Source organism: Phoxinus phoxinus (genome assembly GCF_949152265.1).
Source record: "Phoxinus phoxinus genome assembly, chromosome: 9".
NCBI classification, from domain to species: Eukaryota; Metazoa; Chordata; class Actinopteri; order Cypriniformes; family Leuciscidae; genus Phoxinus; species Phoxinus phoxinus.
The window spans coordinates 34029797-34101885 of NC_136884.1; the positions used below are offsets into that span (position 1 = coordinate 34029797).

Below are 72089 nucleotides of genomic sequence, written 5' to 3' on the forward strand. Positions count from 1 at the left end.
AATGGGTCCATTATGAGTGCTTTTTTTTATTCTAATCCAAATTAACTATTTAATTATTTCTTAAATTAATTTTATATTTGTAATAAGTCTAAATTTCAAGCACTCAGGTATACATCTTTAAATCAAAGGGTCAGATTATTAGAAACATGCAGTGTACCAGAACTTTTGGCTGGAACTGTATAAGAGAATCAAATATAACATTTATTTTATTTAGAGATCTTAGCGTGCTCCCTCGTGTGGTCAAGTAGTGTAACTGGATGCGAAAGCCAAGGAGTAGTCTTCTGCCAAGGGCGTAATGGGAGCTTAAATAGCAACATTCTCAATCCAAATGTCAGGAGGTTGTGTGTCTCATTGAAAACATTACTACAGTGAATTGTAATACTTTAAATCCTATAATAATAATATAACCCCCCACCCCATCCCCCCACCACTCTCTCCTTGGTTCCCAGCTGCACGTCATTTCAAATCACACACATCTGCACGTCATCATCGTTACCCTCATCACTGCCACTACAAATCTACACTCCTCACCACAGATCATTGTCCAACCTCGTTGTAGTTTGTGGACTATCTCCAACGGCTTCCTTCCTTTTGTGTCTCCAGCAAGATCACCCTTTGGACTCCACTACCCTGCTCACCTCATCCCTGCACCTTTGTATTTCAATAAATCACAGTTCACTATCAATTCTTCCTCTCCTGTGACTCCATACCGTAACTATGTGTCCACCAAAGAGTAAAAAAATAAAATAAATTGTTTTTAATGGGAGCGCCCATTAAAAAATAAATATATTATATCATAAGGTAACCCTCCTCTAAAGGCCAGTGGATTCTAATATGATAAATGGCACAATTGCAAGTTATTGGTAAACACACAAATACTATTTCACATGAACTGTAATTAAATGTAACCAGATATTTCACTTCAACAGAATTGTTACAGCAAGAACATAGTGTGGTGCACAATTAGTCTATCAAATCAAACAAAAGTAATTGAAATAGCTTAACACAACAAATGTTACAAAGTGGTTTCCCCAAATTCATCTGAAAATGTACATTTTAATGACTTATGCGGTCTCAAAATTATTCAACCCCTTCATGACAAGCATCTTTAGTACTTAGTAGAACACCCTTTTGCTTTTATTACCTGCTGCAAACACGATGTATAACCAGGCATCAGCTTCTGGCAGCGTTTCTGAGCCCATTCCTTATGAGCAATAGCCTCCAGTTCAGTAATATTCTTGGGTTTGCATGCTGCAAATGCCTTCTTCAAATCCCACCAGAGATATTCTATGGGGTTCAAGTCAGGTGACTGATGGCCACTGTATAATCTTCCAGGACCACCTATGCAACGAAATATCCTTCCTATGATGTCTCTAGAAACATTTAGCGCCTTTTATATCTTTTTGTATCCTGTTCCTTGTTTGTGAAGGTCAGTTATATCTTGTCTTTAACTTTTTGGACCATTCTTTTGACTTAGCCATAGTTCTAACATGCAGTCAAATATGACACTCAATAAACATAGCCAGTTCAGATATTTCATGTGTTCTAGCTCAAGCAAACCTTGTGCAACTAATGAAGCCCTGTTTTGCAGATTTGTGCTGTTGTGAGGGATTCTAAAAACACGCTTTTAGCGGCACTCACTGGACATTTTACTTTGAAACTGTCACGAAACGTGGATGATGCAACGTATTTTGCAAAAATGTTGGCACAAGTATGTTTTTCTAATGAGCCTGGGTTGGAAGTAAAATTATTAATTTTCTTTAGATATACATGTTTTCAATAACATCTCCTAGGTTACCATGGGGTCTTCATTTACCAGCCCTATACTTGATGTCAAATGTGAAAGTAGAGAGAGCAGCAGCAAACGGTTGCTTGCTACATCCAGCTTGGCAGTCGTGAGCCGGTAAGTTAATGGATTATTATCAGTTATCTACCATATAGATAATCATGGAATTCCCTGACGATGGCCCATTTAAGAGCCAGAAATTCAAGCTTGTGGGCAGGTTATTTAATTACCTTTGAGTCAGCCCTCGGCTCGCATAAGAAATGACCAGAGGTTGCCTGTTCTGTTCTCGTTACAGGGCTGTGCCCAACCATGTCGTGCTTGCATCTGTATGTAATATATATGACAGCTTAGGACCAGCGAAGCCAAGAACAGGAGCAGACACTAACTTGTTGAGGATCTCTTTGAATGCTGTCTGACACACATGGCTCCTGCGTCCTGCAAAAGGCTCTTTAGTGTTTAAATACTTGTTGTCTTTAGCTGTTACCATTCCACCTTTTTGCTGAGGAGGATATTCAGCTATGAGGTTAGTCAGGGGCTTGACGACTTTTGAGTAATATTTTTTGAAGCGTCTAAGTTCCTTTAAATTCTGGGGTCTCGGCCAGGTTGTAAATGCTAAAATTTTCTCAAGATCTGTCCTTACGCCTTCTCTAGAGACAGGTAGCGGACAGATGTCTGAAAAAAAATTTGCTTGTTGGGAATAAACGTGTAAACTAACTGTTACGACGCACAAACAGGTAGGGATGGTTGACGCGAAACAGTCGTTTCCGAAGCTTTGCGAGATCCCGAAGCGCAGATGTTTCGAAACACTGATCCGAAGCGTGATTCAAAACACCCATGTCACATGACTATGGCCAAACGAAGCCTCGAAGTGTTTCACTAAGTGTTTCATCAGGTATGATCCGCTGAATCAGCGTTTGATTGACACGGTCGGAAACACCACACAATCGCACATCTGTATAAAAGTGAAATCAACGCATATTGACCTCGTTTTTGTGAGAGGAGGTTTTGAGATAGCGGATTTTTGGTGATATAGTGACAGTGCGATTTGATTAGTATAGGCTATTTAGGCTTACATTTAAATTTACACAACACATTGACTGATAGGCTAGAGAAACAGAGTATACATATAGTGACATTAATAGATACATAGATATAAATATATATAGACAGCTAAATTAATAAATAGATACATACATATATAGATAGATTAAAGATAGGCTACATATATAAATATATACATAGATAGATTATATGTAGATACAGATCTAGATGCATAGATAGATTATAGAAACATAGATTATAGATACATATCTAAATACATAGATAATAGATACTTATTATATATATATATATATATATCTAAATACATAGATAGATTATAGATACATATTATATATACATATCTAATTACATAGATAGATTATAGATACATATCTATGTAGCGGGGCGGTACAAGAGCAAAGGGGGTCGTAAGGGTGTTTTACCACACTCTTAACACAAAAATGACAATGTATGATCGACTACGCCACCCCAGACCACTGGGGAAATAATAGCCCTAAGGGCACACAGGTTTGTCTTGAATGAGTGGGTGAGGAGACATGAGTCATATAAAAAATAGAAAAGTTTATTATGTTTGTCAATATTGACCAATAAATAGCTAAAAACTTAAAAGTGAAAAACTCTACATTGGCCATATAATAATAGAAAAAAAACACCATCAATCTGCATCTACTCACACACACTATAAATCAATTCCAATTAAAGAAAACCAAATGACCAACAGGAGCTAGGTATCTGGAGGTCCGGGCCAGCTGCCAAATTGTAGAACGAACCCCCCCACGATTGTCCACTACAAATACCCTAATGCACACGTGAAAGTTAGATGGCAGAAGGCGCACAGCACTAAAATGTGAACACACCACACAAATGACGGCCTCGCCTTCACCCTCCAGAAACCCCCAGCTCCTGTAACAGAAAAAAAGAAGAACACAAACAGGTAACTACAATCCAACAGAAACTCAAAAAATTTATAAAACAAAAATTACAAACGTTTAGAAGGTACAATACCCCCAAATAAGTAAAAAATTTCACAAGATAAATCAAATAATTCAAGAAATTAAACCACTTAGCACAAACGTAATAGCACAATGTAACAAAAACAGGTTAACAGTTTGAAATAAACCAAGTTCACTCGGGTTAACGGTGCTCAGAGATGAGGCACGGAATGAACGTAAACCAAAGAAAACCAAATAATCAAACATACAACCGCACGGTAGACACATGAGATGCTGATTCCAAGTTAGACCAATGGAGTTCAATATGCGGCGGCCCGAGGAGACGTTCAGCCTGCCCGCGAAACCATGCACTACGCTCCGATAGCAACGTGAATCAAAACAACAATAGCTTGTTGAGTTGCTATCGTGATAAAGGTCGAGGCAAAACAGCGACGCAGTCGCGATCACGGTTCAGTGTTGATGCTCACTTCCCACTAATAGCCCCAAAAAGACTCAGTTACGCAGGAGAGCCCTGCAGAGCATAAAGAAACTACATTAAAACAGGAAAAGAAAACATTACTAATACACAAACTATAATCCTACATACCACGGGATGATCCTGCACGCAAACCACTTCGTAGTCGCACCCCATATTCAATATAGCGGCTCAGTCAGACCATTTGAGTGACGTGCTATCAATGCCACCGAGGACAAAACAAATCATAAATAGCCGAGTCGGAGTCAATTACTTGTTATAAACAAAACAAGGCTATACATACCTCTGAGGAGTGGGCAGCCAGCACACAGCAGGCGGGGGGGAAAAGAGCAGCTTACAATCTAAGCCTGACAACGAGAAGAATTCACATCAACCACCTGCACAGTACGAGAAACACGAGTTCACCCCAAACAACTCACATACCTGTGGCGACCACGGATGACGTCACAAGGGAAATACAAGGACGCATGCCAAGTGGCCACAACACATGCTTTATATATCCCAAACCGAATAAGGAGGAGGGGTTAATAAACGAAGCACAGGTGGATGACATTCCCTTCAGTGGATTCAACCACCCTGTTACATCTAGATACATATAGAAAGATTTGGATAGATAGATAAAATGGAGGCTCCCCAGAAAAGATGCCGTACATCTGTGGTGTGGGAGCATTTCCATTTAGAAACCCCAAATAAAGTGAGATGTGTGTATTGTGATCGGCAGCTCGCCTACTCCAACAATACATCATCCATGATGCGCCATTTGAGGAGCACTCATCCTGCCATTTTGCAGGGTGCAGAGGATGGCATTCCCCCTGTACCTAAGCCTGCTACTGACACTGCTAGGCTATCTAAGCAAGGTATGCATTGTTTGATATATAATTATTATTGAAATATAATTACAAACTTTTGGGACCAATCACAACTGCCAATCATGTTAAAAGTAGCTTCAATGTGAATATAGTATAATATAATATTGTGTGAATATACATTTTATAGATCTACATATGAGTACCCAATATACTGCCAGTGACGACATCATTTTGGTTTTCCTAATTGTTGTAGTTCTACATTCCATTACATTTTTCTCTGCACACTGAGCATAAACGTTCATAACCTAAATTTGTTTAGAAAGGTTTCCAAATAATGAACCAGTAGGCTACTTTTAATAGCTGTGCACTATTTGAAGCTGTATTTTGTCAATGTATTTGTCTGAAAGTATGTTTTATCTTCTCTTTTCAAAGACAGACAGAGGGAATTGGATGAGGCTCTTCTAAACATGGTGGTGAAGGATCTGCAGCCCTTCACCATCGTGGAGGATGAGGGATTCAGGGCCTTTGTGAACAAGCTTGATCCAAGCTATGTCCTCCCATCCCGGAAGGTGCTTAACCCTCTGGGGACCAAGGTGTTTTTGGGGCCCTTGGGATGTTTTGAAATGCCCTGACATTTGTGCTTTTTTCAGTTATTTATAAACATTTTAATGGCAAAGGTGTAAATTCACTCTATATAGCACAAACGGGGCTACCATAATATGTGAGCAACATGTATGTACATGTTTGTATTTTTAAGAGAATAATGTTTATGCGTGGTTATTGAAAAAAATAAAAATTTAAGTTGCTGAAATAGACCACAAAACGCATACTAAATATGTGTTCCGAAGACTTTTGACTAATGGATGTCGCTTCGAGTTCTGGCTTCAAAATGATGTGAAAAACATCCTGCCTAATTGTTCACATAAAACAATACATTGATTTAAAGTTTGTAAGACCGTTTTTTGGTCAGAAGAGGTTATGCATGAAGTGGTAATGGCCCATCAATATTAATGAGATTCAGACCCAGGGTGTGACATACACTCCCCCAATGGCCCATCATGAGGCAAGCCTAAACAAAGAGATTCAAAGGTTTTGTGTTTCAATCTGTTTTATTGTAATTCCTCTATGTGGAGGAACTAAATGCTCAACTGAAGACACAAGTGAACATTACATGCCTGGCATTTCCAAGGTGTGGTCCTGCCTTTTACCAAGCGGTCCTTTGCAAAGCACACAGATCTTGCAACCAACTGCGCAAAAAGGAATATTTCGCAAAACTGCAATGCAAATTGTTTTTGCGCATTTAGTCACCTGACTTAGAAGACGCGGTGTGTTTGGGGTCCGTGTACGCAAATAATAATAATAATTATCATCATTATTAAAACATTTATTAGGCTACATATTTAGAGACGCTTTTATCCAAAAATGGAACAAAGCAATTCGTAAAATGTCATTCATAATACGGGTTAGACAATAATAATACAGGGCTAAGATTATCACAAATAAACACAAGATTTTGACGCATATCCAAGGGTTTGTTTGGAGTGTGAAGTGCGCACTGCATGGCACGGAGCCGCGGACGCGAACACTTGCATTTTCCTATCAACAGTGGAAACAACTTAAAATAGCCTACTCTTATCATTTCTGGTCATACAGAAAATAATCATACATTATTCGCAACTACTTTTATTTGTGTAAACTCACAATAAAAAGAAAGCGTTGTGCTTTTGTAAAATAAAATAAAACAATCAGGCACGCTTTCATGATCTCCGTGAACTGAAGCGCGAGAACTGAAACAAAATATAGCCTATGTAGGCTAAAGCTTGAAATGTCCACTTTAAAACGAACAAATTAAAATCGAAAGCTAATACATTCTGATTATGTAATGCGTATGAAAGGACCATTTCTCTCTAAAAGCGCATCTGCTTAACAGCGGAGATGGAGATGTTTTTAGCCGACTTAGAAAACAATAGTTTATTAATAATATTAATGGCTCTTCTCATTCAGCACTGCGGGAAAAATATCAATTCCAGCTTCTAATTTGGCCATAGATAACCAGTAAAATCGACATGTTTTCCATATTAAATTGTGAAAATATCTGTAAAATATCTGTAATAATAGTGGGTAAATATACGTGTAGCCTACTTACTCTTTCTGATTTCTGAATGTGTTGCTAAGCGCACTCCGAGTTGCAGGCACAGGTAGTGATGAAGCTCCATTCCTTTAAAAAAAGTGGAAGAATATTATTGTATCGTGCCATCTTCCCAACGCGCAGGTGACTGAATGATGAAACTTAAAGAATTTGCTTGGGGGCGTTTACCTGTTTTGCATAGATGGCTTAACACATTATCTTGTGAATAGCGAGCTCCGTCAGTAGGCGTGAACGAATTAAAGTCAATGAGCTCGACTGGAATCGCTCTCTTTTCATACAGATTACAGAAGCTGAAGGTATTTGTTTTTTATATAAATTACTTCATTTGAAAGATGCGATCTCAAGCTTTATGCCCGTGGGTATGTTTGCCTGTTTGACTGAATTTTCGCGGAGTTACATATCATTTTGGAACGCGTTTCAAATTGGAGTTTATTGACAGAGAGAGTGCAGAACTCGCATCATGTTAATTTTTCTTTATTTGGCAAAAAGCAAAACACTTTATTTTTATTGTGAGTTTACAGAAAAAAAATAGAAACTGAACAGGATCGATTGATGTATAACACGAAAATGAAAGATCAAAATTAACAGAGCATTTTGAGTTTATTTTGCATTGCTAAAAAAAACACGAGCAAAACGCGCCGGCGCGTTTTTGGTTCCCAGAGGGTTAAAGCAATGGTCAGCGAAAGGTACGACAAAGCCAAGGAGAAGACAATGGAGGACCTACAAAAGGCCGAATTTGTTAGCCTTACGGCTGACATGTGGTCCTCAGTCATTGTGGACATCATACATGATGAGGATGGGTTCGTTACTGGTGCACGCTGTAATACAATTTTCAGAGGTGTGAGGGTAGTTAACCAATTTCTTTTGCTTGATTCATTAGTCACTGCATGAGGGCATTTTACATTTACAGTCTGACCTAACATCATTACTGATGAAGCCTGTGCTGTATCATAACATTTTAGGCTGTGAGTTTACTTAACCCTCTGGGGACCAAAAACGCGCCGGCGCGTTTTGCTCGTGTTTTTTTTTAGCAATGCAAAATAAACTCAAAATGCTCTGTTAATTTTGATCTTTCATTTTCGTGTTATACATCAATCGATCCTGTTCAGTTTCTATTTTTTTTCTGTATACTCACAACAAAAATAAAGTGTTTTGCTTTTTGCCAAATAAAGAAGAATTAACATGATGCGAGTTCTGCACTCTCTCTGTCAATGAACTCCAATTTGAAACGCGTTCGAAAATGATCTGTAACTCCGCGAAAATTCAGGCAAACAGGCAAACATACCCACGGGCATAAAGCTTGAGATCGCATCTTTCAAATGAAGTAATTTATATAAAAAACAAATATTCCCAGCTTCTGTAATCTATGTAAAGTATGAAAAGAGAGCGATTCCAGTCGAGCTCATTACGAGCTCATTGACTTTAATTCGTTCACGCCTACTGACGGAGCTCGCTATTCACAAGATAATGTGTTAAGCCATCTATGCAAAACAGGTAAACGCCCCCAAGCAAATGCTTTAAGTTTCATCATTCAGTCACCTGCGCGTTGGGAAGATGGCACGATACAATAATATTCTTCAACCTTTTTAAAAGGAATGGAGCTTCATCACTACCTACGCCTGCAACTCGGAGTGCACTTAGCAACACATTCAGAAATCAGAAAGAGTAAGTAGGCTACATATTTGCCCACTATTATTACAGATATTTTACAGATATTTTCACAAATTAATATGGAAAAAAATGTCGATTTTACTGGTTATCTAAGGCCAAATTATTGATGTTTTTCCTGCAGTGCTGAATGAGAAGAGCCATTAATATTATTAATAACTATTGTTTTCTAAGTCGGCTAAAAACATCTCCATCTCCGCTGTTAAGCAGATGCGCTTTTAGAGAGAAATGGTCCTTTCATACGCATTACATAATCAGAATGTATTAGCTTTCGATTTTAATTTGTTCGTTTTAAAGTGGACATTTCAAGCTTTAGCTACATAGGCTATATTTTGTTTCAGTTCTCCCGCTCCAGTTCACGGAGATCATGAAAGCGCGCCTGATTGTTTTATTTTATTTTACAAAAGCACAACGCTTTCTTGTTATTGTGAGTTTACACAAATAAAAGTAGTTGCGAATAATGTATTATTATTTTCTGTATGACCAGAAATGATAAGAGTAGGCTATTTTAAGTTGTTTCCACTGTTGATAGGAAAATGCAAGTATCGCGTCCGTGGCTCCGTGCCATGTAGTGCGCGCTCCACACAAACCCTTGGATATGCGTCAAAATCTTGTGTTTATTTGTGATAATCTTAGCCCTGTATTATTATTGTCTAACCCGTATTATGAATGACATTTGACGAATTGCTTTGTTCCTTTTTTGGATAAAAGCATCTCTAAATATGTAGCCTAATAAATGTTTTAATAATGATGATAATTAGGGGCCAAGCACTGAAGGTGCGGGCACCTATTGTATCTGTTCCGGTTCTTATTCTTCTTTAGGGGCCAAGCACTGAAGGTGCGGGCACCTATTGTATCTGTTCCCGTTCTTATTAGGGGCCAAGCACTGAAAGTGCGTAGGCACCTATTGTTTCTGTTCCCGTTCCTACTATTATTATTATTCTTCATTGTTCCGACTGGGAGTCTATGGCAGCCTATAGAACCGCTTGCGGGAAAGTTATGAAATTTGGCACACATATAGAGGACAGTCTGAACTATCACCATAGCAAATTTGGAGTCTCCAAATCAATACCTCTAGCGCCACCAACTGTCCAAAGTTGCACTCATGTTTATGCTAATAACTTTTGAACCATAAGGGCTAGAAACAAAATTCTTTTCCCCTCTGATTCCTGAGCTCATGACGATTCGACTGCACCATATGACGTCATTTTCCGTCATAATAGTTTTCCCGCCATTTTGAAATATCCGAAAAACCTACTTTTTCGAACTCCTCCTAGGTCGTTGTTCCGAATTTCACGAAAATTGAACCAGATCATCTCGAGACTATGCCGACAAAAAGTTATGGAAATCAAGTTGATTCGAATTACCGTTCTCGAATACCGCGCAAATTTTTTTTACGTAGCACTTACGAAAACAGGCTCAATGCTGTATCTCCACAACGCTTTATCAGATTCAGACCAAATTTGGTACATGTCATCACAAGCATAACCTGAGGCTACATGCTGCGTTTCGGCGCAGCGCCACCTACTGGTCCGGAGATATGAAGAATTTATGTTTTTGCTTATAACTTCTGAACGGTTTGTCCAAAAATCACAAAAGTGGTCTCGTTAGATTCAGGGCGTCATGCTGAGTCGACTGATATCCAATTTTCCCATATCGGCCATTTTGTTTCATCACTACCTGTTGGCTGTCGGAATTATGTGCTAAAATGCTGTATTTTATGAACGCATGAACGTATCATTACCAAACTCAGTATGGGTCATCAGTACAAGGCCCTAAAGGTACTCAAAAGATTATGAGATAGCGCCACCTTTTGGTCAAAAGTTGTAACAAAATTTCCCAAAATGCTAATAACTTTTGCATACATTTGCCTATAGTAATGACACTGGTCTTAATAGATTCCTTGGGTTATGCTGAAAACATAGATACCAATTTCTTCATAGTCAGCCAAACTTCCTGTCCGCCATCTTTATTTCCTTTTAAAATGTACTTTTTCGAACTCCTCCTAGACCGACTGTCCGATTTTCACCAAAATCGGATCTTGTCATCTCCAGACCGTGCCAAGTAAAAGTTATGGATTTCGTGTCGATAGACAAAACTATGGTCGTATACCGCAGATGCAAAGTTGAGGCATGATGCCAAAATGACTATTCAGGCTTTATATCTGCAATGCCTTGACATATTGACACCAAACTTTGTAAGTGTCATTGTTACTTCACTCTGACCACATCACATCAGTTTCGTAATTGCGCCACCTATTGGTCGAAAGTGATAATCATATTTTTAGTTATTGTATGTGATTTTCAACCATTTTGCCAAAATTCATCTTCAAATGTCTTTAATACACTTTCAGCCATGTAGGCATATCTCGTCGTCTGCTTTTGCGCTTGGCCCCGTAATGGCTGCTTGTTAGGGCCCAAGCACTGAAGGTGCGGGCACCTATTGTATCTGTTCTGGTTCTTATTCTGCTTCTTTTTCTTTTTCTTTCGACTGGGCGTCTATGGCAGCCTATAGAACCGTTTGCGGGAAACTTATACAAATTGGCACAGTGATAGAGGACAGCCTGAACTATCACCATAGCAAATTTGGAGTCTCCATCTCATTCCCTCTAGCGCCACCAACTGTCCAAAGTTTCACTCATGTTTATGCTAATAACTTTTGAACCACAAGGGCTAGAAACAAAATTCTTTTTTCCTCTGATTCCTGAGCTCACGACGATTCGACTGCATAATATGACGTCATTTTCCGTCATAATAGTTTTCCCGCCATTTTGAATTTTCCGAAAAACCTACTTTTTCGAACTCCTCCTAGGCCGTTGCTCCGAATTTCACGAAAATTGAACCAGATCATCTCCAGACCATGACGACAAAAAGTTAAGGAATTCAAGTTGATTTGTCAAACCGTTCACGAATACCGCGCAATTTAGCTTTACGTTGAACTTGCAAAAACAGACGTAAGGCTGTATCTCCACAACGTTTTATCGGATTCAGACCAAATTTGGTACATGTCATTACAAGCATGACTTGAGGCTACATGCTGCGTTTCGGCGCAGCGCCACCTATTGGTCCGGAGATATGAAGAATTTATGTTTTTGCTTATAACTTCTGAACGGTTTGTCCAAAAATCACAAAAGTGGTCTCATTAGATTCAGGGCGTCATGCTGAGTTGACTGATATCCAATTTTCCCATATCGGCCATTTTGGCTGTCGGCCATTTTGAATTATGTGCTAAAATAATGTATTTTATGAACGCATGAACAAATCGTTACGAAACTCAGTATGGGTCATCAGTACAACGCCCTAAAGGTACTCAAAAGATTATGAGACAGCGCCACCTTTTGGTCAAAAGTTATAATGAAATTTCCGAAAATGCTAATAACTTTTGAATAAATTTGCCTATAGTAATGACACTGATCTCAATAGATTCCTTGGGTTATGCTGAAAACATAGATACCAATTTCGCCATAGTCAGTCAAACTTCCTGTCCGCCATCTTTATTTTGTTTTAAAACCTACTTTTTCGAACTCCTCCTAGACCGAACGTCCGATTTTCACCAAAATCGGATCGTGTCATCTCCAGACCGTGCCGAGTAAAAGTTATGGATTTCGTGTCGATAGACGAAACCGTTTTCGTATACCGCAGTGGCAAAGTTGAGGCATGATGCCAAAATGACTATTCAGGCTTTATATCTGCAATGCCTTGACATATTGACACCAAACTTTGTATGTGTCGTCGTCACTTCACTCTGACCACATCACATCAGTTTCGTAACTGCGCCACCTATTGGTCGAAAGTGATAATCATATTTTTAGTTATTGTATGTGATTTTTCAACCATTTTGCCAAAATTCATCTTCAAATGTCTTTAATTGCTCCTTGCTGCAGTTTGTCTCACACTTTCAGCCATGTAGGCATATCTCGTCGTCTGCTTTTGCGCTTGGCCCCGTAATGGCTGCTTGCAGCTATATTTAGGGGCCAAGCACTGAAGGTGCGGGCACCTATTGTATCTGTTCTGGTTCTTATTAGGGGCCAAGCACTGAAGGTGCGGGCACCTATTGTATCTGTTCCGGTTCTTATTCTTCTTTTTCTTCCGACTGGGCGTCTATGGCAGCCTATAGAACCGTTTGCGGGAAACTTATGAAAATTGGCACGGTGATAGAGGACAGCCTGAACTATCACCATAGCGAATTTGGAGTCTCCAACTCATTCCCTCTAGCGCCACCAGCTGTCCAAAGTTTCACTCATGTTTATGCTAATAACTTTTGAACCACAAGGGCTAGAAACAAAATTATTTTTTCCTCTGATTCCTGAGCTCACGACGATTCGACTGCACAATATGACGTCATTTTCCGTCATAATAGTTTTCCCGCCATTTTGAATTTTCCGAAAAACCTACTTTTTCAAACTCCTCTTAGGCCGTTGCTCCGAATTTCACGAAAAATGAGAACCAGATCATCTCCAGACCTTGACGACCAAAAGTTATGGAATTCAAGTTGATTCGAATTACCGTTCTCGAATACCGCACAAATAAATTTTACGTAGCGCTTGCGAAAACAGACGTAAGGCTGTATCTCCACAACGCTTTATCGGATTCAGACCAATCTTGGTACATGTCATCACAAGCATGACCTGAGGCTACATGCTGCGTTTCGGCGCAGCGCCACCTACTGGTCCGGAGATATGAAGAATTTATGTTTTTGCTTATAACTTCTGAACGGTTTGTCCAAAAATCACAAAAGTGGTCTCGTTAGATTCAGGGCGTCGTGCTGAGTTGACTGATATCCAATTTTCCCATATCGGCCATTTTGGCTGTCGGCCATTTTGAATTATGTGCTAAAATGCTGTATTTTATGAACGCATGAACGTATCGTTACGAAACTCAGTATGGGTCATCAGTACAACGCCCTAAAGGTACTCAAAAATTTATGAGACAGCGCCACCTTTTGGTCAAAAGTTATAATGAAATTTCCAAAAATGCTAATAACTTTTGAATACATTTGCCTATAGTAATGACACTGATCTCAATAGATTCCTTGGGTTATGCTGAAAACATAGATACCAATTTTGCCATAGTCAGCCAAATTTCCTGTCCGCCATCTTTATTTTCTTTTAAAACCTACTTTTTCGAACTCCTCCTAGACCGAACGTCCGATTTTCACCAAGATCGGATCGTGTCATCTCCAGACCGTGCCGAGTAAAAGTTATGGATTTCGTGTCGATAGACAAAACCGTTTTCGTATACCGCAGTGGCAAAGTTGAGGCATGATGCCAAAATGACTATTCAGGCTTTATATCTGCAATGCCTTGACATATTGACACCAAACTTTGTAAGTGTCATTGTCACTTCACTCTGACCACATCACATCAGTTTCGTAATTGCGCCACCTATTGGTCGAAAGTGATAATCATATTTTTAGTTATTGTATGTGATTTTCAACCATTTTGCCAAAATTCATCTTCAAATGTCTTTAATTGCTCCTTGCTGCAGTTTGTCTCACACTTTCAGCCATGTAGGCATATCTCGTCGTCTGCTTTTGCGCTTGGCCCCGTAATGGCTGCTTGCAGCTATATTTATTATTATTATTTGCGTACACGGACCCCAAACACACCGCGTCCTCTAAGTCAGGTGACTGTAAATGTGCAAAAACTGTTTCCATTACAGTTTTGCGCAATATTCCTTTTTGCACAGTTGGTCGCAAGATCTGTGTGCTTTGCAAAGGACAGCTTGGTAAAAGGCAGGACACACCTTGGAAATGCCAGGCATGTAATGTTCACTTGTGTCTTCAGTTGAACATTTTGTTCCTCCACATAGAGGAATTACAATAAAACAGATTGAAAAACAAAACCTTTGAATCTCTTTGTGTAGGCTTGATGGGCCATTGGGGGAGTGTCTGTCACACCCTGGGTCTGAATCTCATTAATATTGATGGGCCATTACCACTCCCACGCATAAACCTCTTCTGACAAAAAAAACTGTCTTTTAAAGTTTAAATAAATGTTTTGTCTTATGTGAAAGATTAGGCAGGATGTTTTTCACATCATTTTGAAGCCAGAACTCGTGGCGACAACATCCATTAGTCAAAAGTCTTGGGAACACATATTTAGTACGCGTTTTGTGGTCTATTTCAGCAACTTTCATTTTTATTTTTTTCAATAACCACGCATAAACATTATTCTCTTAAAAATACAAACATGTACATACATGTTGCTCACATATTATGGTAGCCCCGTTTGTGCTATATAGAGTGAATTTACACATTTTCCATTAACATGTTTATAAATAATTGAAAAAAGCACAAATGTCAGGGCATTTCAAAACATCCCAAGGGCCCCAAAAACACCTTGGTCCCCAGAGGGTTAATCAGTGTCCCCCAAAGGAAAACTGAGACAGTCACTTTCCTTTTGTGCTATTAAACAAAAACAAGTCTTTCAACTTTGTTGTAAGTTACTGGGGAAATTAAGCACTCACAGCCCAAATGGCTAACACCTCAACAAGTTTCCCCACGAGTTTAATGATGAGGGGACGGGCTGCTTCAGAGTAGCAAGCAGACTGAGTAAAAGCGGAGTAATATTGTTAACGTCTCTAAAATTCTTTTAGTTTTTTTTACTAGTCTCTTCTCCAATGTCCGTGCTTACCACAGCAATAACAACTGCCCTCTCTCTTAGGACATTTGCGTTTCTGTTGATTCTCTGAGTTGACCTTAAAAGATGCTGCTGCAACTTGTACTCTTGCCTGGACATCAGAATCTCGTTCCCACGTGACTAAACTGTCCAAGTTGTCTTCCAGGGTTCTCGTACACTTTACTTTACTTTACTTACTTTACTTTATTGGTTTATAGTAATGTGGACAACCTCTTTTAATGAAAAGAGCAGCTTTAGCCTCTACAGCTAATTTCCAGCTGTAGTCCCCAGCCAGTTGTTAATTGGCATACATCAATAAATACATTACAATTAAAACAAGGCTTAAGCAAGAGCTTAGACAAACAGACAAGGTGGTACAAAATTGAGACAGACAAGCAAGCACAAATTACAGAGACATAAAAGCAGGTCAAGCAATAAAAGAGAAAATTGACACAAAAGATAATCATGCAAAGGCCACATGAAACACATATAGGACATAGCATTGAAACAGTCAGCAAAGATCAAGTGGCAGAAGCATGATCATGTCACATCTAGTGCGCACATCACATCTAGCATATTAATGTGTGCAGGTGTAATTGTCGATTAGCCAATTTTTAAGGTGTACAGTAAAAGTCGAATACATATGTATGTTTTTAATTGTAATGGGCAATGAGTTCCAGCTATGTATTGCAGTAAATGAAAATGATAATTGACCAAATGTACTTTTTCTGAGTGGGATTACTAGATCGCCACGTGTGGTGCTTCTGGTATTATGACTGCTGTTATTGCGTTGGATTATAAATGAATTGAAAGGAGGCGGAGCGGTATTATGTAAAATTTTGTAAACCAGACAAATATTTTTGAATTTAATTACATTTTCCCAGCTAAGCAGTTTATATTTTTTTAAGATTATACAATGGTGTAAACTGTTGAGCTTCTGGTCCAAAATTTTAAGAGTTTTTTTTATAAATAGTTGCTAGTGGCTTAAGTGCTGAACTGTTAGTTTGTCCCCAGCTTGTCAGACAATATGTTAGATGTGACATAATCATTGCATCCATAAATAATTTAGCAGCATTAAAAGTAAGGGCACTTCTAATATATCTAAAATTAGCTAAACTAAACTTGACTCCATTGCAGACTTTCTTAATATGTGTTTTAAAAGAGAGATTAGAATCAATAATAACGCCCAGATATTTAAATTGTGGCACAATAGTAATGTTTTGACCCGAAATTGATATGTTTGACACACTATTACATTGTCTTTTTGTAAAAAACATTCCCACAGTTTTATCTACGTTTAATTGAAGACATGAACGATTTAGCCAATTGGTGATCTGGTCCATGGCTTTAGTCAATTTTGTGGCAGCCAGATTTTTTGTCTTGGCATGCACATAAATTACAGTATCGTCCGCATACATTATTGTATTGGTGTCAGGGCAGACTGATGGCAGATCATTAATATACAGACTAAACAAAAGCGGGCCAAGTATTGATCCTTGTGGCACCCCTGTGCATAAATTAAGAGCTAGTGAATGATGGGTGTTCACAGAAACAAATTGAGTTCTACCAGTTAAATATGACTCAAACCATTTAATTGCAGAGGGGGAAAAATTAAAAGTAGAGAGTTTAGCAATAAGGACCTGATGGTTGACTGTGTCAAATGCTTTACGGAGGTCTAAAAACACAGCGCCAACAACACCTCCCTTGTCCACCATTGCTCTAACAAGTCTCTAAAAAGTAACAGTTAGCCGTTTCTGCGGAGTGATGGGCCCGGAAACCAAACTGCATCGGATGAAGTGTGAAGGGACTATTATTAAGAAAAGAGACAAGCTGCTCTGACACACATTTTTCAGCAACCTTAGAGACTACTGGAAGAATACTAATTGGGCGGTAGTTAGATATGTTCCGTGGGTCATTTGACTTAAATATGGGAATTACAATTGCAGTTTTCCAGGTGGTCGGAAATATCCCCTCTAATACTGACTGATTAAAAATTTGTGTGATAGGGTAAGATAGATGTTCTTTCAGGCATTTAAGCATTTTCGAGTCCATTCCATAAATATCTTTTGTTGATGATATTTTAAGAGAATTAATAATTGCCTGAGTTTTTACTTCACAGAGAGGTTGAATGCTAAAAGAAGGCATGCTTTCATCTATTGTGACAACATTTCCAGTTATTAGGGAAAAATTCTGTGCGATTTCATTCACAGAGTTAATAAAATATTCATTAAAAGCTACAGCTATTTGAGCTGGGTCTTGAATTAGTTTACCATTCAGGTTCAATTCTAACTGGTTTCTAATCTTATGGCTAATTCCCATCACATTCTTAATCTGTTCCCAGATCAGTTTTGTGTTACCTTTTCCCTCATTAATAATTGTCATAAAAAAATTGGCTTTAGCCTTTCTTGTCATTTTAATCACTTGATTACGTAATGAAGTGAACCTATGCCTATCACTATTTAATTTTGTTTTTAATGATTTTTTTAAAGCGGAGTCTCTTTCTTTCATCAAATTAAATATTTCAGTATTGAGCCAGGGGAGTGCATTTGCTTTTTTCTTTCCTTTTACCTTTCTAGTAAACTCCTTAACTAGGTTTTGTAGCTTGGTAGAAAACATTTTGCTAACTTCTATGTTAATCCCAGTAAATATATCTATCCAATTAGTCTGCTGTACTGCCTTTTGAAAATTATACACCATGTGATGTTTAAGTAAGACAACGCCTTTCTGTGTTCTGGCAAAAGACAATGAAACCATGTGTGAACCAAAGGGCCATTATCACCTTACACCTTCTCTGACGTGTCTGCAATTCCATTGTACACTGCAGCAGACTGACAGAATCGTTCTGTGTACTCACAAACAGATTTACCCTTCTTCTGTACACAATTAGTAATTTTCGACCAATCCACTCTCGGTCCAACAATGTCCGTTAACACTCTCAGAACTTCCTCTCTCAATTCATCTTTACTGGCACGTTGCAGTTCAGAATTGTTTACAGCACTTTCAAAATCATTGAATTTTGACTCAGTCAAGATCTGTGATATTAGCTGGGTGACTTCAGCTAGAGTCATATCATAGAGCCGCATCTTTTTGGACAACTCTCTCCTAAACTCAGAAAAATTTCTTTGCACTGATGGCAAACTTTCAGCAATTCTCTCAATATCTTTAGGACCTAAAGATGTTTTGACTGCTTGTGGCTGCAATATGGGGGTTGCAAATGAAACTGTATCAACACCTTTTCCCTGAGGCTTTTGTCTAGCTACGCACACTTCAACTGCATTTACATCTGCATTGACATTGTCCTCTATTCTATCAAAAGACTGTAAATCAGGATAGCTTTCATCTGACTGTTGGTCTTCTGAGTCACATTTGGTTGAGGCCTTGTTATGGCCCACCTTTTTCGTGAAACAGGACACTTGAGTATGCAATTGTTTGTTCTGTTCTTTTAACTTATCAATACAACAAGCTTTTTCTTGTACAATGGATAAGCTAAACTCTCTGTGACAAGATAATACCTTTCACATTTTTCTTCCTGATACATGCACCCAACACTTTCTTGCAATCTTCAACTGACCATACTTTGTCTGCATCAATGCCAAATTTCTTTGTTAAATTCAATCTGACTGGCTCAGTCACGATGGAGTCCATGTGCTCTGATAACAAAGACTTGAATTCACTATCTGTCCATAAAGGGGTAGCTAGTCAACCTTTCTCAGTTGTGGAAACCAGCTTAGCATTTTTTCCAAACATTTTAAGAGTTTCTTTGTTACCACACAAACAAATACTAAAACTTATCTGATCAACAGACACCGCTTAGCTATTGTTAACCTTCCAAATTACCAACACTTCACACTTAACTTCTCAGTCTAACAAGAAAACAGAGGATAAACTAAAATATTAGCACAGGATCCTAACCTTCCCTGCCTGAAACAGAGGGTTAAACTTCTATGACTACACATAGGATATATAAACTTCTCTGGTAAAGCAAAGAATAAACATTCCCTAACTTTAAAGAGGATGAATCGTCTCTAGCAAACGTAGAACAAAATATTAGCACGTAATGATAACCTTCTCTGTGAAACAAAGGATAAACAAAATAACTAGCACGTAATGGTAATCCTTCTCTGTGAACAGAGAATAAACCAAAATAACTAGCACGTAATGCTAATCTTCCCTGCCTGAAACAGAGGATACCAAAATATTACCATAATGCTAAACTTCCCTGCCTAAAAACAGAGGATAACTTTCATCTCTAAAAGAAAAACTTTAGAGGATAACTTAGTTAACAAAACTTGCAGCTGTTTGTTAACGCTTCTCTGACGGCGCAGAGGATCACACTTTTGTACTGGTCTGCAAAGGTTCTTTTGTATAGAGCAGCACTCACCACAACCCTTAGTTGAGAGGTTTCAAGATTCAGTCTGGAACTCAGTCAGTTGAGATCTTTGTTGAGATTCAGTCTGGAAAAGTTCATTCTTTGTTGCTTGAAGTTTTCAATCTGGATTCAGGTGAGGAAGCTGGAACTATATCCGGGTCACGGCACCATCTGTTGTAAAGTTTCCTTTCATCGAAGAAGGGACCAGGGCCCGGTTTTTCAAAAGTAATCCATTAGGATTTTGGATAACGGATTGGATCAAATCTTGAAAATGTTTTTTTCAAAAGAAAAAACGGATTACATAATCGGATTAGATCACGTAATCCAATCTTGGTTTTGATCCGGATCAAACCTTTAGTTTGGGTTTTTCAGAACTTTTTTGTAGGATTTGGATCACTTTGATCCAAAAAATCTGGATTAAACTGATCCCATCAGAAGGGTGGATTCAGCGTGGATTTCATGCCCAAAATGTAATGAAAACTTAAAAAATGTATCAAATAATACTATATTTGGATCATGCAGTATCTTAGATATCCTATTTATTCATAAGGTTTTAATTTTATTTGTTCATCCGTCAGGCTACAGTGATTAGGTAGGCTTTAACGTATTCAGCCTTTCAGTATAGGCCTACAGCAAAGTAGAAAGAGTTTGGCCTCATAAAATAATCCCCCAAACAGCTGTAAAAATTGACCAAAAACAAAAAAAAATATTCTGTCACTAATTTATATATTCATCACAATCGAAAATATTTTTGTTTTTAGAATATTTATTAGTGATGCATGCAATGATTGCTGAATAACCAAAAAAATGCAAAGAATGGCAATCACTGATTTTTTAAATCCAAAACAAATTCAAATCAGAAATAGTGTCTAACTATTGCGTCCCTTGTTGCACGTCCTGTTTGCTTGTTCTGGCAGAATGCAGGAGGTTGGTCTCCAATGGGCTCAGGTGCATCATTGTCAGCACAGAGAGGGACATTGCGCTTAGTAGCGATGTTGTGCAGGACAATACAGGCAAGGATTATGTTGCATGCTTTCTGTGGTTCCGCTCTCAGGTAGTTAAGGCATGCAAAGCGCCTGTTAAGAACTCCATTTAAACGCTCAATTGCACATCTTGCTCTGCAATGAGCAGTGTTGAAGCGTGCCTGCGCCGGTGTATTTGCTGTTAGAAAAGGAGTCATCAGCCATGGTAGGAGTGGGTAGGCACTGTCTCCTAATATTATGCCATCCGGTCGGTTGGTTTGGAGGTCTCTATATAGAGCGCTCTCCCTCAGGATGCGTGCATCATGGACAGACCCAGGCCACTTGACAACGCAGTTGGTGATGATGAGGTCAGCATCACACACAAGTTGGACATTGATGCTGTGCCTCCCCTTTCTGTTTATAAACTCCCATTCATTCTCACAAGGTGCTTGTATATGCACATGTGTGCAGTCGATTGCTCCAATAGTATTGGGCATATTCCCCAAAAGAAAAAAGCTGCGCTTGGCCTGGGCAATCTGGTTGTCCTTTGGAAAATAAACAAATTCATTGACCAGGCTGGCCAGTGCGATTGACACATCTCTCACCACATCACACACAGCTGATTTCACCACTCCCATATAGTCACCAACAACTTGATAGAAAGTCCCACATGCATAAAATCGGAGAGCAATGAGGATCTGGTCTTCCACAGACAGACCGTGACTCCTTTGGGTTCTGTGTTGAAGTTTTGGCCTGAGAAGGTTCACAAGGTACTCTATATCAGCCTTCCCAAAGCGAAACCGGACATACAGCTCCTCAGTGGTGTATTGCTCCAGTGGCTTGGTACGTTCAACATACACCCTTTGACAGTATCCTCTCCTGGCAAAGTGGTGGTGGCGGTGGACAACACCTGCCATTTCACTGTCTCTCTGTGAATCCTCTGAGAAAGGATGATTTATATGTCTGTGTAGTTGGTCTTTTCAAACACACCTATTACAACTGATTAGTTTTGGCTTGTGTTCAATTGAGGCAATTGGACCCAAGGCCTATAATTGATGAACAATGTTCACTATAGTAAAGCAACGGAACCATGGACTCAAGAAGCTGTAACTTCACTGCTGCTGAAACCAATGCACTACTAGAGGGTGTTCGGTGCCATTATGTAACAATAGTGGGAAGTTTTAATTCTGCTAAGGCTACCAACAAAAAGAAAAATGATGTTTGGATTTTAATCACAGAAAATGTGAATGCCATAGGGTCTGGCCAGAGGAGGACCACAGACCAAATGCAATTGCGGTGGAAGAATCATAAGGCCAGGGCAACAAAGGACCATGCTGAAGCCAAAAACCCACAAACAGGCAACAAGCCATTTAAGAGGGGAGATTACACAGATGTGGTCCTCGACATCATTGGAGGTGAGAAGTCGCAAGCTCTCCATGGTATTCAAGGTGTTGTAGGGGATGGCGAGCCTTGGATTGAGGAGGAGGAGGAGGAGGAGGAGAATCTGCCAGTTCCTCCTGAGGCTGATCCAGAGAGCGTCTTTATATTAAATCTCAGCTCTGTTCCTGAGGAAGAAGCTGGATCCTCATTGGCTGAGCCAGTGGTAGTTGCCACAGGATCTCAGAGGAAAGGCTTGAAGCACCCTTCATCAAACAAAGATGATGATTACAAGGCACTTCTGCAAAAAGAGACTGAAAGGGCAGAAGCACAGCTTCGTCTGGCAGAGGAACAACTTGACTCTGACCAAACTGCAGCAAACCAAGGCCAGACTTGAGATCCGCCTCCTAAAGGCTATGCTCAGACAAGCTGGTCTCTCCACATCAGATGAGGAAGTCTGAAATTATTGTGGAGTATTTGACATTAAGTCTTTTTTTTTTTATTCAATACATCTATATTTGAAACTTGTTATAAATATCCTCAATGTACAGTGTTTGTGTTGTAGGTCTCAGATGAGCGGACTGGTGGAAGAGGATGGGGTGTTTTTTTTTTTTTTTTTTAAATGTGTGTGTTTTCATTTCAAATAAAAATAAACTTATATTGACCCCACACTGGCTATTCTACTTTTTGCTCTTTACATATTGTTGTAAAGTTTTCTTTCATCGAAGCAGAGACCAGTGAGACAGTTGGGATCGCGTTCAGAAGTTCTCCTTTATTGAGCGCGGCTGCAAGTTCGTCCAAAATCAGTCTGACTTAACTGTCTTCCAAAAAGTCTAACTCAAACAGTTTACATTGGTAGTTTAAACACATTCCAAGGGGGAGGGATTTACATAAAGGAGGAGATTCTAAACAAAGCATGTAAATGAGGTTCGTACCTGAGTCAAATCTCTTACAGAGATTTCCTGATCTCATCCGCATAACAGTGATTCAGAACTAATGCTAATCCAATCAGCCTGACTTATCAACGACTGGGCCAGGGGCTCCAAGAGCCATTTGGGCTCCAAAGGCCATTAGGAGAACAAAAGGTGAGAGTCTCAGTGATTCTTTTCATTTAACTTACAATGGAGAAAACAGGTCTGGCAGGAATCTCTTGCTGGCATTGCAGGAATCTCAATAATCATCATTTATACCTCAAATGCTAAATTCAATGTAGGTTATTCTTTCTCAGTTTACACACTATTGTATTGGAATCTAAATAAAAAATGTAATAAAATTTGTTATTCTTCAATATCTATAGTTCTACATTGTGATTTCCTATCCTGTTTGAGCACTGATTATCCAGATTTGGTGATCCTGAAAAGTTCCTATCCAGATCAGATTGATCCAATCCAATGTTGCTTTAAAAAACTGGCTCAAAAGTAAGCTGGATTTTGTGATCACGGATCGCAAAAAAAAGGATTACTAAATCCGGACTAATTTTATCCGCATTAAACCTTTTGAAAAACCGGGCCCAGGAGACAGTTTGGATCACGTTGAAATTAGAAGTTCTTCTTTATTGAGCGCAGCTGCAAGTTCTTTCAAACAGTCTGAACTGTAACAGTGTACTTTCAATTTATGTACTTTTAGGGGCAAGGATTTACATTATGATGAGAAATTAAGTATTACAGGTTTTGGAACCTGTCCTAGACCCAGTTAGCATAACTATTCAAACGCTGAGACACGAGAACAGGGCTGGCAGGATTCTCTTGCTGAAACAGGAGCTCCAAGAGCCAGTAATCTGTAATCTACCAAATACCGAAAACAGGACCGACCGGTACTCTCTTGCTGGAAATTTCGCAGCTGATCTAAACATTTAGTCTCTTCACTTTTGCAGTTTCCTAAATTAAACTTTTAATAAATTTGTTATTCTTCAATGGGGAACAGCTGGGTACAATGAACAGTGATGAGTGCAGACAAGGATTGTGGGGAATGCAGTTCCTAATGAGAATGACACTGTGGGGGTAGTGGACCTCTAGTGGACACCAGGGAACATAACCCAACACTGTGACACTAACGGTCTGTGTGATAGCCTCGAAGTGTTTTATATCTATGGATTTTATTTTAACCAAGTAAAGTGTTGATTTGAGAGGCTAAATTGATTAAACATGTTTAACTCGCTGTCGGCTGCTTGGTCGTCTTTAAACAAAAATTTTGCTCCAAACATTTGTCTAAATTAACTTAATAGAGAAATTAAAAGAAACATAATAATTTGCCATTGAAAACAAAACTGACCTATTTCAATGGCTGCAACATAGGGTAGGCTGTGTAATGGAAGAAATAAACGGGCTCCAGTCGGACTCGGGCTGAGAATCCCGATTAGCTGTCGGACACGGGTCGTACTAGGACCTAGATTTGAGGCCCGTGCGTGGCTTAAGAAAGTACTACCACCTGTTAGGAGTGAAAATCTCTAGGCACCTCACGATTCGATTCAGACGGCTGCGCTGCGATGCTAAAACGATTATCGATGCATCTTTTTTTGTGTGTAAGTATTTATAATGACCCATAAAGAATTTACTTCCAATATATTTTAATAATAAAATAAATGAAAGTGATTTGGCAAGTCAACTGTAAGATTACATTTACCAGCATATGTCCCAACATTGCAAAAAAAAACAACAGGAAAAGAAATGTGTGCCTGTACTAGCAGCATACTTGTAGTTACTGAATACAAACTTCAGCATATTCTGAATCTCTAACATTAAATAATAGACTTCTATACACTCTGCCTGTGTAGGGCAGTACAGTAAACCTACGTATAATGTACATATAACAGATCTGTTTACAGCATATTGATGTGAAAACAAATCAATACAGAAAGCAGCTCTTATACAAAAATAGAAAAAAGGCCACAATGAAATTATGCCAATTTTCTATTGTTAGCTTTTAACGAAGAGGGTACCGTTCGGATTTCGTGCTCATCATGCGTCTCAGTCCAGAATCCTAAGGCAAAATCCAAAGTTTTTTTATGTGCACTGTCAGGCACACTGCCTTAATCTGGTATTGGTGTAGAAAGTGCGAAGTCAAACATCTGTTTTGTCAACTTTTTTTATTTAGTTGAAAAACTAAATAAATAATTTGAATAACTAAAACACTTTTACGGCCAACTCCTCAAAACTCAGCACTCTGCATTTATTGAAATGCAGAAGAGGAAGGACCCCGATCAGCATCCACTGGAGCTGAAGAAACTGATACTCGGTGGGCCTGTAGAGAGAGTGCACTTAGAACTCTGGAGAAGGTCCTCCCATCTGTCATGCAGTTCCTTGAGGAAATGACACAGCAAGATCCCCCAGACTCCTCAGCTGGTGATGCAATGATCCTTCTAAAAAAGCATCAATTTTGAGCTCTTCTTGTGTTTGGAGATGACCTGTCCAATCTTCCAGGTGACTGCAGTGGCATCTGATGCATTACAGCAGAAAGACATGGACCTGGCTGCAGCATACAGCATTGTTGATGGAGTTTTAAAGAGGCTGGCCTACAGCAGAAGAAGAGTTTGAGAACATTTATAAACAGGCTACAGAGAAGGCTGCATTAGTGGGCCTGGATCCTCCATCTGAGGTCCCTGGTCAAGCTAGGAGGAGGAAAGTGCCAGAGAAGTTCAAGTTTGCTGCCACATCAACTATGACTGACCATGTTTTCCCAACTTTGCAGGAGCACTACCGTGCTAAAGTGTATTACATTTTTGTGGACACAATGATACAAGAGCTTCAGAGACGTTTTAAAGGAGGAGATAATTCCAAATGGGAAATCTTGCATGTCTTCCATTGCCTGGCAGTCACAGAGAACTGGAAAACAGCTAGCACTCCAACAGCAGCACTCCAAGCTGTGAAGAAACTGTGCCAGTTCTATAACATTGAAGATGAAGACAAATTGCAGACAGAATTGAATGTTTTCCATACGTCATACTCTTGCCCACCACCAGTCAATGTGTCATCTATTCTTTCAGTGATCAAGGAAAACAATGCACATCTAGTTTTCCCCAACATGACTCAGCTGCTGAAGACATATGGCACACTTCCGATGTCCACAGCAACTGTGAAACGTTCCTTCTCAAAACTGATGCTGGTGAAAACCAAACTTCGCAGCCTTTGCAAAGAGGAGAGATTGTCCGACCTTCTTCTGTTGGCCATTGAGATGGAACTTTTAAGTTAAAAAAGTATACAAATATTAAAAAATTACTACATTCATTATTAAATATTAACTTATGTGGTAATGAATGTGAAAATGGAAAATGATGATAATTATTTGATAATTATATAGAACTGTAATATTTACTAGTAACACAACTATTGTTTTCCTACCTTTATTCCAGCTTGATTTGCCACCCAGTGAGCAGGATAACACTGAAGACCAGGACAACGGTGATATTGATGATAGTACAGAATCACATAATGAATTCACTACTTCAAGACACAGCTATTCTAACCAGATTGAAAAGGAACATCATGAACATGGTATATGATGCTCAAGATGGTGAAAGAAATAGATCCTCTTCCTCATCACCACACATTCCACCCCATTGTTACACCTTTGCCACCGGTACAGTCCTACCCACAACATATGTGACCGGTCACGGAAAGTAGGGACACAAGTCGGTGGCATTTTGAGTTATTCCCAGATTCTGAAAGTGTAGTCTCCAAGCTTTCCAACGATGTGTAACACATGGTAATCTGATAATAATTGGAGAAGTTGTGGCCATTTGAAGGTAGGCACTCAAAAAAATTCAAAGTGGAGAAATCTGCCTCTAAAGATTGAGCAGTTCTCACCTCTCTGCTGCTGGGAGTGACAATAGGGCTAATTTACATCTCATTTAGATAAGCCATACCCCCTGTAAAGCTGTAAAGCACATGTTGTTTTATTAACATTAAATGGATAGTTCTCCCCAAATGTTTAGTTAATTGGCATCATTTACTCTCTCAAGTTGTTTTAAACCTGAATACGTTTCTTTATTCTGTTGAAGTTATTTGGAAGAATGTGGGTAACCAAACAGTTGATGTTCCCCAGTGACTTCTATATTTATTTCCTATGGAAGTCAATGGGGACCAGCAACTGTCTGGTTACCCACATTCTTCCAAATTCTTCTTTTGTGTTCAGCACAAGAAATAAATGAATACAGGTTTGGAACAACATTAGAGTGAGTAAAGTATGACAAAATGTTTATTTTGGGGTGAACAATCCCTTTAAGGACAAGCGGCTGCATGTTTACTATTAGGGCTACTGTCTCTTTAAGACCTGAAAGCAACGCGTCTAATATGTACGCATAATATTACACGCAGATTTCTCTCAATTTAGACATAACCAACTTTCTTTATGTAAACCTTGAGTGTATTTGTCAGTATTAGCTCAAAAAGACTCGAAAGATAACTTAGTCCAGTATACAGGCGCTGTTAGACAGGCTTTTAGTGCATGCGCGCGTCGGCTGTTTGCGCGCAGAAAAGCGCATTAGAACAGCACTTCAGCAGCGAATTACATGTTTAACCGGCAAGGCTTTAAAGCACATGCAAATAATGAACTTTTGAGAACTGCAGTGTCCTGTTCCTCTGCGTAAACATTTAATGTGAGTATTTGTCGCGTTGTACACTGGGCTGTTGAGATGCAGACTGCTACTAAAACACGCAGCAGCTTGCTTGCAGCAAGGATCACAGCGCAACTTTGAACTATATCGATGCGATATGGTCTAATTCCATATCCCATTTAAAAAATATATCAATATATTTTTTATATCGATATTATATCGCCCAGTCCTACCACGCTGTTCCCTTGGAGGGCGGGGGCAATAGCAAAAGAAACAAAAGCCGGCTTATCAAGTATGGAAATACACACAGACAATGACACGCCCCTACTGCGAGCTATAATCTCACAAAACAAGCCGATTTCAACCTAAAAATGTACGATTTTAAATATACCAATATTGATATCTAAAACACCGAGAGGCTTCTTCGTGATCTCAACTAACAGATTCTGCAAAAAAGCGAAAATCACCAGTTTTGAAAAAAAACGCTTCTTTCTCATTTTGCTCAAAAGTTGTGCTGCCGACTTGTGTCCTTACTTTCCGTGGCGGGTCACATATGCCACCTCAGGGTTCTTGACCTCAAAGATTTTTGCAAACATTGCCACCCAATGATATCAGTGAAAGTCTGTGAAAATCTGTTCTTTTAATACTTAGTTCCGGGGGAACTCGAACTGCGTCGATGACGACTATATGGGAACGCCCTCAGCGTAGCACGTCTGAATTCATGAATGAAAACTAATCCAATCCTATTGGCGTTGCGTAATGACGTAGCGTGTGACGGCATACACGGATGTGTACAAGGACATGGCGGCACACGGCAGAGTTAGCTTTTTGTTATTCAGCAAGCGATCTGTGTTGTGTGTGAGAACAGTCTGTCTTATTTGGTGTTGTATTGTCGTTTCAAAGCACTATAATGGCAAGTGAGCAATTCAAAAAATGTGTTTCCTGGCCCGCGCTACATTACGGCTGGGGACACACACGAGATGTGTGTGGCTTGTCTGGGAATACAGCACCCCCAGGCAGCTCTTGAGGGGGCTGCTTGCGGTCACTGTGAATCTATGTCAGTCAGAGTGCTGCGTTCCCGTCTGGCTTTATTTAATGAAGATGGCCAGATATGCGCTCCCCGCAGTTCAGGTCCCGCCTCCGCCGTGGCGATGTGACGGCTTCGATCGTGGGAGCTTGCAGAGGGGATCGAGACTGCCGAGGCACTTTCTCGATCCTCATCTGACAGTTCAGATTCCTCTAAATGGGAGCCTGCCACACTTCTTCTCCCGCTCGGGATGTAGACCTGGTGCTGCAGCTATCTGATTCTGAGTAATTAGATGTGCTCAGCGTCGCGGCTGGGGATCTCGACAAGGCACACCACTCGGCTCAAATTGCCCCTAATTATGACGAGCTCATGGAGGTTGTAATGCGAGCTGTGGCCAAACTTAACATTAGTTGGCCACAAGAAAGACAGGAAACGCGAGTTAAGGGTAAACTTGATGAACGTTTTCTGCAGCATCGCACACAACCTTCACGCCAGTCTCTGCCGTTCTTGTTCCCGGATTTACACAAAGAGTTGTGTAAATCCTGGAACAGGCCTTTTTCAGCACGCCTGTTTAATCCTCCAATGTTAAATTACAGCAACATTGTGGGGGTTAGAGAAAACGGCTATGGCATGATGCCTTGGGTGGCGCAAGCCTTAGCCAGTTACCTCTCACCCGACCTTGCGTCATCCCTCAAGACACCGGCATTGCCCACCAAACCCTGTCGTACGACATCTGATTTGGTGGGCAGAGCTTATATGGCGGCAGGTCGGGCTGGTGCGAGCATGCATACTATGGTCGTTTTGCAGGCATACCAGGCCGACCTGTTAAGAGAGATAGACCAGGGCGAGGGTCCCACGTTTGATGATATTGCTGAGCTTCGCAAAGCCACAGATTTGTCTTTCCGTGTTACCAAGGAGATGGCCCGTGCCATCGGCCGCTCCATGTCAGCACTGGTAGCCACGGAGAGGCATCTGTGGCTTAATTTATCAGGCATTAAGGAAAAGGACAGGGCCTTTTCCTCCTTGACGCGCCCGTTTGCACCACTGGTCTTTTCGGCGACGCCATTAATGCAGTCATCGGCAGATTTCAAGAGACTAAAAAACAGAGCGAAGCCTTCAAGCAATATCTCCCTCGCCGATCAAGGTCTAGGAGGTCTGCTAGAGAGAAGCAGCCTCATCATTGAGCGCCTCCCAGCGCCGAAGCCAGAGGGAGAGCGTCGTTTCTTGAGGTCCCCCTCAAAGAGCTTGGGACTCTAGACAGCGCTCTCACCCACAGCCTCCTGATAGGGCGGATCTGAGGACCGTCCTCCAGGCCAAGAAGGCGAAGGGAAAGAAGGCGAAGGGAAAGAGGTCCTAACTACTATGAGACCTCTAAGGTTTAAGTTCAGGTTCAAGATGCTCACCATTCCCATCATCGTGAGTCAAATCCAATCCGAGGATTGGTTTGTCACGATAGATCTAAAGGACGTGTAGTTTCACATCTCCATCCTTCCATCTCACAGGAGGTTCCTGAGGTTCGCTTTCGGGGGCGAAGGGTACCAATATTGGGTTCTTCCATTCGGCCTAGCACTGTCCCCTCGCACGTTCACAAAGTGTATGGATGCAGCCCTGGCCCCGCTGAGGCTCCAGGGTATCAGTGTGCTCAATTACATAGACGACTGGCTTATCCTGGCCCAGTCTCGAGCACTGGCAGTTCTGCATCGAGATGTCGTCCTTGGCCACATCTAGCACTTGGGGTTGAGGCTCAACACAAAAAAGACTGTGTTGACACCTACCCAACGAACCACATTCCTGGGGGTGGTCTGGGATTCGACGAAGATGCAGGCACAAATGTCTCCCACACGCATTGAGTCCATACTGACCACGGTAAACAGACATTGTGTGCCTAAAATTATTAACAGAAGTTATAGCACGTTTTTATAAGAAAGGCACTTTTCTTTAAAAAAAAAAAAAAACATTACAATGTGCTACAGTATGAAATGTGACAGAATAAAACAAGTGTTTTCTCCACTATAAAACAATACTCTGACATCCTTACAATACTAAACTGTGTATCTCCTGCCAAGGAACACAACCTGCAGGCGAGACAAAATAGTTACACAGAACGTTTCGTTGCATTTTTGCCACAACAGATGAATTGCGTTTCCTTCTATGATCCACTGGTTGGAAAGAACCTATCCCTTGATTCCTCCAGTTTCCTTCAACTATGCTGTGGTCATTGTTCTCCCAGTCTGCAAAGGTTGGAGGGATGTACGCCTCAGACCTGCGCTCACGGATGAAGTTATGGATGCATAGGGAAGCCATAGTTATTTTAACTACCTCCAATAAATGACAATGATGTCATTTGACATTTTTAGGGACATGGCCAACAGGAAATTGCTGTTATAAATGCCTGCAACAACTCATCCCCCACTTATTGGTAAGGTTAATGCTACACTGTGATTTTTTGTGGGTGCCAACAGAATAAACACACAGACTTTAGTTTCTTTATAAAAAAATTTTATTAGACAAACAATCAAAATCCAACTACATCTCAGAGTCACAATGCAATTTGAAATCATGATCACGGTATTGTGTACTGTAGACACACACCTCTGTCTATATATTTTTTTTCTGTCTCACTCTTAACCCTGCCATGGCCACCATCATCCTATCCCCCATTAATGTTTTTTTCTCTCAGATAATTTGACTTTTTTGAATCTGGTATCTTATTTTCTCTACCTGCAGCTCTTGGTGTGCTGCAGCCTCTGTGAGCATCTCCCTCTTGTTTTCTTGTGGCAGTCAGCCTTGGCAAAAGCTGCAGCTTTACAGCAGGTGAATAATTCATTACATTTAATTCATTACATTTAAGGGCGATGATATCATAACATGACGACAGGAATTAAATGCTTCATTGGAAAACTTAAAGAGAAGGTTCAAATGTAGATATGACGCGACGAAAATGCCGTTCAGTACGGCCATATGAATGAGCTAGTGAGTCAGTTCCAAACACTGTCAGCAATCTTTACTTCTTGTCATGGTCACATAACAATTGTTTAGCTAATATATCTCCGATATGTTTGTTTTAATGTCTACAGTCTCAGATCAACTCCTGCAGTATCAGCAGCAGCAGTAACAACAACAGCAAAGGCAGCAAACTCACTTGAGGACTTTAGTAAGATTTTACCAGAAAAGGTATCACATTCATATTAACACTAGAACTACCGGAATTGCATAACTACTAGAACGACCATAGCGGTCATTCTGACCGTTCATACTTTGCCGTTCATATGGCCGTACTGAACGGCATTTTCGTCGCGTCATATCTACATTTGAACCTTCTCTTTAAGTTTTCCAATGAAGCATTTAATTCCTGTCGTCATGTTATGATATCATCGCCCTTAAAACAAGCACAAAAGAAAGATTGCCCCGACAGGTGCTGCCTCTCTGTGAGAAAAGTTTTGCGTCAAACATATTTTTTTCACCGCACTCACCACGTGAATAGACATGCAAAAAAGTTAGGAAACGTCAAAGCTTCATACCGTTTAGTACAGCCCTGTTTGTAAATAAGTTAAATAATCAATACAAAATCTAAAAATATATGGATATACAATGTTACGAGAGGTAATAATAAAGATCAGGACACATTTAAATCCAAATACAAATGAATGTGAAAATGTATTTTCCAGCCTAATTGATTACTATTTTCTTTGTACAATAAAATTAAATCTTATGATACAATAACTTATAATATATATTCAATAACAAAAACACTATATATTATTTGAATACATTGTAAAAACTTTCATGGACACGTATGCCGCACAAAACAGTAGCTACACACAAAAACAGGCTAAGAAAAAACATGAATATTAGCTAAACAAGAAAACTAACTGCTTTAGAGCGATTAGTTTCAGTGAACAAAAAATATTAACGATCAGGTTTACGCGTTTTCCTCTAGTGGCCTCATTTGAACGGCGCAAACACCCCGCATCATTCACTGGCGCTTACGCACAGTCCACACAGGTAAACACCGCATTTAGTGTGCAGCTCCCACACACTTTGTGACATTAGGCACATGTCTCCTTGGTTTTATTTTTGTTTGCAGTTTCTCCTTACTTGGCACTGCCGCCTTCTCTCCATCTGCGTCTGCTCCTGCCCGGGTCCTGGCTCTCGCACCACTGTTGTGTGGCTTTTGATTTCGCCAGTCGCGTGATCAAGTCCCTCCGCGAAACTTGCTCATTTGTGCACTTCTTGTACAATATAATATATTGAGCAATATAATATGCTATGCAACGGGGACACTCATTACCAATGGCGGGAAAATGTAGCGGACTTATGATATCCAAATTCCTTCAAATGGCCCCCTTTAATGCGTGCGGTCAAAATGACCGCCATGGCCATTCTAGGTAGAAATAGTCAGAACTGTTTTGTGTTTTGTGATTTTAATAAAATAACAGTGTTACAATAAAATATATACATATTTAGGAAAAGTCAGAGTCCAACAGCCACAATGATTTTATTTTAACAAAGTTATTAAACTGTAAAATTTCAAAAACGCTCAAAATGACCGTCTTTGGAGGTCTAGTGTTAAATATCTAGTATAGTATTAATTGCTGTATTTTTCTGTATAAATTCAACTGTATTTTTGCCATGAAAATAGCCACAGATGCTGACATGGCATTAAATAAAACTATACGGTACTGTACGAAACATGGGCCACGTTGATTTTGTCCTACACAGAGTTTACTATAACAGCTGTTCTTAATTATTCTCTAATCCCAGAGTTATTATTGTTAACCCTCTGGGGACCAAAAACGCACCCCCGCGTTTTGTTCGTGTGTTTTTTAAGCAATTCAAAATAAACTCAAAATGCTTTGTTAATTTTGATCTTTCATTTTCATGTTATACATCAATCGATCCTGTTCAGACTTTTCTGTATACTCACAATAAAAATAAAGTGTTTTGCTTTTTGCCAAATAAAGAAAAATTAACATGATGCGAGTTCTGCACTCTCTCTGTCAATAAACTCCAATTTGAAACGCGTTCCAAAATGATCTGTAACGCCGCAAAACTGCAGTCAAACAGGCAAACATACCCACGGGCTTGAGATCGCATCTTTCAAATGAAGAAATTAAAGGGCACCTATTATGGAATTTTGAAATTTACCTTTCATGTAGTGTGTAACATAGATCTAAGTGAACAAAAACATCCTTCAAAGTTTGAAATATGAAAGTGCACTGTTAGGGGGGTAACAGTTATAAGACCCGAGACCAGATATGTAGAAAAGATGACCAGGAGTCGTGAGGTTCAATCAAAAAGATAAAAATTTACTGAAGAATAGTTTGCAGTTTCATCGGTAGAGCGAGTGTCAAAGTCTCACGAGGAGGTCGCAAGCCAACTCTACCTTACACAAAATCATACACCAATTATACCATTTTGCAAGGGCAAGCATAGCATCATCATACATCTGATTGGCTAAGAGAATATAAGACCATAAACAATTTCACACATGTGAGCAGATAAAAGGTGCCTATCGCCATTAGTTAGGATAGCTGTCGCCAATCCTTAGATGTAGGTCAGTTTTGACCTCGCAGGTTAGAAGAGAGCGCCGATGAGGCTGAGCGTTGTGTCCCAAATACCTACGTAGAAAGTCAAACACACACACACAGAACACCACCAAATAACATCGCCAAGGCCGAAGAGTGCTTGAGCTTCGTATTATCAGTTAGCCAAAACATAGCTCCTCAGGAAGAAAGGCAGAGAAATGGCATTGCTCTCTAGAGAAAATATATAATTTCACAAGCACAAAAGAATATAGAAATGATTATGTGATAATGCATATACTTGATTATTGATTATTATAAAAGTAATGTAAGCATTCAAAAGGATATGGAATGAAATATATATATAACTGACTGAAGAGACAATGGATTTTGACCGACCCTTCAGTCCCCCGTTTTAGACCTATGTGGGGTCCAATACCGCCACGTCTGGTCTAACAAGTGAGGTCACTACGGAAGGTGGAGTGGTGACAAATGCTTCCCTGGCGGGTCACAAAAGTCTCTTCGCCTCTTTACGGACATGCTGGAAACTAAAAATTCCAGTCCCCATTTCAAGGCTCTCCCACCTTCCACTCACAACAGGGCATCAATGTTGTTCTCCCTCAGTTTATCGATCAGGCGGTTTGTCAGCTTGATCAGTCTGCTTTCCTCCTCGGCAGGATTCAACTTACTGCAAGCAGACCTGCAAATATATGAGAAGAAGAAACAAACACACATACACACACAAAAACAAAGAAGAGCCAACCCACGCCTCCACTTCTATCCCACCGACCTTTTTGCATAATGAGGGTATTACCGGGATAATTTGGGGAGTGACCAAGCCAAAAGGTCACCGTCTCATTTCCGTCCAAGCGATAGCAGCGATCATTAACTGATACATGGTTGGAATTAAATTTAGACCCTCAGTTGAATTTAGGCATGGGTATTGAACCCATGATAGACGGTTATCAATCTCCTCACAATCCCAGTGAGTGGAGAACGCATGAAGTCTACCGGTCCAAATTGAAATCTGAATACATCAGGAATGATAAGGCTATTATAATCAAAGCCACAAACGAGAGAGGGAGTGCCAATCGAATGAAGGCCCACCTCACTTTCAGTCGTTTGGTATTTCGCACTTCTTCCTAAAGAATTAGCAGCTTCAATATATCGCCGGATTCCGCCATCTGTAATGATAAAACATTGTTACAGAATTTTTACACTATCACACATATAAATTACCTTTTAGAGATAATTCGTTATTATGATGCGGTGATTTGGTTGGAACCTTAATCGAGTGGTTTCACCTGTGACCAATGTCTCCAGACAGTACCCAGAACCCCTCTGTCAAGTAAAACAGATGTATTAGTTGTCAAGAGCACCTGGTAAGGTCCATCGAATTTTGGACCTAGAGGAAAAACAATCTCTCTTTGCAACATTACATTGTCACCTATTTAGGCAAGGCAGGCATGTCTTTTTGCTCAAAATTATCTCTCTCTGCTTGTCGGACACTGACACTAACTCGTGTATCGCGTAAACAGTTATCCAAAGCCTTCAGATAATTTTGCAAAGCATCTTTCAACGGCCCGGACGGTCCCTCATGTTGCAGGGGAGCATCCCAAGGCAGTCGCATGTAACGACCTGTCATTATTTCAAAAGGACTGATCTGAGTAGTTTTGTTAGGGCTGGCTCTCAGACTTAAAAGAATCATTGGAACAGCTGCGTGCCACCCCTTCCCCCACTCCAACAATCTCTTTCTCAATGACGTTTTGAGTGTTCTGTTTGTACGTTCAATGGAGCCGCTAGACTGAGGCCTAAACGGGATGTGGAAGTGTTGCTTCACTCCCATCAGTTTCATGACATTTTTCATTACCTTTCCCGTGAAATGTGTACCCTGATCTGAATCAATTTGTAAGGGTAAGCCCCATCTTGGGAAAATTTCATTCAACATTACTTTTGCGGTTGCGTCTGCGGTGCAGTTTCTCAGTGGAAATGCCTCCACCCATCTGGAGAAAAGATCAACAATCATTAGAATGTATGTGAACCCTCCACTAGGGGGCAATGGACCTATGAAATCAATTTGGAGGTGTGTCCACGGACCCTGAGGTCGAGGGGTATGTCCTAAGGGAATTTTCAGCTTTGAGGAAGAATTAACCTTAAGGCATACTAAACATCTCTTACAGAAATCATTGCAAGAAGCCCTCAGCCTTGACCACCACCAGGTTTTTGAAATCATTGCATGTAATTTCTCAGGCCCTGCATGCGCCAACCCATGATACAAGGACATAAGTTCAGTTCGAGCAGAAACAGGGCAAACAAAGCGTCCATTAAATTTCCAAAGTCCTTCAGAATTTTTCTGTGCTCCTAACTTTGTCCACTGTTCTATCTCTTCAGGGTCATCCTCTGCATAAAGTTCAAAAATGTCTCTGGAAGTTTCATTCTCCTGAAGGGAAAGAGTCATCACACTCACACATGATTCAGTCAGTTTTGCAGCCTCTCTGGCAGCAGCGTCTGCAGCGTGGTTCCCTTTGGCTTCCGGGGAGCTGTCAGTAGCGTGCCCGGTGACTTTGATGACTGCTCCTTCTGCGGGAAGATCACAGGCATTCATAAGTTCTTGTACCTGCTGTTGATGTGAGATAGGAAGTCCTGCAGTAGTCAGAAATCCCCTGCGCCTCCATACGGGGCCGAAGCGTGTTCCCTGCTCATGAAAGCTGGAGCCGTCCATGAACAAGTTGATAGCATTAGACAGGGGTTCAGATTGAAGAGGGCTTTGGCTGTCCGCCTCGATCAGTCGGGCACAGTTGTGTGCAGTTCCTTCTTCTGGAAGCAAGGAGGCAGGATTGATAGCAGTTTCAATGTCAATTTGTATGTCCACATTTTTACTCAAGAGAGTGGTCTCCCATTTGGCTCGTCGTTGATTAGAGATGGAGCCTAAACGGGTATTTGTTAACAGTTTCAAAATCTGGTGTCTGGTGTGCAGTATCACCTTTTGATGTGTCACAATGTCACTGCCCACTCTGCACAGTCACATATCAACAGGCACGGATGTTGCCCTGCCATTGAAACAGAAATAGGAGCAGAATAATATCCTACCATCCCATACGAGTTCCGGCCCAGAACCTTTTGACCCAGAGCAGCGGAGTAAGACCGGGTCCCCACCCATGTTCATAGGTGGAAAGGCCTGCTGGCATCGGCATGTCGTAATGCTGGGGAGGAAGCAAGAGTTTCTTTGATACTCACGAAAGCCTCCTCCATCTCCTCAGTCCAGTCGATCAAATCCGATCCAGGTCTTCCTCCTTTCAGTGCCTCTGTGAGTGGTTTAGAGAGTTTAGTCTATTCAGAAACATACTGGCGGCAGTAATTCAAAAGACCCATCACTTGCCTTAAACCAGTGACAGTGTTTGGCTTTGGAAGTTCAATAATAGCTTTAACTCGTTCGGGGGGGATGCGTCGGCCACGCACCCCCACAATCTGTCCCAGATAAGTCACTTCAGGTAATGCTAGCTGTGCTTTCTTCAAGTTCACTTTGAATCCCCCGTTTTGGAGGGCCTTCAAAACAGTCTGAATAGTTTCAGCTCCCTCTCGTGCTTCATTTCTCAAAGGGTATTGTCTTTTGGCTTCATGCAAGGGACCTGGAATGCTCAGAGGCTGAATCTGTGCCAGACCACAATCATATTTGTCTTTTGCCCATACATTTGGGAATTTAGAAATTATAAACTTCAGCGATACTCACAGAATCAGCCACTGCACATCTCTCCTCATGGTGGGGGCCAGTCTGAGATAAGCGAATTGTTTCATTGCAGCCAAGCACTAGCTTATTTTTAGAAAGCAAAACATCAGCTTCAAGGTTTTTCAAAATGTAAACACCAATAATTGTCCCTACAGTGTTTTCTCTTACCCAAAATTCAGTCTAATATACATTTTCAGAGTTAGAAATGGTTAGAGGGACAGAAACAGATTTGTGATACACCTGTTTGCCATTTAGACCTTCTATATACAAAGTTTCAGAAGTGATTTCAAGATCGATTGGTTACAACAGCCACATTCAACAGTCCGCGCACCTCAGTATAGGGTCCATCATACTGGTTCTCAGTCTGACCGGCTAAAGCTGCCGCCTGAACAGTCTGAGAAGAGATGGTGGGGGCGGAGGGAGCACGAGAGACCGTCTCACATTTCGCAGCTCTCTCAGCCTGATCACACACTGCCTTTAGACCTTCACTCAAACTGCACAGATCAGATCCTATCTCTCGTCCGATAATTTTTGTCATCCTATCACGTTGAGCAATCAAGCTGGACCACCCATTAATTATGTTAGGGATTGTTTTTTTTTTTTTTTTTTTTTTTTGTTTTTTTTTAGGAGTTATTGGTATACCACCCATCTTACAAATCCATGAATAGGGCAAACACGGATAAAAATTTGACTTTATCAGCTTCTTTTTTTGTTTGCAGCCAGTCTAACTGCTGTGTGATTTTCCAATCAGAATCAAACCCCTGACTGACCATTTTCTTAATGAGCTGTGCGTATTTCTTTGATTTGAGCTCGTCAGAGCAGAGCTGTTTACAGCGTTCGCTCTCTTCCATTTGGTCAGGACTTTTTTCTTTATCAGTCATTCTTATTGGTCACAGATGAAAAACCACCACAGAAAAAGATTTAGCAGCCACAACAATAAATTTGGCGGAAAAATACGTTTAGCAACAATAGTGAGACTTCTACACAATGAAACTGCAAATTATGTTTCGCTTCCCAAGTCACATAAAACTGGTCTATGCCAATTTGGGTCACACTATATATATATATTTGTTTGGGACCGTTCCTGATGCATCCCTGGCAAACAACCCTATATTTTACTATTTTTATTTTATTTTATTGATTTAACTAACATCTTGTTCCCTATCTGCCTGAATCACTAACTTCGGGGATCCCCTATCTGAGATGGAAGAGATTGATCAGGTTTTGCGGTGCCACTGGACCTAATCCAGGGACGCCCTCTGCTGGGGTGGTGTACCACACCCGTATTGCCCCACTGGGCCCCCACAGAGTGCGTTTCACTTTTGCTGTTTTAAACCAAAACAGCAACCCTTTATACTCTCGTAGTATAAATAATCTTCACTCGCCTCGTCGGAGTGAAGCTCTCCCGTTCCCCTTCAAAATCTCTTCCAATCAGACAGCCCTAATACTTAATAAAATCTTTCTACCTTGTTTGCTGATTTGCCAGAGATGTCACCACAGAATGGTTTCCCGCCAATCCTCCACCAAACTGTTAGGGGGGTAACAGTTATAAGACCCGAGACCAGATATGATGAAAGAAGACCAGGAGTTGTGAGGTTCAATCAAAAAGATAAAAATTTACTGAAGAATAGTTTGCAGTTTCATCGGTAGAGCGAGCGTCAAAGTCTCACGAGGAGGTCGCAAGCCAACTCTACCTTACACAAAATCATACACCAATTATACCATTTTGCAAGGGCAAGCATAGCATCATCATACATCTGATTGGCTAAGAGAATATAAGACCATAAACAATTTCACACATGTGAGCAGATAAAAGGTGCCTATCGCCATTAGTTAGGATAGCTGTCGCCAATCCTTAGATGTAGGTCAGTTTTGACCTCGCAGGTTAGAAGAGAGCGCCGATGAGGCTGAGCGTTGTGTCCCAAATACCTACGTAGAAAGTCAAACACACACACACAGAACACCACCAAATAACATCGCCAAGGCCGAAGAGTGCTTGAGCTTCGTATTATCAGTTAGCCAAAACATAGCTCCTCAGGAAGAAAGGCAGAGAAATGGCATTGCTCTCTAGAGAAAATATATAATTTCACAAGCACAAAAGAATATAGAAATGATTATGTGATAATGCATATACTTGATTATTGATTATTATAAAAGTAATGTAAGCATTCAAAAGGATATGGAATGAAATATATATATAACTGACTGAAGAGACAATGGATTTTGACCGACCCTTCAGCACCATATATAAAGTTATTGTCTTTCAAAAGTGAGAGTCGACTCTGAGTCATTTTTATGAATCGTTAGAAGACCGAAGCTTTTTCTCTGACTAGATGACGTCAACTTGTCAAGTTATTTGAATAGGCCTACGATACGCCCACTTATTGCGCTCCAAGGCCAGGGGAAAATATCATGGCGACGAGACGCTGTGTTCTGAAGTGCAGCTCAAAAGCCAACTTTTTTCATCTGCCCAAGGAGGAGCATTTGAAGACTAAGTGGCTACCATTCACTATACCACAGAAGTATAGTCCGAGCGAGTCCGAGCCTTGTGCTTTGTTCGCGTCATTTTGAAAACGATTGCTTTTTAAATGCAATCAAACTTGGATTCGCGAGCTGGCTGATATTGAAGGAAGGTTCAGTTCCAAGTGTATTTGCATCAGCTTCCTCCTCCGTATCACAACCTGTAAGTGTTATTAATAATTGTTGCTTTTATATTTTATTTTTATGTCGCATGCTTAATAATTATTTTGTTTGTTGTGTAAGCACCGTTTAGCTTCTAGGTCTTCAATGACAATTGTATTGAGATATGTGAAGTGTTTGTCGTTGTTTTCGGAGTTGTCTAAAGAATAGAGTAATACCTCGTAGTAACGTAACTGCATTTTTTTTTTTGTAAAAACGTTATGTTTATGCATCGGGCTAATGCAAACAAAGACTGATTGTGCTTTTACAATATGAACTCGGGGCTATGTTCGCTAACATAACATTAAATTATTTATATTATTTTTAGTTTTTTACTACAAACTATAAAGCAGTGGACTATAATCATTATTATAATACAATTTAATTGATAAAAGCATCATTGTACTCCGTGTTAAAAATAAGTATTATCTCTGTAAACACTGCTGGGTAATCTGACCAATCAACGCAGATTAGCATCGCACAAAGGAGGGGTTTGGAAAACGAGTCGTTGAACGAATCATTTGGGAGTCGGTGAGCAAATCAGGTAAAAATAAATGCATATTATACGAAAACAAAAGTGTTTTTTGTCATTGCATGCATGTAAAACTGTTGTTGGGGACTCCCACAACAACATTAGGAACATTTTAAATGTCATAATAGGTGCCCTTTAATATAAAAAACAAATATTCTCAGCTTCTGTAATCTGTATGAAAAGAGAGCGATTCCAGTCGAGCTCATTACGAGCTCATTAACTTCAATTCGTTCACGCCTACTGACGGAGCGCGCTATTCACAAGATAATGTGTTAAGCCATCTATGCAAAACAGGTAAACCCCCCCCAAGCAAATGCATTAAACGCTTCAAGTTTCATCATTCAGTCACCTGCGCGTTGGTAAGATGGCACGATACAATAATATTCTTCAACTTTTTTTAAAGGAATGGAGCTTCATCACTACCTACGCCTGCAACTCGGAGTGCGCTTGGCAACACAGTCAGAAATCAGAAAGAGTAAGTACATATTTACCCACTATTTTACAGATGTTAGTTCAATTTTGTTTATACTTAGTGTTAATACAATATGAGCCTGAATGACTTTATTATTTATATTTGGAGATTGGTTGATGATGTTACATTATGGTTTGTGTTATCAGCATTGCTAAATGTCCATCAGTAGCCGCGTTTCCATTACATATTTGCGCAAATGTTTTGCACTATTATCGAAATGATTAACTGATGTTATGCGACTATAACATCCTTTTTTCTCTGGCGATAAGTCATTCCAAAAATCACGGCAACTGTCGTTTTTTTATATAATATCACAGCCACCGCATTAGACATTATTATTATTAATGGAAAGAGACGTGGCGTACGTGTTATCCAAGCATTAATGGCAGGGAAAGACCCTTATACTGCGAACGATATAAGGAGTTTCTGGGTGTTTCGCCCTCATTTCTGCTCCGAGGTTTTGATTGTGGCATTTCTTTGAGGTTTAGAATCCAGTAGGCTATTCACTGTTTCTTTTATTAATTTAATAAAGAACTCTGTCTCGTATTCTGTCCAAACGATCCACATAGGCTACTTTTGTGTCCATTCGTTTTTCCTTTTTTAACCCGTAATTGAAAAACCAAAAATGAACGGTTGTTGTCTTTTTAAAACGCAAAGTTAAACACCAAAATTTTAATTTGAACTGGCTACACCAACTGCTGCGCAAAAAAAGTAAATATCGACGAATTGTCAGATTTTTGTTTAATAAATTTTTGCCCCTTTATTAAACATTTAAAATATTCACAAATTAATATGGAAAACATGTCGATTTTACTGGTTTTCTAAGGGCAAATTAAAACCTGGAATTGATCTTTTTCCCGCAGTGCTGAATGAGAAGAGCCATTCATATTATTAATAAACTATTGTTTTCTAAGTCGGCTAAAAACATCTCCATCTCCGCTGTTAAGCAAATGCACTTTTAGAGAGAAATGCACCTTTCAGAAATGCCCTGTATTATTATTCTCTAACCCGTATTATGAATGACAATTGATGAATTGCTTTGTTCCTTTTTTGGATAAAAGCGTCTCTAAATATGTAGCCTAATAGTTATAATAATGATGATAATTATTATTATTATTTGCGTTCACGGACCCCAAACACACCGCGTCTTCTAAGTCAGGTGACTGTAAATGCGCAAAACCGGTTTCCATTACAGTTTTGCGAAATATTCCTTTTTGCACAGTTGATCGCAAGATCTGTGTGCTTTGCAAAGGACAGCTTGGTAAAAGGCAGGACACACCTTGGAAATGCCAGGCATGTAATGTTCATTTGTGTCTTCAGTTGAACATTTAGTTCCTCCACATAGAGGAATTACAATAAAACAGATTGAATAACAAAACCTTTGAATCTCTTTGTGTAGGCTTGATGGGCCATTGGGGGAGTGTCTGTCACACCCTGGGTCTGAATCTCATTAATATTGATAGGCCATTACCACTCCCACGCATAAACCTCTTTTGACAAAAAAACTGTCTTACAAAGTTTAAATCAATGTATTGTTTTATGTGAAAGATTAGGCAGGATGTTTTTCACATCATTTTGAAGCCAGAACTCGAAACGACAACATCCATTAGTCAAAAGTCTTCGGAACACATATTTAGTATGCGTTTTGTGGTCTTATATCATCAACTTTCATTTTAATTTTTTTCAATAACCACGCATAAACATTATTCTCTTAAAAATACAAACATGTACATACATGTTGCTCACATATTATGGTAGCCCCGTTTGTGCTATATAGAGTGAATTTACACCTTTGCCATTAACATGTTTATAAATAACTGAAAAAAGCACAAATGTCAGGGCATTTCAAAACATCCCAAGGGCCCCAAAAACACCTTGGTACCCAGAGGGTTAAAGGGACAATAAGTATCTTTTTAGGTATTTATTATCTAAAATCAATATTTTTATTCATAAATATGTCCTATTATCTGACTTATCCTTATAAATTAAGAATTTATTATCTTTATATACATGGGACGGGTAGGTCCACGGAGGCTTCCATGTAGTTCCGCCATCTTGCAAAACTATAATAGCAGAGAGGGACAAAAAGTACTAAGCCAACGCGTTTCCACAACGCGTTTTCGTTCAGAGCCAGCCAGTCACGTGAAGCAATCCGCCGCACTTGTTCCACGGCGGATTGCTATTATAACGGCGGGTTTGCCAGGCGCACGCCAGGAGCAGTTCACAGCCGAGGAGACCGACGTTCTCGTCAGGGCCGTAAAACACAGAGAAGTGACATTGGGCTTAATTAATTTGCTGGCCCAAATTAGCTTCGGTTAAACAGGCGTATAATTTGGGTAAATGTGTAGCCAAATCTAGATTTTTTTTTTTTAATCTAGATAGATCTTTTTCACATCTTCACGGTCACAACAATGATTTCCCTCGTGTGTTAATATTTTTCCTTGTAATAATGTATGATTTTCAAAAATGAAAACTGCTGCGTTTGTTTATATTAGAGAATCAAAGTGGATGCGTGTTAACACGCTACATTATGGCCAAGCACGCGCCCTTAAAATACCATATCACTAACGCGCCACTGTCTTTAGACTGTTTTTTTCCTGGTCAGTGGTGCAATTGCTTTCTAAAACTGGAAAATAGCACCAGGGCAGGGCAGTTTTGCGCTGGAACACGCCTCCTCTTCTCACTGAACCGCCCCCGCGAGCGCAAGTTCATTCCCTAATTTACCAACGTGCGTCTGTGGAGGGAAAAGTCCGCTGTGCGCGGGTGCAAAATAGGAATGATACTTGCGTCGGTGTACAAAGTCAATTGCGCTGGGTGCAAGATAGGGCCCATTGTATAACAAGTCCATATGTGGTCGGCTTCCGACTAAATCTCCACATATGCATCTGTATCCAGAAAGTCCCTTCAATGTATAACATAGGGAGACTTCCCCATCGGAACACAGAGGTCCTTCCTAATGAACAACAGATGTTGCCAGTACACTCATACAGGACAAAGGAATCCTAATATAGCATGCTTATACACTGAATACATGTGGACTTTGCTGAGACTTAAGACAGTTAAACTAGAACTTTTAACAATTAGATATTGGTAGAAGGGGTCCTTACAGTACTTTTTTGTGTTGTGGAAATGTAATGCTTGGCAGAATAATGGTAACATCAATCTTTTTACCATGAGAAGAGTCCAATATATGATGTCCATGGTAAATATGTGTCCAAAAACATGCAAACTGTTAATAATATCTATATAACTTCTATTGTTTACTTCCTGAAATGTGCTAATCACGAGGGCGTTGTCCTGCTTATTCGACGAACTCTCCACATCTAGCGCATTATTCAATTAAATATAACATATCAATGTATTTAGTAGAGTGTCTGGAAATGAATGAGATCGGCCCAGAAGATGTCCCTTTTGACATAAACCAATAGCAATGGGAAACTCTTGTGTTGTCATCCAATGTAAAGCCTATGCCATAACGAATACGCCCATGTGCGGATTAGCATAATCTCACGTATATTACATTGTTCCTTTGTTTGCGCAACCATAGGCTTCCTGGAAATTTACGCACACGTGCTCGTCGTGACGCACAGAGGTTGTCCTGCTAGGCTGCTACACCTGCTTTGCTAGCGCCCGCTCTGTTTGCATTCGCCTGCTGCAATGGATTAACGTTGGGGAAATAAGTTATTTTCTCCAGCAGCTGCATTGGAAGAACGTCTGCGAAGCAGTGATGAAGAACACATGGAATATTCAGAAGAGAGTGCTGTATCTAGCGTCAACTCTGAAGAAGAGGACATGTTTTTGGAAGGTCCCGTTTTAGATCGGTAAGTCATGTCTAAACATTTTAGTGATTTTTTGTTACATTGCCGCAATAGTGCAGAAAATCATAACTAAGAAGCAAAGTACATTTAAGTACCGTGAAATTTCATTGTTATTCAAGTGCTGAATTAGAAGTAACCCTGTACAACATTGAGCATATTACTTTATGGAGCTATGTAGGCTATGAATGTAGAATGCAAGATGAAGTACAAACAAAGCTCGTCAGAGGAGAAAATGCTATAATATGGGTAATTTTCTGTGTGTAAGATAATCAGTTGTGTTAGGTGTGTTTCTAATCCTTTTTGTGTAATTCAACAGTGACGAAACTTCAGATGATGAGAGGGTACCAGAGGCCTCTGGGCAACAGGCAAAGCGTCCCTGCGTGGCTGCAACATCTTCAGCTGCCTCCAGAAGGTCAAGAGGAAAGAAAGGAAGGCAGAGACAGCCCAGTACTTTGTGGTAAGCAAATAATGTGATGAGCATGTCTCTTGAGAAAAGAAAATGATATTTTAGAGCATCATTATTGTCTAATTGCAGTCTGCATTATTACTATTAATAATGGTAGCGATAGAGTGGATATGGAGGTAGATCGCTGTATGTGAATGATCATTTGATTTTGAAAATAAAATGTGTATACATCAAAATTTCTTTTCCTGTTTGTTATTTAATAGTGATGGCAATTCAGATGATTCACCCAACACTTCAGGGACAGGATGGTGCAGTAACATGGACAGCACAGAACCTCCTGAAATCATCTTTAGGCCTCTTCACGCTGTTGGAGCAAAGCTTATAAAAACAGCTTTGTACAGTCCTCTGCAGCTGTTCCAGCTGTTCTTTTCAAGTTTGTTGCTGCAGACACTGATAGCTAACTCCAATGCGTATGGATCAATGCGCCAGGCGGTCAACGGCAAGCCATGGAAAGAAATAACCATGAAAGACATGATGTCATACCTGGCACTTGTTATTTACATGGGAATGGTGAAACTAGTTTAATTGCCGGACTACTGGAGGAAGTCTGCGCTCTACAGTCTGTCCCTGCCATTCGTAATAATGTCAGGGAGGAAGTTTACTCATGTTTCCAACTCTATCCATCTGAGTGATCCGAAAGCTGATGCAGAAAACGAGAAGAAAAAAGGATCACCAGCCTACGATCGACTCTGTAAAATAAAGCCCATGTATGATGTCATCAGGGAATAAAGCAAGGCATATTTCCATCCCGATGTATAAGGGATGACAGTCTGTTGTTTGTGGAGTGGAAGGACACAAGGGAAGTGTTGGTAGCCTCCACCTTTTTTATTTTATAAGAGTAATAATATTTCTTATTATATTATATTTTATGATGTTATAATTGTTTAGTTTACTAAATGTACAAATCTTTACTACTTTTTACAGGTACATGGGGGGAGTGGATCACTCTGATGCGCTTATAGGATACTACAATGTCCTTCACAAGACCAAAAAGTGGTATCGGACATTCTTTTATCACTTTGTGGACATCGCATTGGTAAACGCTTTCATTCTGCACCAGAATTTGGCAAAGACTAAAAACCAGAAGCCAATGTCTCAGAAAGCATTCCTGGAGACACTGATTTTGGAGCTGGCAGGACTTCCCACCAAAAGCAAGGTGTCCTTGTCCTTCTTGTGGGTGCCACAGTCCTGTGCACATCACCAACGACAGCACTGCAGGTGGACGCAAATGTAAGATGTGCCGCCGGGATTCTCCTGTGAAGTGCCACAACTGTGATGTAGTTTTCTGCTACCTTCCTAAAAGGAACTGCGTTATGGAGTACCATACACAGAAGAACCTCCTAGTGTGACTTCATATTTAGTCCAAAGCAGGATAACTATTTTGCAATAGGGATTGTGAGGGTATATGTACCGGGTGGACGAGTGGGCTAATTGACAAACCGTTCTTACCTGTGGTAAAACTCTTCTCTATGTGTGCTGGACACTTCATCTTTCACACTGCTAGTGTGAATGTACCGGGTGAACGAGCTACCGGCTAACGCCACCTTCACACTGGCAGTTGAAATCAGCTCCGATACGGCTACGAAACGACCGGAAGTCATTAATTTCCTATGGAGATACGCAGACCGCATGCGAATGGGTCCGAACGAATGCGGTGCGGCAAAAATCGTGTCAGTTGGTCATCCGGATGCGTTCAAAAAATTGAACTCTTGTGAAAGGCTACGGACGGTTCCTATTCGACAATTCCAGCAGAAGTTAGCGTTGCTGTGGTACTGATAAACAAACCTGAATAAACCTGAAAATAAATAATGATTTTCTAACAATAAGTTGTCATGTCATTTTTTTTTTTCATGATTTTCTAACGTTATTAGGGCAGTTAACCCTCTGGGGTCGTTTTTTTTTACATAGCAGCAAAATAGACTTAAAATACTCCGTCATTTTTGGTCATACAGACTTAAGAAATATGAAAAAATAAGCTGTTAAATGTCTACTTTTTTATGTGTCCACTTTGCTTTTGTAAAATAAAGAAAATAAACAGGGTGTGCTTTCTGCCTATCCGTGAACTTTTTTTCTGGAGCACGTCTCTAAACTTAAAACTCAGCGAATACTATTCACTCAGGCATGAGCAATATATATTTATAATCATTTAAGTGTGTATACTTTTAAATGATCTAATTCAAAACTAAAACAAATATTGTCTGTTTATGTAATCTATATAAAAAGAGCTTTTATGTGACCACGCCCACGGAGAGCACTCGCTATTCAAACGCAAATTATCTGAGGCAATACATGCAAACTGGCCACATCAGCTCGATAAAACACATCAAGTTTAATCAGATGAATATACTGTGTCATCTTGCGAGGAATAATCCTGGGAATAATCTAAAGACAAACTTTTTTTTTTTCCCCAACTTAAAGCTGCAGTCCGTCGTTTTTCCTCTTTGTCGCCATCTCTGTTCGAAATCTGCAATTGCAGTTATTCGCAGAATTATTAACTGTGCGTGGGTAGTAAATCGGCATGAAACAGCACGGATGAACACAATGTATTGAGGAGAACCTGTCGCTGCCGCGTCGCTGTGGATACTGTACTGTCATCAATCTCAGAGTATACTTTTTGAAAGTGTATAACCAACATTAGAATTTTCAACGGAAAATGTCATCTGAACAGTAAGTAACATTCACTTTTGTTCTGACCAAATTCGGGGGGTGGGGGAAGCATTGCAGTAGCTATATCATGCTGATTAAATCTAACGATTGCTTATATCACGTCAAAACGTGAAAAATATATTTTGTTCTCAAATTATTAATGTTAACTACATCATTATTGCATGACTACATTTAATGTGTATTAGTGCTACCTGTAGTTCAGTTTTCATTTCTGTGCAGTATAAATTCTAATTGTCATACCAACAAATCTCCACCTCCATCATCCACACAAGCTATATAGCCGACTAGCCGGGACTCCTTCTCTATGTGTACAGAAGTGACGTAAATGACGCAAAGACATGATCGAAATTCCCGCGGAAATCTACCAGTACCACTGGAATTAAAATCATTATTACAAGCTTAACGGTTTGAATCGAGGTAAGGCAAGCAGATCGTTTTGAACACTGGCTGGTTAAGTTTTTTTCAAAAATGTCTTTTTTTATATTTTTAAACCCAAAAAAGTTCCGGACTGCAGCTTTAACAAATTAAAACCTCACAGAACTGATTACATGATGGAATTGTATAAATGGGAAAATAATTTGTTCGCACATCTGTATAAAAGTGTAGTCAACGCATCTTGACCTCGTGGGTTATTGTGTCTTTGAGTTTGATTTTGAGATAGTGGATTTTTGGTGATATAGTGACATTTATAGTGGGATTTGTTTAGCTATATTTAGGCTTACATTTAAATTTACACATTGACTGATAGGCTAGAGACATACAGAGTACATATAGTGACACATTAATAGATGCATATAAATATATATAGACAGATAGATTAATAGAAATAACATTATGCACAGTGAGGAGCCTACAGGTTACAAGTTTCACATATTAGACTTTTTTTTTTTTATGGCTCGTTGTCAAGGTTGTTTCAGATCAACACCTGCACTAGGTGTCACCGTTGAAATGGGTGTCGGATTGTTTTGAAGCCTCGACACAATATGGCACATTTGCTTCAACAGTTTGTTTCACGAAGCCTCGATCTGACCACCACTAGATAGCGAACCCAAATGCAGCATTAATTATAAACATATGATCAAATATAAAACAAAGGCTAGAAACTAGAACAACGACAGGAAACATTCAATACTAGACAAAGACACAGAGCAAACATGAGGGCTTAAATACACAAGACTAACGACAAGACAAGGGACACCTGTGAACAATAATCAGAGAATTAACCAATGACAAGACACATGGCAGGATCACATGACAAACGGAATCAAATCACAAGACAAGAACCAGGGGTGCTTCTCAATTCTTATTTGTGCATCCTCGTTTCCTTTCCTCGCTTCCTTTCCTCGCGTCTCAGCTCCACCCCCTGGAGGACGCGGGGGAAGGCTGCAAGGAAAGGAAATGAGGACGGAGGAATCGAATGAAAGCTTTTTTATACATTGGTATACTTGATCACCCGAGCGTGATCAAGTATCTTTACAGCGTCATCAGCAGCGCTCAAAAGATCTGCCCTTATGTTGTTGAAGTTTGGTTATTTAAGAAATTCATAATAAATAATAATAAAGCAAGATACCCTGTTGAAATATGTGACATGTGTTTTTTATATAAACTGCAATAAAATTATATAGCTATAAAATTATTGTGACCGATGTGAAGGGGGAGGAGAATTTACACGTGCGTCACGTTAAGTCAATAAAACACTTCCTTATAGGATACACCTGTGTATCCTCGCTCATAGCTCCTCTGGAAGCCTCCTCACTCCTCGCGGTGCAATTAGAGAATTGAGATGTCCTTCAAGATGGCTGAGCTCGATCGGTTTCCGGGTCATAGGATGGAGGACGGAGGAGCGAGGAGACGAGGAGGGATATTGAGAAGCACCCCTGGACCAAGAAACAAAACCCAAACCGTGACACCGGCGATTCAAAAAGGGGGTTGGAACAAAAAAGTTACAGTGCCTACGTAGCTTCTGACTAAAAAAACCTAAACAACGCTGTGTGTACATAAGGGCAATGTTTATTTTATTTTCAAAACATGCACTGCATGGGTCCGAAATGTAAAAAAAAAATTCACTGCATCAATCGTTGCCAGGGCTAACTTTTTTTTTCTCTATAAGGGTCATGGATTTGATGATTTGATTGCCCATTTCCAACTTTCACCCTATGCCTTTTCTGCTATCACTGGACTGTCCCTGTATTCAACACAATTGAAATGCCTCAAAATAATTCAGTGGTAGTGGAATTGCATTGGATTTCAAGTATGTTTTTATTTTTCTCTTTCTCTCTCTGAAGATTTTAATATGCAGAGGCTTGAGGATTCAGAGAGCATTGATGGGCAAGATTTTGCTCGGCAGCCATCTTTGTCCAGTTGGTGTCAAAGACAGAAAGGGGTCCTGTTGGCAACAGGCGTGGCCACAAAACATTCACTACTTGTTGTCGGCTGAGAACATTGTCCAGATGAAGTGCAAACACTGTCACGTGAGAGAAGCCATCATCAGTTGCAGGGAATGTTTGCCCTCAGAGTGGTTTTGTGCAGAGTGTGATCAAAGGTACATAAACTTCCACACTCTGCACAGTAGGCAGACCACCATGTATGGCTTTTATAAATACATTCCTCCAACAGAGTTTTTGTGAATTTCCATGATGACAAGTACATCATCTGTGAACAAGGTTGGTGTCTCTTTTTTCAGTTGATTTGCATTACTTCATCAACAGACAACATTATTCAATTATTCATTCTTTTTTCCAAGTTTTTGCTAACAATCCAAACATTATTTAATGTCATCCTGATTATCCTCTGCTCTTGCAGATTGTTTGCTACCAACAGCCTTTCCTCAAATTATATGCTCCTGTGACACTGGTGATGTTGCAATCTCTGTTGGTAGATCCATCTTACTGGTTTGCATAAGTGGTGGGATTGCGTAAAAAAAAAAGTGTTTATCTATGAAGACAGCAACTCCAGGAATGTCAGTTAAAGCCTTCACAGCAATGTTGGACCACATAACAAAGCCGTTTGGAAGAGTGAGTACAAATCTCAAGCTGAAAGTCAAATGGTGGTATATCGAGTTATAAGAGAGGCGGGAATTAAGGCAGAATAGCCAATCATCAGCCCGTCACACTCAAAGCCGGTGTCATGTTTGAGAGGGGGTGGGGAGAGAGGAGCCGCAGCGAGTGCAGACACAGAACGGCCAGAGAAACGGAGGAGCGACTTTAGTAAGGTGTTTGTGCAAAACTGCACAAAAAGTGCGGGTGTTGAACCCTCTCTATGGGAAAAGCACAGGTGCGACGTCCCTGGGCTGGGCGGTATATCGAGTTACCTCGAAATACTTGCACTGTTTAATGCGTTTGAGATGTGGTGCTTTCATCAGTGCTTAACTTACATTTCACAGGTATATTCTCCAACTGTAAATGTTAGAAAGTGAAACAAATATGTCCATTTCACTGTCAGGAGAAGACGAGCTTCTGCAAGTGAATCTCCTCTGTTCCCTATCAGTCGGTCACTACTACGTAGGTCGTGACCGACCAATAGGAATCTCGCTAGAGAGCCGATCTACTTCGAGTGAAACTAAACGAGCCAATACACATTGGCGTGCAATCATTTGCATCAGCTGCGCAGCCTCGCAGCGCGGGTATATAACGAGCAGCTGGTGATTGCACTGTAGCTTTTTGCTTCGGAGCCAACCGATGCTGTTTAATCTATCTAATATTGAGTGATCAAACAACGAGCAAGCTCTTCAGGAAGATCTCTCGTGTCTGGTGCGGGCGATACAGCGCGGCAGCGGGGTCGACTTTATTTTCTCTTTTATTTTTGTGTTACTAAGCAAAAAAAAAAAAAGCTGTTTTCACAGCTGGTAACGGTGTGCCAAGAGCGTTAAATAGCCGTTCTTACGGCTGGTAAGACCGCCGTGAAGAGAGACAGCGCACGACAGGTTGCACATTCCTGTCTGTGTCCGCTGCGACCGTTCCCCTGCGTGCTTCAGTACCAAGAAGAGCATTCACCTGAAAGAGCTTACATGGGTGTGAGTTGCGTCTTTCTAAAGATGACATTCCACCCGTGTGTTTCTGGTTGCGGTCGTTTCCTGTCCTCACTGACGGCCACGATCACTCTCTCGCATGCCTGGGAAACATGTGAGACTGTGTCGTGGGTGGTTCATGTTTTCACGGGAACATGACCACGTCGGCACGCCGGTTGACTCTGCTTTCTCCGGAAAGCTTGAGTCCCCACTGTTGTTGGCCAGCCGCTGCTTGTGTGTGAAAGCACAGCTGCAGGTCTGCTCGACACTCTGGGACACCAGCGTGTCGTGTGCCGTCGAGCTGCCGGGCTGCAGCGCGGGTTGTCACGGCAACCCAGCGCTCGCTCGGCGCTCTAGGTGCGCGGTCCCCATGTCTATTCTCCGTTGTAGCGCCCTCCCTGGTGGCCACCAGGAGAGGTCTACTTCAGTAGAATAGCTTGGGTGATCCTGAGAGCTGAGGGCTTCTCCTTCGGGGAACCAACCCCCTAGGGCCCCTCCCTCTCTAGCGCATCACAAGCTGTGCAGCTTCTGGATGAGATTGCTGGTCCTTCAAAAAAAAAAAAAAAAAAAGATGGAGGAACCTAGCGTTTCATTCAAGGCTCCAGCTGAGGGCAGATGTCGATTGCTACATCGGAGAGAGGGGCTGTTTCGTTCTGGAAATGAGGATGATGTTAAGTTCCCACTGTAATAGTGTGTGTGCTTATGCTGAATCAGATTCAGAGCGGACAGCCATGCTTTCCCGGGTCTTTCTCGGACGTGCATTGAAAACTTAGCAGTATGGAGCTATATTGGTGCCAAAAATATGGAACGCCAAAAGTGCCAAATTCTGCATAAAGTTTTCACCTCTCTCACTACCCTCGATGGTGGGGTGGTTGTGCCTCTGGCAGGCCACCTCTACCCTGCATGCGAGGCCAAGGCACTCTTATTGCACGAGGGTAGTTCTGAGCCGGGGTTGAGCTGCGCTTGTCGACTGACCGTGTTCAAGTCACAGTGCTGGCCCTCGATCAGACGATGTCCACCTTGGTGGTCCAGAAACCCCCCTGGCTGCCCTTGTAGAGGTGCGAGAGCTCGTCAAAGTACGCTTTCTCGATGCTCCATCTCATAAGGTGGCCTTTTCAGCGACACTGTTGAGAACTGGCCCAGCAGTTCTCCACAGTCAGCAGCAGACTGAAGCGGTTCCCCTGACGTACCACCAGAGTACCTCGTGGGCTGCCCCTCAGTCTACTCGTCGCCAAGGGTGTCATCCCCTGCAAAAAAGAGAAAACTCCGGCACAGCCTGCTCTACTGTGTCCGCTGCAGGAGGATGACACCACCCGTCTCAACCACTGTTTAAGTGGTCGGTGAAACAATCACTGGAGACGGGTGACCCGGAGATGGATGGAGCTGCTCTCTCCCAGTAGAGGGCTGGGAAACTAATCTTTTGAGTTAAAATTCTGTTCCACCACTGGAGTCACAGTGGTTCCCAAATTCTCAAAAAAAAAAAAAAAAAAGAGCAGATCCTCTATCTCTGGGTCTGAAGAGGGTCTGGAGAGTAGTGGGAGGAGAAAATCCTCACCACCCTCATCCGCCTCTTCTGTCGCCAGCGGGCAGCGCAGTGTGTGGTTCGAGAACGCAACCAAGCCTCCTCCTGCACCTCCTGCCTCGTGGAACCAGGTAAGTGCTGCACAGCACACTTAGACCACGCTACGGACCGCCTCCCCAAGAGAGCCTCCCGGGCCGCGTCCCTGTGTTCCACCTCGCTGCCCCACTCCGGGTACGCCTACGGTCCCTTTGGTCCCGCTTGTACGGTCTCTGCGAGCCTGGTTAGCGCTCCCCAGTCCGTCTCGCTGGCTCATTCGGACCATCAGGCTCGGCTATGCGATTCAGTTCACCCGGCATCCCCCCAAGTTTCGGGCCATCCACTCCACTACAGTGAGAGCAGCCGATGCCCATGTCTTGCGTGCGGAGATCGCAGTCCTACTGGCGAAGGACGCGATAGAGCCGGTCCCTCCAGCCGATATGAGGTCAGGACACTACAGTCCCTACTTCATTGTACCCAAGAAAGGTGGTGGGTTACGACCGATCTTGGATCTGCGAGTTTTGAATTGGAGCCTCCACAAGCTACCGTTCAAAATGCTCACGCAGAGACGCATTTTCGGATGCATCCGTCCCCAAGATTGGTTTGCAGCGATCGACCTGAAGGACGCGTACTTTCATGTCTCGATTCTTCCTCGACACAGGCCGTTTCTGCGCTTTGCGTTCGAGGGTCGAGCATATCAGTACAAGGTCCTGCCCTTCGGGCTGTCCCTGTCTCCCCGTGTCTTCACGAAAGTCACGGAGGGGGCCCTTGTTCCCATGAGAGAACAGGGCGTTCGCCTCCTCAACTATCTCGACGACTGGCTCATACTAGCACACTCTCGAGATCAGTTATGCGAACACAGGGACCTCGTGCTCAGGCACCTCAGCCAGTTGGGCCTTCAGGTCAACTGGGAAAAGAGCAAACTCGCCCCCGTGCAGAGGATCTCTTTTCTCGGTATGGAGTTGGATTCGGTCGCACAGACAGCGCGCCTCACAGAGCAGCGCGCTCAGTCGGTGCTGAACTGCTTGAACACGTTCAAAGGCAGGACGGCGGTCCCACTGAAACTTTTTCAGAGGCTCCTGGGGCATATGGCAGCGGCAGCAGCGGTAACCCCGCTCGGGCTGCTTCATATGAGACCGCTTCAGCACTGGCTTCACGGCCGAGTCCCGAGATGGGCGTGGCATCACGGCACTCACCGGGTGGCAATCACACCGGCGTGCCGCCAGACCTTCAGCCCGTGGTCAGATCCCTCGTTCCTACGGGCAGGAGTGCCCTTGGAACAGGTGTCCAGGCATGCTGTGGTATTCACAGATGCCTCTGCCACCGGCTGGGGCGCCACGTACAACGGGCATGCAGTGTCAGGGGTGTGGACGGCTCCCCAACTGCATTGGCATATTAACTGCCTCGAGTTGCTAGCAGTACATCTCGCTCTGAGCCGCCTAAAGAGGCCGCTACAGGACAGAGACGTGCTGGTCCGTACGGACAACACAGCGACCGTTGCGTACATCAACCGACAAGGTGGTCTACGCTCCCGTCGCATGTCGCAACTCGCCCGCCATCTCCTCCTCTGGAGTCAGAAGCATCTGAGGTCGCTTCGAGCCATGTATGTCCCCGGAGTGCTCAACCGTGTGGCCGACGAGCTATCACGAGCTGTGCTCCCGGGAGAATGGCGACTCCACCCCCAGGCGGTTCAGCTGATTTGGAGAGAGTTCGGGGAGGCTCAGGTAGACCTGTTTGCCTCCTCAGAAACCACCCACTGCCAGCTGTTTTACTCCCTGACCGAGGGAACACTCGGCACGGACGCACTGGCACACAGCTGGCCCCGGGGCCCCCGCAAATATGCGTTTCCCCCAGTGAGCCTACTTGCACAGACTTTGTGCAAAGTCAGGGAGGACGAGGAGCAGGTCCTTCTGGTGGCTCCCTATTGGCCCACCCGGACTTGGTTCCCGGAACTCATGCTCCTCGTGACAGTCCCTCCCTGGCCCATTCCTCTGAGGAAGGATCTTCTGACTCAGAGACGGGGCACCCTGTGGCACCCGCGTCCAGACCTCTGGAAACTCCATGTCTGGTCCCTGGACGGGATGCGGAGGTTCTAGGTGACTTACCCCCAGAGGTACTTAACACCATCACTTCTGCAAGGGCGCCGTCCACGAGACGTGTGTACGCCCTGAAGTGGAACCTGTTCGTCGAGTGGTGCTCTTCTCGCCGAGAAGACCCCCGAAGATGTTCGATAGGGTCCGTGCTTTCCTTCTTGCAGCAAGGGTTGGAGCGAAGGCTGTCTCCCTCCACCCTCAAAGTACATGCTGCTGCTATTTCAGCTTATTACGACCACATAGATGGCAAAACAGTTGGAAGGCACGACCTGGTCGTCAGGTTCCTTAGGGGGGCGAGACGATTAAATCCTCCTCGACCCCCCTCCATACCCTCTTGGGACCTTTCCCTGGTGCTTCGAGCACTTCAGGATGCTCCCTTTGAGCCGTTGCAATCAGCAGACTTGAAGCTTCTCTCCATGAAGACTTTGCTGCTGGTTGCACTGGCTTCGGTCAAGAGGGTAGGGGACCTGCAGGCATTTTCGGTCGACGAATCGTGCCTAGAGTTCGGGCCGGGTGACAACCATGTTGTACTGAGACCCCGGCCTGGCTATGTGCCCAAGGTTCCTACCACTCCCTTCAGGGACCAGGTAGTGAACCTGCAAGCGCTGCCCCTGGAGGAGGCAGACCCAGCCCTGGCTTTGCTCTGTCCCGTTCGCGCTCTGCGTATGTACGTGGACAGAACTCAAAGCGTCAGGACCTCAGACCAGCTCTTTGTCTGTTACGGAGGCCAGCAGAAGGGAAAGGCTGTCTCCAAGCAGAGGATGGCCCACTGGATAGTGGATGCCATCGCCTTGGCTTACCAAGTTCAAGGCGTGCCCTGCCCGCTCGGGTTGCATGCACACTCTACGAGAGGCGTTGCATCCTCCTGGGCGCTGGCACGTGGCTCCTCGCTAACAGATGTCTGTAGAGCTGCGGGCTGGGCGACACCTAACACGTTCGCTAGATACTATAGCCTACGTGTAGAGCCGGTCTCCTCCCGTGTTCTCACCCTAGACGGGTAGAAGCACTGAGAGGCCCGGCTCTGTCGGCTTGCTGCACCCTACTGTGCACCCTTATTCTCCAGTGTGAAAAACCTGTGAGTCCTCCAAACACCCTCGGGCCGGACATGGCGGAGCGTCCGGTGCCAGGCCTGTATCCGCTGAATCCTTGAGAACCGGATATAGGCTGGGTCCCATATGTGTGACCCTACGGGGATCCCATATGTGTATATTCTCCACGGCTGCTCCTAAACGGAAGCCCGTGTCTTTCCCTTGGGCTAAGTCACCCATTACTCATATGCTGTACAACCCTCGGGTTAGTCCATATGTTATCTCCACTTAACTCCTTGAGAATGTGGCTTCCGCAGCGTTCCCTTCCTTCAGTTCGGGCACGCTTTCCCAGTGTTATCCAATAATATCACTGTATGGGTTATCACGGAACAACAGTGACAGGTTCACTCTGTGTAAGCCGCCTCCTATCGTCCTTCCAGGCAAGAAGGTGTAGAGGCTTGCACAGGGCGCTGGATGGGGTGCAGCAGCTGTGGCGCTTTGGTAGGGATTCCTATTGGTCGGTCACGACCTACGTAGTAGTGACCGACTGATAGGGAACGTCTCGGTTACGTATGTAACCCTCGTTCCCTGAAGGAGGGAACGGAGACGTAGGTCCCGTCGCCACATCTGCTGCCGCCCGCCGGGGCAGCCAGCTTATCGGCTTGGCTCCTCAGCAAAAAACTACAGTGCAATCACCAGCTGCTCGTTATATACCCGCGCTGCGAGGCTGCGCAGCTGATGCAAATGATTGCACGCCAATGTGTATTGGCTCGTTTAGTTTCACTCGAAGTAGATCGGCTCTCTAGCGAGATTCCTATTGGTCGGTCACGACCTACGTCTCCGTTCCCTCCTTCAGGGAACGAGGGTTACATACGTAACCGAGACGATATTCAGGCTTTTCTTTTTTCTTTTCATTTTTTGTTTAGCCAACTTAAAAACAAAAGCATTATTTATGTTTTTAGATTTTTATGTTACAATGTTTGAATGTAATGTGATTTAACTACCTTTTGCACATAATATATTGCCCAGCCTACATTACATTCACTATATTTGTTTCATGTCCTTTAATATCAACATTTGTTTGTAGGATATCATTGGGCAGGATGTGAAAATACATTTTGTTTAATAAATACAGATCTTCTTTATCCAAATAGAAAAACGTAGAACATACCGAGATATATGTTGTGTATCAGATCCATTTAATCAAAAAATACAGAGGTAAGATTTTTTGGCCATATCGCCCAGCCCTAAGTAGCTGTAGGGCTGGACAGTATTGCAAAAATGGTGGTCGAGTCTTAGCAGGACGTAAATTCAAATATACCCACATGTGTAGTTCAAGGTCCACAAGTGGCTGTAATATTTCAGGTTACTAAAATGAAATTAACTGAAGACCATACTAGACAGCATTGTCAATGGGTACATTGACAAAACATAAATGGGTGATCTGGTAGTTTATTGTCATTGAAAGCTGTACTATCATTTATTTCAGGCTGGCAAAGTGAATGCAAATGCTTTTCATAGGAGCTTTCTGCAATACGTGTACTGCAACTCGGAAGTTAGCCAACTTCTGTGAAAGGAGCCATTTGTTTGTTTCAGTGGATGGCAACAGAAAAGTCTACAGGTTCCAGAAAACAAATCAGTGAGTTTTGTGTGCCCAATAAACATTGTCATAATAATATAGTTCTCATTTTGTTATTTCAAATTTAAGCTGTTGATGCTGTAGCTGTTGAATGTAATATCTATGTTAGACTTTGTAACCTTGTTTTAAAAAAGTGCATATAAATACTATTATTATTATTATTGTTGTTGTCGATGATATTTAAAACTTCTTACTACAGTGGTGTCAAGAGCCAGGGTTCTTTGATGGAGAGTTTTTAGCCCAAGACTCTGAGGTGCCCAATTTTGTGGAGGAAGTCCGGGGGGCTGTCAAGAGCGTAAGTTTTCAATCAGGCTGAGCAACGGGTATCTCAGGCTTATTATAAAAATAATCATAATAATAATACATTTTATTTATAGGCGCCTTACATGACACTCAAGGACACCTTACAAACACAATAAAACAGTCAATAGTAATCAAATACTCATTGTTAAAATCTTGGAGACCGTTATCTGGTTTTAGATACAGTATTAGAAATTAAATTCTTAGGAGTCACCATTGACAGTAAATTAAGCTGGAAACCACACATACGACACATACAGGGTAAAGTCTCCAAAAGTATCTCAATCATTAATAAAAAAAAAGTTTTTCTTAAATTACAATGCATTATTTCTGTTATATAGTTCACTAGTTTTGCCATATCTAAAATACTGTGTAGAAGTTTGGGGCAACAACTATAAAAGCTCATTACACCCCCTTGTTATACTCCAAAAACGGGCTGTAAGAATTATACATAAAGGAGGATATTGTGATCACACTAATATATTATTTCTACAGTCTAAACTATTAAAAATGCATGACTTAGTTGATTTCTCTACTACTCAACTTCTGTTTAAAGCAAACAAAAATATGCTCCCTGCAAGGATACAAATGCTTTTTGCACGAACTGAAGGGGGATATAACTTGAGGGGGTGTGATAACTTTAAGGTTCAAGCAGTGTCTTCCACTAGGAAAAGTATGTGTGTGACTGTAATTGGGGTCAGAATATAAACAATGCCCAAATATTCATCATTTCAAATCAAGATATAAAAAAATGGTATGGTTAAAGTACCAGAAGGAGGAAATGGGTAATTGATTGCTAATGGGTGTTACAAAGTGCTGTGTACTTTAAAGGTCAGATCTAATTAATAATGAAGTATATTATGGTTGTTGTTATTATACTATTGCAATTGTTACGGTCACTGTTATTGATATTGCGGTTGTGTTGTTATCATCACTATTTTAACTTTAAACTTCAAATATAAAAGTGTAGGATTAACACCAAACAATCGGTGGATTATTCTTAGAATCAAACTCAATCAATTCAAACTAAATCAATTCAGACAGAGGTATTCCTATTGATGCTGATGATAATATAAAGGAATTAAATTCTTAGAAGTAAAACATGCACATATCTATGTACTCCGCATTCAACATAACCCGTAGTATAGGGCAGACATGTGGGGGCCGGTAGCTCGAGGAAACCCTCTTCTGGCAGCAGACTCCTAAAATTTGTCTCTTTTAATGCATAGTATAGGACACTTAACAAATGATGGTCTGGTTGCTTGGGGGGTGCTCCCCTCTGGCAGCAGGTCCAGTCACAGAAAAGAAGGAAAGCTCTGAATCACTTTTATCACACATCATTAAGACTATTATTATTGTCATGAGCATCAATCGGTCTGAGATTACTGTACCTTTCATGAATAAAAGTGGAGTATTTTATGTATCATTCAAACACTTTGATACAGAGTAATGCTATATGGGTTTTAATAGTGATGATGAATAGGGGTAATGTCAACATGGTAATGATTTCTGTATGAGTGACAGGAATAATACACTGGTTGTAGCGTGTGAAATATTGTAAATGTTGACCTGGTATAATGCAGTGTTGCAGTTGTTAATATGTAACCGACTTGGTTGAGAGTAGTTTGTAAAATGGTATGAAATATGCAGTGTGTTGTCTATTGTTATTTGGGTTTATGAACAGGGGTGGGAGTCAATAAGCTTGTCTTCTTCCCACTCCTTTTCGAGCTGTAATGTAAATTATTTTGTATTTCTTTTTTTTTCTTTCTTTATAATGTATATATGTATTTCTGTTTTTTTTTTCTGTAGCTCGAAATAAAATATTCAAATCAAATCAAACTATATAAAAATAATTTTTAAAAAATCACATAAAAGCCTGCCGGAAAAGATGGGTCTTAAGGCGAGATTTAAAAACATGGAGACTACAACTGTTTTGCATATCCTGTGGCAGCAAATTCAATTAATAAGGAGCTGTATGACTAAAAGTTTGGGACCCCAAAGAAGTAGTGCGAGTTCTAGGGAGAACAAGTGTGAGTGAAGAAGATGATCTTAAAGTTCGTGAAGGAGTATAGATATGAAGAAGGTCTAATAAGTATGAAGGGGCAAGGTTATTGAGTGCTTTGTAAGTAAGAAGAAGAATTTTAAAATCAATACGATATTTTACCGAGGCCCACTGCAAGTGTTGAAAATATTGGAGTAACATGTTCAGCTAGGGGAGTTCAGCTGATGATTCGAGCAGCCGAGTTCTGTACTAGTTGGAGTTTGTTAAGTAACTTTGAAGGCAATCCAAACAGAAGACTGTTGCAGAAATCTATATGGGACGTAACTAGACCATGGACAAGAATTGACGTGCTCTTTACTGAGAGAGCCGGACGATGTCAATTGATATTGCGTATGTGAAAATAAGCAGACCGAATGACACTGTTTACAGATGGTACTCAACTAGAATAATACTTTTACCGCCGCGGGAAAATTGCGGGTGTGTATTTGCTGCCTTTGACCGTCAGTTTATTCTCTCTATTGCGTAATCTGCCGCCGCGCCGCGGCTCATTGAGAAGGATTGAAATGTGGTACTAGCAGATCAATTCAAGTGAAACATGTAGTTAAACGAATTCATATAATCACAAGACTGAAATTAAATGTAATACATTGAATAAATAATGAAAACATTTCAACACAAAACATTGAAATAGAAAAATATTAGGCTACATCAATGAGGCTTTGCAAAAGCATAAGACGTGATGCTATCAGCGGTCCGATGATAGCGCAGTAGACAACGCAACAGCACGAGCTTCACGGAGCTTTAAGCGATGCGAGATCGAATCTCATTAGCTTTGGCTGACAGCGTTAAATGTTTTACCATTCTTGATGCTTAGATAGGTAACTGTTTATTGAAGTCAAGCGTTTTGTTTAATTATCAATGGCACATTACAACATAAATTTGCTACATTCCAGTAGAGCCGCTGCACAGACGACAAAACTGATGAAGGAAGATTATCAGCCGATCGCGTCAGAAAATGAAAATGACGAAGCTATCTTTAATCTGCTAAATTATTGTTTTGTGAATCATCCACGAAATTGAGATGACTGACATTGATACCCGCCATAGCAAAGGAACAAATTTTTAAAAACAGATCCTGGACATTTCAAGGTTTAAATAAAATGTCGGGGGCAGTTTATTTATTTAAAACAGGGTTGCATCGAGTTAGAGTTAAGAAACAGAATCTTATTCTTGCAACATTTTTAATTTGTATTGCCAAAGAAACTGCAGCTAAATAAACAATTAAAACAGTAGGCTAGTTTACAAAACGAAAATAGTTCAAAGCAACATAAATTAAGATCATGCGTTTTTCTTTGCTTCTCTCTCGCGCTGGATCTTTTATTTTAGTTTATTTAGTCTCCCTGCACTGCGCGCGCCGGGTCTCTCTCGAAATTAAACATTTCAGGGTAAAAACCCATCATACAGCTGATAATACTTATGTCGCTGTGTGTCATCCATACAAATCACGAAAAAAAAACTGTAACAAATGATTGAGCCTTTGTTGCTTCAAAGAAACAGAATGCCTGGTTGAATTCACCGTACAATAAAACGAGGTGGATCACGAATAAAAGCGCTCTGTATCTGCTGCTCACTTGCATTCGTTTAGTTGGCAAGAACACGTTTCGTTGATAGTTCATGTTTAGATAATGCCAGATTGTTGACAAACACACTACTAAAACATGTTAAAATTCTACAAAACCAGTTGAAACAAATGGATTGAACTTCAACTGAAAGTTTGTTTGTTTGTTTGTTTGTATACTTTATTGTCCTTTTTCAGGAAATTTGTCTTGGACTCAAAGCTGCATTTATACAAAAATACATACATACAACATATGCACACACAAACCAATAAAATAAAAAAGCTAAAATCTATATGAGCATTACCAGACTACATTACTACATCTTGCTATTTAACATATTAATAGATACAGGGATAAAAGACTTTTTGTAACGGTTGCTCTTACATAATGGGACTCTATACCGTCTTCCTGATGGTAGAATCTGATACATTGAAAATAAAACATGGCTTGAATCACTCACTATTGTCTGTGCATTTTTTAAAATCAGCGATTCGTAAATTGATTGAAGTGATGAGTACTCCCTTACACCCATAACTTTCATTGCAATTTTCACAAGACGAGCAAGCTGTGATTTTAATTGGACCGTAAGATTGCCATACCAAGTTTGCATCCCATAATTCAAAAGACTACCTAAAACAGCGTAATAAAATAATTGCATAATTCTCTGATTTACACCAAACAGCCTAAGTCTTCTTAAAAAATACAGTCGTTGTTGGAATTTTGAACAAATATAATCAATGTGGGCTTTCCAAGTAAATGAACGATCAATGATCACACCTAGATACTTATAGGTATCCACCTGCTCAACGATATTAGATGATAACTGGGCTATAATCACCTAATCTTTTTGGATCTATTATCATTTCCTTCGTTTTTGATACATTTACGATAAGATGATTTACATTGCACCACCGCACAAAATTCTCAATTTCAGACTGATACGCTAATATATCTTGATCTTTCTCTAGGAGACTCAATATCACTGTGTCATCAGAGTATTTAATAATATAGTTGTTCTTATTTATACTAAAACAGTCATTTGTATAAAGAGTAAACAGAAAGGGCGAACATACGCAACCTTGAGGCACACCAATACTAATAGATTTAACATCAGAGAGTGTATTATTTACTTTTACATATTGTGTACGATTGGTTAAGAAAGAGAAAAGCCACTTAATGATAAAAGGGTTTACATTGCTTTTTACAAGCTTACCCAGGAGTAACTGCGGCTGAAGCGTATTAAAAGCGGAGCTAAAATCTACAAAGAGCAGTCGTGCATAAGCATTAGATGTTTCTAGATGTTGAAGAGTCAAATGAGTGATAGTGTTAACAGCATCAACAGTCCCACCATATAGGCAAATTGAAATGGATCCAATAATGAATTTACACTACATTTCAGTCTCGACAACACATACCTCTCCAGACATTTCATAATTACAGAAGTTATAGCAATTGGTCTAAAATCATTATTATTAACAGCACCTGTTTTTTTAGGAACAGGAGTAATAATAGTCTTTTTCCATAACAAAGGAACCATATGACTAATGTCTAACGATGTCTAACGATTGCTGGAAAATTGGACACCAAGCTGGAGTTAATTCTTCTGCACACTCTCGTAGAAGATAAGCTGAGATACCATCTGGCCCAGTTGATTTCTTAGTGCAAGTTTTCAGAAAAAGAGAAGTAACTTCTTGAGGGTCCACAAGTAATCTAACATCCATTGCACATTCAATATTTAGTAAAAACTCTTCACATTCCTTAACAGGATCATTTTTATCAAACCGAATAAAAAAAAATGTAGTGTGTGTGAAACCCCTTTAAATACAATACATAAAACTACAATATTTATAATTTAAGGGCCTACATTTGGACACATCGAGAGATTAATCTTCAAAAGTATTTTGCCTTTGCCTGGTCATCAAGCTCACTCTGCATATGAAAGACAGAACATTAACACCTCCTGAACCCCCAACCCCCCACAGGCGATCTGAGTTTGAGACCGACTTAAAACAAAGAGATAATTCTAGACATTAGCATTAGGCTAGTAAAGTGTTGATAATGAAAGAATTTAATTATTTAGGCTACATGTAGGCTAGTAGGCTAATATTTCTGTCATATAAGTTTATAACTAAACATTTAATTATTTTAATAATTGAAGAAATAAAACGCTACCTCGGTTTGGGCCAGCTTTTTCCAAGCAAACCTAAATACAAACGCATGTTCATTTGTTCAAACGCATGTTCATTTGTTGTCATGAATACAATGTTCAACTCAATGTTAAATTCCACAGGGATCTTTGGATCCTTACAACCAGGGTGCATGCGATTTGTGAATTATTATAATTTTTCCGAACCACAGTGCTTCGTGCTGCTGCTAAACTAAATAACATTTATAGAATAATTATGAACTTAAATGAAACAATATCGCAACATTTCGTAATAAATAAATTATCTGATCTGTTTTTACAATTTAATTCAGGGCGATTTAGCCTAGACTACATTTAAGTATAGCGAGATTTTCACCCTTGTCCGTTCATCATTGGGAAGCGCTCACATAATAGCTTGTTTGAGTAGATCCTCTGCACCTCTCGGTTTCATACGGATCACCTAATCAGATAACATTTATTAAATATTTAGACATTTAAAGGCTTTAGACATAGCCGATTTCTTATCGTGACTGAGCGGAGGCAAGTGGCTTTCGGTTCATTTTTGTGATGCGCAGTTCCCGGACACCGAGACGACAGATAAACTTTTGTCGTTAGCCTAATATGAATAAAAGTTTACAGTTTTGAACGATGTAGGCTACTCTACTCTGATCTGTATGACTAAAAAACTACGGAGTAGCCTAAAGGGCCTAAGTTATTTTAACTGTCTGTTATGAGAAAAATAAATCCAAATGAACGCGCCGCCGCGTCTGCCGAACACTAATTCATCATGCCAGAATAAGACCCGACTTTAGAACAATGGATAGCGCCACTCGGCATGGTGTGCCAAAATACTTAATTATAAACTTCAATATTTCATTCAAAATAATCTCAAAACGCTTTGTGACATTTTGAAAGCCGTGCATGGCCACTGGAACCATGAACGTAACTGAAACTGCTGATTTTATTGTTTGTCGTTTAAACGTGCCTGTTGCATATCTTTATTTTACATATTTTATATGGTCTATTGGTGAAGTAATTTATAGCATTAATTACTGTGGAGGGAGGGGGGATTAAAATAATTAAGCAGAAGCAGGGATGTTTAGACCAGAAGGAAATTCTTTATAGGCTAGGAACCAAAAAAAAAAATTGTCTGCATTAATAATAGGCTATGACATGCATTAATAGGCTAATATAAAATGTACAATAGTCTATGTTTGTTCGGGATTCGAACCCGTGTCATCCAAATGATCGATACGTAAGTTCTACCACTCGGCCATGCATTTACTCACTAAGAAATGCATGTACAAATGTACAAAAGTCGGTAGAGCGGTTATCTCTCCTCTTCACCTGTCACATGGGCAGTTGTACCTCGAACTACTGTAAATGCTCTAAGTGACCATTACAGTGTGTGTGTGTGTGTGTGTGTGTGTTTTAACAAATAATCAGCTTCATTGCACCTAATTTATTTTTGTTTGTTATTTTTGTTATTATTATTATTTATTTGTTTTTATCACGCTGCTCCCAACGGGCAATAGGCTTATGTCGCCCACCGATGTCTAGGCGTAGGCTACAATATGAAATAAAGACTATAGCTATTGTTCTCGCCTCTATTTTTAAATTATGATTCTATTTTTCTGTCCTAAACAATGTTCTATAGTAGCCTATTTCATCTGTTAATTGACATTAACCCTGCTTACATTTCAAAATACGGCAATAGCTGCTGTTTTGCACAATGTCCCTCTGCGCCACCTGGCGGTCATTTCGCGAATGACTTTGAAATGCGACTGGATTATTTTTACCGCAGTAGTTTTGCCGCGGTGGCTGGCACAGCGGTAATAGGCATTCTGGTTGAGTACCATCTGTATGTGTGCTTCAAATGATAGAGTACTGTCAAAAATAACCCCCAGACTTTTAACTTGTTTAGATACGGAGTAAGTTGTCAATATTCACAGATGAACATGTAGATTTCAACAGATTGTTTTTTGAGCCAACTAAAAGAATTTCCGTTTTACTGGAGTTAAGTTTTTTAAAAAAATTAAGTAAACCATTCTTTAATCTCGGCCAAACAATCTGACAGGACAATTGGAGGAAAATTAGCGGAAGGGTTAGAGGACAAATAAAGCTGTGTATCGTCAGCATACAGGTGGAATTGAATACCAAATTGCCTACAAATATTATCAAGGGGTAGAAGATAAATGATAAATAAAACAGGACCTAATACTGAGCCCTGCGGGACACCTGTATTGACATATGAGGGTTTTGAGCAAAACTGCTTCAACTGTACGAATTGAGTACGACCCGTAAAGTATGATCGAAACCAGGTCAAAGAGGTACCAGCAATTCCAATAGATTCCAATCTGTGCAACATAATGTTGTGTGAAACAGTATCAAATGCTGCACTTAAATCAAGCAGAATTAGTATGGTTAAAAGACCAGAGTCAGCAGCTAGCAATAGGTCATTGGAGATCTTAACTAGTGCAGTCTCAACACTATGATAAGGACGAAACCCAGATTGAAATTGCTCGTACAGACCATTATGAAACAGATGATTCCGGACTTGAACTGCAAAACGAACCTTTCCAACATTTTAGAAAGGAAAGGAAGAGTTGAGATGGGACGAAAATTATCAAGGTTACTTGAATCAGCCCCTGGTTTTTTAAGTAGAGGAATTATCACAGCAGTTTTCAATTGAGATGGAACAATTCCAGAAGTCAGTGAAGAGTGTATAATTTCAGTGAATAGAGAAGGCAAGCAGGCTTTAACCAAGTACGTAGGAATAGGATCCAACTGACAAGTGGTAGATTTACTCTTATTATTTTATAACTAAGGGTAGTTATTTTATAACTAAATGGAAATAAAGTTGGAAATATTGTATCCTCCTTTGATGTTTGGATGAGTCTTTGATTATGTGTTGAGATGACATTGGCAGTGTGCTGAGCTTAGCGATGCTATTGTAAGTTGTAGAGTTGGATGAAAAAAATACAGCAAGTAGTCACAGATTAAAGATGGGCCAAGCAATCAAAGACAAAATCTTGAATGTAATTATTGGTGTGTTTGAGCGTACAGCCCTGCTGTTTAATGTCCTTGAATGAACAACTGACATGTTTAAACAATTTACTTTGGTCGACGGCAGGAAAAGCCATGTGTGGGGAATCCCACTGGACAGCAGCAAGAGAGATATCAAAGCAGGCCCCAACAAGTTGGATGAAGGAGGTGTAGAAATTGATGTGTGCAGGCATGGATTCCTCCATTGCCTTGTCTTCCAGATTCAAAAAGGTAAAGAAAAATTATTAACTATATTAAACAGTAAAAAATTTACTTAAAGTCCACCCAAAAGGCATCACACTGTTACCCCCATGTAGACATTGAAGTTTGTTAGATAATTTACAGTTAAAGACCCAAGGACCAGATATGAGTAATTAAGACCCAGAGTCAGAAGTGCTGTCAATCTAAGACAAGAGTCAGAATTATAATTAATTTAAGATCATTTTAACTGAAGATAGTTTGCAGTTTTATCAGCAGAAGTCAGCTTCAAGACTCACTAGGCGTTCATTGGCCACCCCCTTTAGAGACAGTTTTACATCACAATTATACTCTCTACGAAGGTCTAAACTGCTTTAGGATGGGATCAAAAATAATTTAAATATTTTGCATTCCCTCGCAAAACTTTTGCGTTCCCACGCAAAGATATTTGCGTTCCCTTGCAGCTGTTGTGTTCTCTCGCGAGTGTGTTGAGTTCTCACGAGAGACTTCTGTTCTCTTCTGAGATTCGCGTTTGTATCTTCACAGCATCACTTGAGTGATCTGGTCGTTCGCACTTTACAGATGTTATTAGTCTACTTTTATAGAAGAATAAGCCAAACTTCCATGATCACACTCGGCACAAAGCCCTGCGATCATGGAGGACGATCTTCAGCAGTTTCTAAGGTCACGAGATGTTCCAGAAGAGCAATACCAACGGAGCAATATCAGACTCAACAAACCAAACTGAAAATGTTGAGATTTTACATTTGCACTAAACAGGAGGTGTGTCTCACAGACGTAGAATCTTTATCTGATGGAGAAAAAGAGGAATGTAATGAACACTCAACACTTGGATTAGACAGTGATACTGAGAGACCTGCTGCAAACATCGTATGTGTAAACTTGGAATTTAGGATATAATTTGTGAAGGGGGACAATTACCCCCTTCATATAAAGGTTTAAACTCTCTATAACAGTATATGCAATGTCTCCCCGCATTCTTTGCAGGATGTCAGGAGACTTTGGGAGAATGATCTCGAGGAGGAATTTACAGATGTTCATTGGAAGGCGATGCTTGACTCTCCTTGTTCTGAGTTCTTTTCCTTGTGCCAGACACAACGTGATACAACTTAAAATAGTTCTAAGAGCACACTTGACCAAGACAAGACTGGTGAAAATCTTCTCCAATGTGGACCCGGCGTGCCCTCGCTGTAAAGGCAAACCAGCTGATTATATACAGTGCTATGCATAAGTTTAGACACCCATGCTAAAGTTGACTAAAAAGAGGAATAAAAAATCATATTTTGGAAATTAAACTTAATGCCTTAATTTAAAAAAATAGGAAAAATCCAACCTTTAAGGACACCAATTTTCTTTGTGAATGAATAATGTATCGTAAATAAATAAATGTTCTTCCTTAAAATACAGGGTGCATAAGTTTGGACACCACCATGTTAAATTCCCATAGAGGCAGGCAGATTTTTATTTTTAAAGGCCAGTTACTTCATGGATCCAGGATACTCTGCATCCTGATAAAGTTCCCTTGGCCTTTGGGATTAAAATAGCCCCACATCATCACATAGCCTTCACCATACCTAGAGATTTGCATGGTTTTATTTCAGTTAGCCTAATAGCTGGTTTGATTTGCATTGAGAGATGATCTTATGGAAAGTACTCCATGCCAATGTCATTGGTGGTGGCACGGGAGACATGGCTCTTTCTCACAGCACCTGTAATACACAAGCAGGTTTTCATTAAATGTCATGAAATCACATTGGAGCTACCAGGATGTTGTTTTTAAAGGGTAGACATAACCACTGTCTTTAACTAAAAACATCTAGCTTATACTTAGCATGTAAATTGCCACATGGCAGCAATGATTTCTAAGAATTAATAAGTAAAATTTGTTATATATATATATATATATATATATATATATATATATATATATATATATAATTTTCATGTAAATGATGTCACACTATAAGACACAAAACATTGACCACTAGTAAGCATATCAGATACAGAGCTTTTTAATTACAAATTAAAAAGTCAGAACTCACCTCTTGTACTTCCAAACCAAGTTCAAGTTCTTTATTCAGTCATGATGTTATTACAGACACAATAATAATCACATCAACAACAACAAAATAATAACGTTCAATACTGAACAGGAGCATGAGGAAGACATAATCTTTTAATTTCATGCCCCTTTTTTCAATAATCTGAACTGACACAGAACAGATGGCTCGCTGTATTTTTTAATATATTTTTTGCCTTTGAGAACCACTCAAGAGATGACACTGCAACTTCCTGGTCAAGTGGGGATCATCATAATGATGTCCGAATTATTGCCCGTTCAAAATATCGATTGCAGTGTCACACCGTATGATGCCCATTTTACGGACAAAATGTATTTGGCCAGAACTTGCTTTAAAATCATGCACAGACATCAACACTTCTGTGTCCATTAAAAATGCCTAATTCTGTTACTTAAACTGTAAATCTATCAATTATTTATACTTTGCTGAGATAAATTGTCATATTAGTAAGGTCACACATAGCCCGGACAGTCACACCACATGACAATTCTGACGTTTAGATAAAAATTTGAAGTAGAGGTCTTTATACACCAACTACAGCTATGGTATGGTGTAATAATATCTTGTCAGAGGAACAACATAAAGGTATATACTTTTAACAAATACCCATTTTTATTAGTATATGACATCATGGACATGTAGAATTGCATGTCATGTCATCCACCCAGGTATAAAGCTATGTTTATACATCCAAATCATGAGATGATTATTACTGCTAACAAGTGCTGTCAATGTTAACGCATGCGATTAAGTTTGTCCAGTTTAAGGCGAGACACTACAGGTGAATAGGGTACAATTTAAAAATAATAGATATCACCATGACACTTCCTCAGTTGATTACTTACACAAGTTCATAAAAAAAATGTATTACAAGTTTTTGAAATTTGTATGTTTAATTATGCAAATTAGGTATTATCTCATTAAATATGCACACTTTTGCATATATTTTCGGTAGATAGATCTGAACATATGATAAAGCCAGGTGCAAAATTCTTTTTCATTTTGTTTACACACAAGATGAAAAAAGATGTTCAGAGGGATTTCAGGATATATGCTTTCATTACCTAGGAAATCAAAATATACTGTCTATAGCCTTAAAAAATCGATTTTCGCCATATTTTTGGGATTAAAATGTCCCATAAATCAGGCCAGGAATGATTTATTAACAAATCCCTCTGAACATATCTTCAGAATACTGCTAAGTGTATAACTGGAAAATTTGGTGTACATAGGTGCTACATAGGCTGAGATGTTTCTACTGGAGGATGACAAAAAACCCATTTTGAGAAAAAGGCATTTAAAGATTTGTAATGTAGAAAATCATACTTTTTTAGTAGAAACAACTATTTACTGACACAATATCTTATCAAATAATTAGCAACAACAATACAAACCACCTAAATCACATCAAAACTTATAAACACAGCATTTATGGCCTTTAACTGAGCAGAAAAACAGTCAAAAACACACATCTAAGGCCACATTTACACATAGCCGGGTATTTAGAGAAACGAATATTTCTCCCCCTCCGTTTTCAATAATAACATCGTGCACACAACCCGCATAAATACGCCGTCGAGCGCCTTTATAACTATGCTAAACCTATGGGCGGCAGTGTAGGGAGAAGGATAAAGCCATGCAAGCCAATCAGAATCCTCAG

At 40.6% G+C, this 72089-nt stretch overlaps 2 protein-coding genes across 2 annotated transcripts; one reads left to right on the top strand and one right to left on the bottom strand.

Annotated features, from left to right (window-relative positions):
• Positions 1 to 20746: 20746 nt before the first annotated feature.
• LOC307004541 (putative nuclease HARBI1) lies at positions 20747 to 21780 on the bottom strand (the record flags this gene model as incomplete). The annotated part of the gene is made up of 1 exon (XM_079623859.1): positions 20747 to 21780. The coding sequence occupies exon 1, from the start codon at positions 21767 to 21769 to the stop codon at positions 20747 to 20749; it is 1023 nt and encodes a 340-aa protein (XP_079479985.1). The 5' UTR covers positions 21770 to 21780.
• Positions 21781 to 45390: 23610 nt separating this feature from the next.
• Positions 45391 to 47667, top strand: LOC307004221 (uncharacterized protein). Its single transcript, XM_079623325.1, has 3 exons — positions 45391 to 45563; positions 45877 to 46017; positions 46230 to 47667. The coding sequence occupies exons 1-3, from the start codon at positions 45481 to 45483 to the stop codon at positions 46549 to 46551; spliced, it is 546 nt and encodes a 181-aa protein (XP_079479451.1). The 5' UTR covers positions 45391 to 45480; the 3' UTR covers positions 46552 to 47667.
• Positions 47668 to 72089: the final 24422 nt, after the last annotated feature.

Bases quoted from the DNA above. Each gene is read 5' to 3' on its own strand.
- LOC307004221 (XM_079623325.1), top strand. From the start codon at position 45,481: ATGGAATATTCAGAAGAGAGTGCTGTATCTAGCGTCAACTCTGAAGAA. The intron at 45,564-45,876 runs GTAAGTCATGTC...GTAATTCAACAG, and splicing joins GAAGGTCCCGTTTTAGATCG to TGACGAAACTTCAGATGATG. The intron at 46,018-46,229 runs GTAAGCAAATAA...GTTATTTAATAG, and splicing joins AGACAGCCCAGTACTTTGTG to TGATGGCAATTCAGATGATT.